The following is a 72,089-nucleotide window of genomic DNA, read 5'->3' on the forward strand; positions in this document are numbered from 1 at the left end:
TGAATCCCAAATCTGCCCTTAGGAACCCTAGAAGTCCTAAGTCCGATTTGTGTCCATTTGAACCAGAAGATTAGGGTCTAATGGACCTTAATCGAAGTGTTCTCAGTTGAGAACACTTCGATTAAAGTCCGTTCAACCCCAAGAAAGGTCGATTCAAATCCGAGCTAGGGTTTTCTGATTTTTCAAGCCTTTAAGGTATTTTTGTTTTCTTTTTCTTTGTCAGTTCATTTTGTTTGTTATAGTTAAATGTATGTTCATATGTCCAAATGTTTAGTTGATTTATTTTTGAATTTTTTGTCGACTGTTCTGTCCACTTTGCCCGGACCTCTGTATTTGGTCAAGTCTTTACTCATTTACTGATAGCGTGTATGTGTATAAACTATACAATCGACTGAAATTGAATTTGGTCGATTAATTAGTTTCCAGGGCAACTTTTGTTTGGTCAGTACAATTTGAATCACATGATTAATACTGTTGGATTTTGGCCATTGGTTTCGATTGTATGTGTTGTGATTCGCGTAGTCGATTCGATATATGTCGTCAATTAGTCTCAGCCTTTGAATGGTGATAATTTGACTCATGCTATTTAATTTGATTTACTGAGACATGGTTAAAACAGCTGAGAATTGATTGTCATTATGTGTTAGTCTGTTTAGCTAAGTCAGAAAGCATTTAAGAATTGATCTATAGCTGCAGTCTAGGTTAGATTTCAAACTTTGGTTTAAATCGATAGCATGTTCACCTAGTTTAGGATTTGGGCAGCATGTGTTTTGTCAGCTGCTAAGGAATTAGAGTAAAATGGACAGCATGTGCTGTCAGAACACACCCCTGCTACCCATACCTGTTCAAACTAATAAAATGATAAACCATTTTAATAAGAGAAGAGGGTCTGTCAGGGGAATCTTATGGGCTATCTTTTCTTTTAAACTGGTGAGTGGAAAAACAGAAGAGGCCACATGGGAGGGGGTTCAGTTTGTCTAAGAGGCTGTTAAAGGGTCTGAAGGCTATAAAAGAGAGGAGTTTCCATTAGTTAGGGGGAGTTCTGATAAGAACAAGCTAAAAAGACTAAGAGGATAGAAAAAGAGTTCAGACAGAGAGAGTTCTAGAGGGGAAAAGAGAGAAAAGAAATCAGAAAAGAGGGTGGGGAATTGGAAAGGAAATTAGGACATTCATCCAACCAAGAGTCTAAAACCAAAAGGAAAAGAGAGAATTTGAAAAGACCTTCAGTTTTTCAAAGCTAGGTTTCACAAAAGGGAGCTTCAGTTAGTTTTTTGTGTGGGGGATTTCAAAATCAAGAATTGTTGTTTACTATTTCCTGCCTGCAGTCTCCTTGTACTGCTGGGGTCTTACCTAGCAGCCTGCTTGATTGTTGATTTTCAAAGCACTACTCTTCAAGCTATTGGTTACTTCTTTCGATTCCAATCTGCCTTTGAGATTTCTGCTTCTGTCACTGCTGGTTTTTACTGGTGCTGTGGTTTGTCGAACATTGCTGTTGTTGTGAACGCTATTACTGCTCTACTGACTTTCCTGCTTCTTCAATTGTAAGCACTTTCCAGGTACACACTTGAATCTTATACTGATGTAACACTAAAGGCATGAAATGAAAGATACAAAAGAGCCTGATCATTTGCTGTTTTACTTACAGCTTTATAAATGTTATTAGATTCGTGCAATTCTTTAGTTTGTAGCTCAATAGAGAACACATTAGTGAGCTCGTACTTAATTGAAACTTAGTTGGTTTAAAACTGCGATATATGGTTTGTTTAGTAGTATACGTGATGTAGCTATATAATTCATGGAATGTGCAATTACTTAGTATAATTGTCAATGTGAACTCCTTCTCCAGTTATATTTTGAATATGTAGGGCAGGTGGCTTTTAACTTTGCCAAATGTAATACAGTTTTAATCTTCGAGTTTCAACCTTATTGGGTCCCGCTTAGGCAGTTTTTAGGACAAGTTCTGAATACCATTAGTAGCATCCTCTAATAAGTAATTCCATTAATCTTGTTTAAATGGGTTAGTTTAAATTCAGCTTGAGAAGCGTTTGGAGTGAGTTTAGCGTTTCATCAATCTTGTATGCAATTCCCTTTACCAAATTAAAAGCATTGTTCACCCATGGAATAAGGCACGAAACAATTCCCGCCTCATAAACAATTAATCAGATAATTAACAAGAATCCGGAGTTGGCCAAGCATGCAATTTAATTAGAATGTATTTTTTTTTCTTCCATTTATGTTTAAAAAAAAAAAGGAAAAGTAGCCATGCTAAGATTATCCTTGTAAAAATAATGAGACGAGCCTCGCCAAATAAAAATGCAAATTGTGGGGCCCTCAATAATTGATCATAATAAATACTTAGAATTTGGGATGGACTGTTTAGTGAATTTCACTGCCTTCCTCAAAGATAATAACACGTTAGACTCTTTCGGCGCGACTTAATTAAATTACATTCTTAAATTCGGGTGCGCATTTATGTGACCCAAATTCAAATCTCAACGGAGTCGAAATGTGTTAACAACTACGGGTGCATTGATTGTGACGTGGTTCGAGATGCATTTTCATGACGTTGCAATTCTATAAAATAAATGATAATAATAAAAGCGGTTTAAATTTAATAAAAGCACATAAGTTATAACATGTATTTAAATCAGATATTTAGCCATTATAACAATTTAAGCGACCGTGCTAGAACCACGGGATTCGAGGGTGCCTAACACCTTCCCTCGGGTCAACAGAATTCCTTACTTAGAATTTCTGGTTCGCAGACTTCATTTGGAAAGTCGAAAATTTCCTCGATTTGGGATTCAAGATAAACCGGTGACTTGGGACACCAAAAGCCAAACCTTTCCCAAGTGGCGACTCTGAATTAAATAAATAATCCCATTTCGAATTTTGTCACTTAAATTGGAAAAACTCCATCGCGCATCTTAACCCTTCGGGTCGGGCGCGCAAAAAGGAGGTGTGACACTTCCAAAGCATAGATACATGAAACACTGGATGCATGGCTGATAAACTCGGCGGCAACGCAAGTCTGTAAGCCACATCTCCCACTCAATCAAGAATTTCAAATGGGCCAATGAATCTAGGGCTAAGTTTGCCCCTCTTCCCAAATCTCATCACGCCCTTCATAGGCAACACCCGAAGCAACACCCGCTCGCCGACCATGAATGCCACATTGCGAACCTTACGGTCGGCATAACTTTTTTTCCTGGACTGAACTATACGAAGCCTATCCTGAATGATCCTGACCTTGTCCAAGGCATCCTGTACTAGATCCGTACCCAACAACCAAGCCTCTCCCGGCTCAAACCATCCAACCGGTGATCCACACCGCCTACCATATAAAAGCCTCATACGGAGCCATCTAGATGCTCGACTAGTAGCTATTGTCGTAGGCAAACTCTGCTAAAGGCAAAAACTGATCCCACGAGCCTCCAGAGTCAATGACACAAGATCGGAGCATATCCTCCAAAATCTGAATAGTACGCTCGAACTGCCCGTCCGTCTGAGGATGAAATATTGTGCTCAACTCAACCCGTGTGCCCAACTCACGTTGAACTGCCCTCCAGAAATGCGAGGTAAACTGTGTACCTCGATCAGAAATGATAGAAACGGGCACACCATGAAGACGAACAATCTCCCGGATATAGATCTCAGCTAACCTCTCGAAAGAATAGAAGACTGCCACATGAATGAAATGTGCTGACTTGGTCAGCCTATCAACAATAACCCACACTGCATCGAACTTCCTATGAGTCCATGGGAGTCCAACAACGAAGTCCATAGTGATACGCTCCCACTTCCACTCAGGAATATCAATATTCTGAAACAAACCACCAAGTCTCTGATGCTCGTACTTTACTTGCTGACAATTCAAACACCGAGCCACATATGCAACAATATTCTTCTTTATCCTTTTCCACCAATAATGCTGTTGCAAATCCTGATACATCTTAGCAGTGCCCGGATGAATAGAGTACCAGGAACTATGGGCCTCATCTAAAATCAACTCTCGAAGTCCATCCACATTAGGCACACAAACTCGACCTTGTAGCCTCAAAACTCCATCATCTCTTAATGTAACCTGCTTGGCACCACCGTGCTGCACCATGTCCCTAAGGACACACAATGAGGATTATCATACTGCCGAGCTCGGATACGCTCCAATAAAGAAGAACGAGCGACCGTGCAAGCTAACACACGGCTGGGCTAAGAAACATCCAAACTCACGAACTGATTGTCCAAAGCCTGAACATCCAAAGCAAGCAGTCTCTCACCAACCGGAATATACGCAAGACTACCCATACTGACTGACTTTCTACTCAAAGCATTGGCCAATAAATTGGCCTTCCCCGGATGATATAAGATGGTGATATGATAGTCTTTCAATAGCTCCAACCACCTTCTCTGCCTCAAATTTAGCTCCTTCTGCTTGAACAAATATTTCAAACTCTTGTGATCCGTGAACACCTCACATGACACCCCATACAAATAGTGCTTCCAAATCTTCAACGCATGAACAATAGCTGCTAACTCCAAATCATGAACCAGATAGTTCTTCTCATGAATCTTCAACTACCGCGAAACATAAGCAATGACCTTGCCATCCTGCATCAACACCACACCAAGTTCAATACGAGATGCGTCAGAATAAACTGTATATGGCAATGAACCTGTGGGCAAAACCAACACCGGCGTCGTAGTCAAAGCTGTCTTGAGCTTCTGAAAGCTCGCCTCACACTTGTCCGACCACCTGAACTGGGCACCCTTCTAGGTCAACCTGGTCATCGGGGTTGTAATAGATGAAAACCCCTCCATAATTCGACGGTAATAGCCTGCCAAACCCAAGAAACTCTAGATCTATGTAGTTGATGCGAGTCTAGGCCAGTCCTTGACTGCCTCTATCTTCTTCAAATCTACCTGAATACCCTTTGCTGATATGACGTGACCCAAGAATGCTACTGAACTCAACCATAACTCACACTTCAAAAACTTAGCATACAACTGACTATCTCTCAAATTCTGAAGAACAACTCTCAGATGTTGCTCATGCTCCTCCCGGATGTTGGAATAAATCAAAATATCATCAATAAAGACTATCACGAACAAATCCAAGTAAGGCTCGAACACTCGGTTTATCAAATCCATAAAAGTTGCTGGGGAATTTGTCAACCCAAATGACATCACCAAGAACTCATAATGCCCATACCAAGTGTGGAAGGCTGTCTTAGGGACATTGGATGCCCTAATCCTCAAATGATAGTAGCCATATCTCAAGTCAATCTTCAAAAATACCTTGGCACCCTGAAGCTGATCAAACAAATCATCAATCCTCGGCAATGGATACTTATTCTTTATTGTAACCTTGTTCAACTGCCGGTAATCTATACACATCCTCATCGATCTGTACTTCTTCTTAACGAACAACACCAACGCACCCCAAGGCGAGACACTAGGTCTAATAAAGCCCTTGTCGAGCAAGTCCTGCAACTGCTCCTTCAATTCTTTCAACTCAGGCGGGGCCATATGATACGGCGGAATAAAAATGGGATGAGTGCCCAGAGCCAAGTCAATGTAGAAGTCAATATCCCTATCGGGTGGCATGTCCGGTAGGTCTGAAGGAAACACCTCAGGAAACTCATGAACGATAGGCACAGAATCCATAAAAGGAACCTCAGCACTAGAATCACGAACATATGCCAAATAGGCCAAACACCCCTTCTCGACAATTCGCCGAGCCTTCATATATGAGATAATACTACGGGTAGAATGACCAGGAGTCCCTCTTCACTCTAAACGAGGCAACCCCGGCAAGGCTAAGGTCACAGTCTTGGCATGATAGTCCAAGATAGCGTGGGAAGGTGATAACCAGTCCATCCCCAATATGACATCAAAATCAACCATGTCCAAAAGTAATAAGTTTACTCGGGTCTCAAGACCCTCAATCACCACTATACAAGAATGATAGATACGATCTACCACAATAGAATCACCCATCGGTATAGACACATATACAGGAGCACTCAAAGAATCACTAGGCATGATCAAATACGGTACAAAATAAGATGACACATAGGAGTATGCAGACCCTGGATCAAATAGTACTGAAGCATCCTTACTACAAACTAGAACAGTACCTGTGATAACTGTATTGCAAGCATCAGCCTTAGGCCTGGCTGGAAGAGCATAACATCGGGGCTGGGCCCCACCACTCTAAACTACATCTCTGGGACGGCCTCCTGCTGGTTGGCCTCCACCTCTAGCAGCCTGACCTCCATCTCTAACACCTTTACCTCCACCTTTAGCACCTCTACCTCCACCCCTAGCTGGATGAGTGGGCGGTGGAACACTCGGTGCCTGAACCATGGCACGGGAACCCTAGTGCTGAGAACTGCTCGATGCTCGAGGGCAAAATCTAGCAATATGCCTCGTGTCGTCGCACGTAAAACAAGCCCTCGGCTGCTAGAACTGACGACCCTGAAAACTTTGGAGCGAAGGTGCACTGATAGGAACTGACGATGCACTATAGGACTGATGATAAGAATATTGCATGTGAGAACCACGACCACCTGGAGCACCGTGAGAAGCCTGAAGTGCTGAATGAAACGGCCTGGGAGGATGGCCCCTACCAAAAGAATCCCTGCCTATAGATGAGACACCACTGAACCTGCCAGAATGACGAGGTCTCTTGTCAGACCCCTGACCACTCCCCTGCGATAGAACCATCTCAACTCTCCTGGCCACATTGGCCGCCTCCTGAAAAGAAATCTTGCTCCCCGTCTCCTTAGCCATCTACAATCGAATAGTTTGAATAAGTCCCTCAATGAACCTCCTTACTCTCTCCCTCTTAGTGGGAAGTGTACGAAGAGCATGACGGGCCAAGTCAATAAATCTGGTCTAGTACTGAGTAACGGTCATAGAACCCTGCTAGAGACGCTCAAACTGCCTCTGATAGTTCTCCCTCTTAGTGATAGGAAGAAACTTCTCTAGAAATAGCTGAGAAACTGATCCCAAGTCAAAGATGGTGACCCAGCTAGTCTAGCCAAACAATAATCTCTCCACCAAGTCTTAGCGAATCCAGACAAACAAAAAGCAGCAAAGTCGACCCTATTGGTCTCCACTATCCCCATGTTCCGAAGAACCTCATGAGAGCTGTCCAAATAATCCTGGTGATCCTCAGAAGAAGTACCACCAAAAGTAGTAGTGAAGAGCTTGGTGAACCTGTCCAATCTCCACAAGGCATCAACAGACATAGTTGGCCCCTCTCCGATCTGTGCCATAACACCAGGCTGAACTACCCCAACTGGCTGAGCTGCTAGAGTCTGAAACTGGGGAGTCATCTGCTCCGGAGTGCGAGTATCAGGAGTCTGGGCTCCTCCTCCAACCTGAGAGACGGCTGGTGCTACAGGAAGCAAACCTGCCTGAACGACACTCTCCATAAGGCCCACTAGACGGACCAAAGCATCCTGAAGTACCGGGGTGGCGATGAACCCCTTTGGGACCTGAGCTGGCCCCACTGGAACTGCCTGGGCTGGAACCTTGTCATCAAACTCAAACTGAGGCTCCACCGCTGGTGCTGCTGCTCAAGCTCTTGGCTGAGCTCTCCCTGCCTCGGCCTCTAGCACGGCCTCGCCCTATGCCCCTCGTGGGAGCTGCTGTTGGGGGGCTTGGGCTACTAATCAGTGGATGAGGAAGCGCGTGTTCTCGCCATCTGCGAAAGAATAGAGTGGAAGTTCAATTAGCATTGAGAAATCAAGTCGCACGACAGGAAAGAATAGATGTGAAGTTTTTGTCCATAAATTGTGAGACCTAAGCAACCTAGAGCTCTAATACCAACTTGTCACGACCCGAATTTCCCACCCTCGGGAGTCATGATGGCGCCTACTCGTGAAAGCTAGGCAAGATGAGTGTTATAGATTCATTACCCTTTTTACTTAGCCTTTTTAACGGTTCAACATAATAGGTGATCAACATCGGAATCATTAAAAATAACCAGAAATGCGGAAGATGAAAACTTAATAGTTTAACCAAACACTGATACAAAAATCCAAAATACAACTCTACCCAAAATTTGGTATCACAATCTCACAGACTGTCTAGAAATACTACAAATTGGGGTCTGAAAGATAAATACAAAATTGTCTCTAAAATACATAAAATAAACAAAATGAAAAGATAGAAGGAGACGCTGACCTGCGGACGCCTGCAGGACTACCTCGGGTCGCCTAATGGACTGAAGGCAACAACCTCACTAAGGTCCGAAAGCTCCAGCACCGGGATTTGCACACAGTACAAAACATAGTATCAACACAACCGACCACATGTGTTGGTAAGTGCCTAGCCTAACCTCGGCGAAGTAGTGACGAGTCTAGGACTAGACTACCAAATAAACATGTGCAGTTAAACCATAGACAGCGGAAAAATAAAAGCAGATATTTACAGTTAAAGATGGGATGGGGAAAGCATGCTGCGGGGAGTATTAGATAACAACAGAATACTAATAGAGGAATGTAAAGAAAAAAGAAAAAAAACCATAATTCAATTGCCAACAAGAAAAAGGAAAACAAACACAATATTCACTTTCATTTCCTTCTTGTTGCGGCATGCAACCCGATCTCTTTTTATATATTACCGTTGCGGCGTGCAACCCGATACCATTTCATATATTACCATTGCGGCGTACAACCCGATCCCATTTCACATATTACCATTGCGGCGTACAACCCGATCCCATTTCATATATTACCATTGCGGCGTGCAACCCGATCCCTTTTCATATATTACCGTTGCGGCATGCAACCCGATCCCATTTACAATTCAACATCAATCATAAAAGAATTCCGGCAAGGGAAGAAGAGTATAACAACAACATCTCAGCAAGGGAGACAATATCATAAATAATAACATCCCGGCAAGAGAGAAAATATCATAAATAATAACATCCCGACAAGGGAATCAACAATGATAATCATCATATTAAGCATGAATAACTCACAACGAAGTCACAACAATTGAAGTACGAGACTCACAGGCATGCTTGACACCGACGTATAGATACTCGTCACCATGCCTATACGTCGTACTCCATAATTAACACATAGCAAATAAGACACAACTCCTAATCCCTCAAGCTAAGGTTAGACCAAACACTTACCTCAATGCCACGAACACAATTCAAGCCTCCACTATCGCTTTACCTCTTGTTTCCACTACCAATTCGCTTGTATCTAGCCACAATTTACTTAACGATATTAATAAATGCTAAATGAATCAATTCTAATGTATGAAAATAGGTTTTCCAATAATTTTCCCAAAAAGTCAAAAATCGACCTCAGGCCCGCTTGGTCCAAACCCGAAATTCGGACCAAAACCCGATTACCCATTCACCCCTGAGCCCGGATATATAATTGGTTTTGGAATCCGACCTCAATTTGAGGTCTAAATCCCCAAATTTAAATATTCTTAGGTGTTACCCAAAATTCCCAATTCCACCATGAAATCCCTAGATTCTAGGATGAAATCTTGTAAAAAGAAGTTAAGGAGTGAAAGAAATAAGTTAAAAATCGCTTACTAGTGTTTTAGGGGAAGAAAGAGTGTTTGAAAAATCACTTTTTATGTTTTAGGGTTTTGAAACTTGAAAAAATAGCTGAAGAGTCCTGTTTATATACTCCTCTCAGACCCTCAACGCGGACCGCATAAATAGGACCGCAGACTTGGAGCTCCATCGCGGACCGCGAAATATCGAGCGCGACAGCGAAGACTCAGCCTTGCTCACCGCTGACCGCATAAATCCCACCATGGTCGCGAAGCTGGTATCGCGGTCGTGAAGACCCCATCGCGGACCGCGCAACTTGGTTTCACAGACCTGCAGATTTTCTCTGAACCTGCAACTGTCATGCTCTAAGTCTAAATGCACTCCGAGGCCTATCCAAAACTCACCCGAGCCCTCGGGGCTCCAAATCAAACAGGCACCCTAACCTAAAAATATCATACAGGCTTGCTCGCACAATCAAATCATCAAAATAACCTCAACAATCACAAGTTTAGCATCAAAATCAAAGAAAATCTCAAGAACTTTCAAAGTTTCAAATTTTACAACTAAGGTTCCGAATCACGTCATATGACCTCCGTTTCTTACCAAATTTTATATGCTCAATTAGATGCCATATAAGACTTGTACCGGGCTCCGGAACCAAAATACGGGCCCGATATCATCAAATTCAAACACATTCAAATTTCTAAAACTCTTATAATTTCAGTTAAACAATTTTCTTCAAAAATTCATTTCTCGGGCTTGGGACCTCGGAATTCAAATTCCGGGCATACGCTCAAGTTTCATATTTTCCTACGGACCCTCTGGGACCGTCGATTCTTGGGTCCAGGTCCGTTTACCCAAAAGGTTGACCGAAGTCAACTTAAATTTATTTTAAAAGCAAAATTTATTATCTTTCACTTAGTTTTCATATAAAAGCTTTGCGGAAATGAGTCCGTTTTCAAAAAGAAATTTTTTTAAGATCTCGGAACACAGAATCGACTTATAAAAACAAGTGACATCACACAGGAGATGTGAAAACATTGGGCCGGAGAAAGAAAGAAGAAGAGAAAATTAAGTTAGGTAATATTGATTGAGGGTAATGTTGAAATTACGAACAAATGTAAGCATTGATCAACCAAAAATAGCGGAAAAGCTTAAAAGTCATAAGTTGGATTGTTTAGCTTATGTCTTTAGTTTGTTTTAAGTATTTCTTAAATTTGTTTTAAGCATTTCTTTTTTATATTGCCAAAAACTAAAAAAAAAAAAGTTTAAAAGAGCTTAAAAGCTAGTTTGACTAGCTTAAAAATCAATCCAAACACCATCTTGTTTAGTCTTTCTTAATATTATTATTCCAAAGGCTTGAATTTTTTAAATATTTCATCTTTAACTTCCATATAATTTTAGGTCGAATATGATATAAGTTAACTCAAACTAAGCTTTACAAAACAGAATAAAGCATAGTATATATGAGCAGCTCATTTTCATTGACTCAAGTTATAAAGTTGTAAGCGGTTTAAATAATAAAGGATTATAACATGTAAATGTCTCAATTTAGCCGATGTGACAAAAGTGAGCCCTTAAATTCCTTGAGTCCTTCCACAACTCCTATAGGTATGGTAAATGAGGGGTCGAATAGAAAATTCAGGAATTGGATTAACCCAACGAATCCCTTCCCTTGCACAGTACCTCTATAGAAGAATATCGAACTTGAGTCCTTCCACAACCTCCATATATCACTAAGGCGAAATACAACACGCACTCAACAATTCCTTGCTCGAATTATTCTCTTCATATATTTTGCATTCATGGTATCACCTGTATTGTACTTAATGTTAAAATGTACCTTCCATTTTGGGGGAAAAAAATATTAAAGAAAAATATCAGACATGTATATCAATATCAATTTATAATTAGAAATTGAATTGTGCAATCTTTAGAAAACAATAAGACCATATTGCCCCATAAGCAATTTATCTACGAAGAAAACCAGTAGAAAATGTGTACTAACTAGTGATAAATTTTAAAAAATTCATGAGTTTCGTAGTCCACTTTAACTTCTTTGTGCAGCGGAGACTGAGTAGTTGGGATTACTGCGATTTAATCGGCCATTATTAATAATATAATATAGCTCTTATTTGATTCAAAGGATTCCTTCCACTTTTTGACGTAAATACTGAAAAGTATTACTTGGATCTTTGTCCCCCTATTAAATATTTAACCAATAGTCGTGTCATTAAGAACAGCAATATAAAAGAATATAGTCTTCACACTTTAGAATTTCTTTAATATGATAAAGCTTTGATTAGTAATAGGATTCTAATTATCTGTCTCAGAAATTCGGCATCCTAGAGGTATTGAACATGCTGACCTATATTATTCCTCATAATATGCTAATTCTAAAATGCATAAATTAAAGAAAGGAACACATGATACAATGCCTATGGGAATTTCGGAAGAGGCTGACACTTTTTTTTTAACTTTATAGTTCCATCATTATGACGGAGGAGTTAGGCGTGATTCCAACCTGTATATATATATGAAAAATAATAATTACACGGAGGAGGACATAGGCCTTGGCCTCCAAGACAGTATGTGTCCACCCCTTTTTACCCCTCAAAAGATAGATATATGTTGTGTATTGTGGGTTAAAGAATTTTTCCAATTAATGTGATAAATTTGAAATAGGGATTATTTTATTTATAGAGTCGCCACTTGGAATTGATTTTTGTCGGTGTTCCAAGTCACCTTTTATTTGAATCTCTATTCAAAGGAAGGTTTGACTCTATTATTATTGGTCTGCGAAACAAGTCTGGTAAGGAATTCTGTTGACCGGGGAGAAGGTGTAAGGCATTCCCCGAGTCTCGTGGTTCTAGCACGGTCGCTTTATTGACTTTGGCTTAAAATAATTTTGGATAAACTGTACTTTATTTGATTTTTATGCCCTTTCTATATCCGCTTTTACTAATTAAAAAAATTAATAAAAATATTTGAATAATATTAAATTGCCAAAAACGCGCCTACTAGTTGCCTAGCGTTAAAAAAAAATTATGAAGAAGTGCTTAAACTTTTTTTTTTTACTAATACTTATTCGACAAAAAAATTCTATTAAATATATATATATATATTAATGCTGGACATTAAATCTAGGTAAGTTATTGCTAAACTTTCATGTTGGGTCGCTTATTTTATTTAACAAAAGATAAATTATTAATTTTAAAGAAAAACCATCTTACTTTCTATTATCATCGGGCCTGAAAATTTTAGCTTATTTGACCCATGTTGCTTTAAAACCTCAATGACCAAACCAACACAAAATGACAAAATATAGAGTATTCTTCTAAGCCTAAATTTCTTCTTCATGTTAATGTCCAAACTAAAATTGTTTTTCCCAAGCGAGACTTACATGCTAATTATTATATTTGCTCTTTATCTCCCTAATCAATTATTTCTTAAGGACTAATATAATATTTCTAACTAATTATACAGGAACCTTAAAAGTAATTCACATAAAAGATCACAAACTAAACAAGCATGGTTAAAAATGAAGTATTTATCTTTTCCTTAAACTAAGTAAACTTAACAGAATACAATTTCAATCACATACATAAAGGAGAAAGGTTAATTTAACTAATTTTTAAAAGATTTACATGATAATAAGACTAATATAACATTTATCCTGAAGCAATAAATAATCGGATCTAACATGTACCGTCAATTTAGACCGGGATCAAATCCTTCTTATTATCACAAAGAATCTGCAATATAAGAATTTGAAAGTTATCTGATTTGTAGAATAATAAATTACAGCAGTGCATCAACAAAAATGTAGCAGCAAAATGCAGCAGCAACAACAACAACTCAAATGTTAAGAACAACCCAAAAAACTCAATAGAGATGCTTGAAACTAGTAGCTATCAACTTCACAAAATGCCTAAGGGATCTTTTTTTTTTTTTTCCAAAAGTTCTTGCACTCAAATAATAATCACAAAGCTCTTAAATTTCAGTTGCTAAAGGATCCTATAGCTACTGATTTTTCTCTCTTTTTGTGTGTATATCTCTCTGTAATGTCAGATAGAGTGTCCTCCTTCTTGAAGGTGGTTTGGGTTATTGATATAGAGAATAAAAATAGGAGAGTCCGAAAAATCCGCGAAGCTACGGTCCAAGAATTTTTTTTTTAGTTGCTCCATTCTCTCCTTCTCCTATTGCCTTTTTTCACCTTTTCAAACTTCTTTCCCCTTATTTCAACGTTTTTTTCCTTCTTTTTCAAAAGAACCCCCTTATCCTCATGTTGTCCCCCATCTTTTCCCCTCCCTTTTTGACTTTTCTTTATTTTCCTTCTTTTTCAAAACCAAATCTCTCATTTCCGTGTTGTTTTCCTCCTCCTTTTTTTGACTCTTTTTTTATGAGTTCATTTAGTAAGAGAGAGTAGGAATGTGGTTATTTAGGAATAATTGTGTTGGTGATAATGTATATGCTAAATAACACGAGAGAGTTGGCAAAAATTCAAGCATGGTCAAAAATTAGGTGCTCACAGCATGTCTCTCTTTGCTTGGAAAGTTGAAGAGTTTTCACGTAAAGACAAGGTGAGCCATGTGACTTATTTCTTATCAAACCATTATTCAAAAGGAAAAGAAATAAATGATAGGCTGCAACCAAGTCAAGATTTTGGACGGCCTACATATCCTAGGTTATAGGGGAGTCAGGTCGTGTGTAGCTCAAAGGAAAGGCTAGAATGTTTAGTTGAGGAGTCGAGTGGGGTTCCGTCGAGGCTCCGGTACGCGGCTTTGTTTAAAAAAATAAAAAAAAAAGTTACATTAAAGAAAATGAAAATACAAGATCTTATCTATAAGTCTTCTGAAACTTGATCTTGTGTCTTGTTTAGTTCTTCTTCGCAAAATCTGATCGGAACCTTGATGCTTGCTAATTGCAGGTGCTATTTTATTCTTCTACAGCTTCTTCTGATCAAAATGGGAACATGAAATGCATCGTGACTTCGGTCATGTCTTGAGCAGCCTGCATCTTTTCATCACTTTTGTATTTTGGACTCGCTTCTTTTTCTTTTCTTTTCTTTGTTCTGGATTGAGAATTCTTCTTTTGATTATCTCGAACCCTGTGCCTTGAGGTCAAACCTGCTCATATACCAAAACAAACAAACAAACGAAATTTTTCTGCCCCAATTTTCACTAGAAAAATTTCGTGAGTTGTTGTAACAAAAGTCTAAATTACTTCTTTTAAAGCACTAAAGTATTGAAATTGGTGTACCCTAGAAAAATACAATTCTTTGGGAATGGTGTACCCTGATTATCTAAATGGTGTCTCAACTAAGGATTGACGTACCTTATGTTGGAAAACAAAGCTAGGGATTGACGTACCCTATACTGGTAAGGAAATATAACCAGGGGTTGGTGTCATGTATTATTGAAAAAGAAAATGTAACCAGGGGTTGGCACCCTATATTACTGACAAAAATGTTGAATCCCCCTGGGTAATAAAGTTCTACCTGGGTTAAGCTACGAAAACTAAGCATAGGCACAGAGTACTTCTACCTGAAAATAGGAGCTTGATCCCTCTAGGCGAAAAAGTTCTAACCGAGTTAAGCTACGTAAAAACAACTTGAGCAAAGAGTACTTCTACCCAGAACTATGAGCTGGATCCCCCTAGGTGAAAAGGTTCTACATGGGTTAAGCTACGAAAACTAAACCTGGGTGAAGAGTACTTCTACCTGAAAATATGAGCTTGATTCCCCTAGGTGAAAAGGTTCTAATCGAGTTAAGCTATGAAAACTAATCTTGGGCGAAAAGTACTTCTACTCAGAAATATGAGCTGGATTCCTCTAGGCAAAAAAGTTCTACCTAAGGTTAAGATAGCAAAACTAAGCCTGGGCGAAGAGTACTTCTACCCGGAAATGGGAACTGGATCCCCCTAGGCGAAAAGGTTCTACCTGGGTTAAGCTACGTAAAACACCCTGAGCGAAGAGTACTTCTACCCGGAAATAGGAATTGGATCCCCCTAGGCGGAAGGATTCTACCTGAGTTAAGCTGCGTAAAATACCCTAAGCGAAGAGTACTTCTACTCAGAAATATGAGCTGGATCTCCCTAGGCGAAAAGGTTCTACCTGGGTTAAGCTACAAAACTAAGGCTAGGCGAAGAGTACTTCTACCCGGAAATATAAGCTGGATCCCCCTAGGCGAAAAGGTTCTACCTGGGTTAGCTACAAAAACAACCTGAGCGAAGAGTGCTTCTACCCGGAATATGAGCTGAATCCCCCTAGGTGAAAAGGTTCTACCTGGGTTAAGCTATGTAAAATAACCTGAGCGAAGAGTGCTTCTACCCGGAACTATGAGCTGGATCCCCTAGGGGAAAACGGTTCTACCTGAGTTAATCTCCGTAAAACAACCTGAGCGAAGAGTACTTCTACTCGGAACTATGAACTGGATCCCCCTAGGCGAAAAGGTTCTACCCTGGTTAAGCTGTGTAAAACAACCTGAGCGAAGAGTGCTTCTACCCGAAAATATGTGCTGGATCCCCCTAGGTGAAAAAGTTCTACCTGGATTAAGCTATGTAAAACAATCTGAGCGAAGAGTACTTCTACCCGGAACTATGAGCTGGATCCCCCTATGCATAAAAGGTTATACCTGGGTTAAGCTACGAAAACTAAGCCTAGGCGAAGAGTACTTCTACCCGGAAATATGAGTTGGATCCCCCTAGGAGAAAAGGTTCTAACCGGTGTTAAGCTATGTAAAACACCCCGAACGAAGAGTACTTCTACCCGGAATATGAGTTGGATCCCCCTAGGTGAAAGGATTCTACCTGAGTTAAGCTGCGTAAAACACCATGAGCGAAGAGTACTTCTACACGGAATATGAGCTGGATCCCCCTAGGCGAAAGGATTCTACTTGAGTTAAGCTACGAAAATGGGAGGTATGAACAATAGTGATGCATGCTGAAAATAAAAGAAAATGGAGATTTTAAAGAGCTTACGTTTGGTGACATTCGTTCTTTTAGAATCACCATTCCTCACTGCTTTGTTCCTGCTTCAAACAAAGAAAAATTTGTGAGTTTTCAACGTGGTGATTGGTTTGTGGCCTTGATGCCCTGAGTAGTTTGATTCACGGCCATTGCTATCGAAGAACCGATTTGTCAGCGTGGTATCGAGATGCTCAGCTGCTCCGTATTATTTTTTGGAGACCTTGGCTTTACAATGTTTCCCCCAATTGTTTCATACCCAGATGTCCATGGTACCGCCACCCTTGTCTCCAAGGAAATTTTTCTTTAAAATCAAACTCAGCTCTTTTGCACCCAGTATCAGTTCTTGTCCATAGTGCTTATCAACTTTTCTCATGAAACAGGTCTTGCTTAGGTGACCTTTTCAATTTCTTTGAGACACTTTGTTCGCCTTAGATCACAGATGTATTCGTGCCTTCGTCAATGCCATATATGCCCCAAATTGTACTCGATATCACGGGGAAATCGTAGCTAGTTTTGCAGCCATTTCTTTGCTTCGCTTTTGATGCAGGATTAGACCGAAAGAGACTCAAAGAAAAATTATGGGTAAAAACATAATAATAATTGAAAGTGAAAAAAGAACTGTGCTTAAACAAAAGGTGTCCCTTTCGGGGAAAGGAACAGGGAGACTTATCTGGAGGTATGTACCGACTTCAATGAATCATGACATGAATTTTGGACTAGACGCCTGATCCGTCTGAGATGTCTAATTCTCAAAATCCGTCACAAATATTCATCTTGATATTGTCTTGGTTGTGCTCATGCCAGAGAATCGAAGACCCTCATTCAGCTAGTAGCGCCCTTTGCAGGTTTTCGCTAACTAACCTCTCTCATTTCTCTACTAACCATTGCCTTATGGTGTCCATTTGGGTTTTCACCAATAAGACTCTCTCATTTCTCTACTCATTGTCGCCTTATAGTGCCCGTACGGGTTTTCACTGATAAGACTCTCTCATTTCTTTTTTTCTTTTTTTTTTGACTAAGATACTGCATGAGGGAGGTTTCCCAATGCCCTTGGCATGGGGACTTCAAACATTCCAAAAAGCATCGATCAGAAGTTCTTGAAAGGTAAAAAAAGGTGTAATGAACCTTGAACTGAATTACAACTTTTCGAAACCGTTTTTACAGAAAATCCGTGAAATAAAACAAACTTCTGCCTCAGTTTTGGAGTATTGGGAATATGGATTTTTTGTTCTGATGGGACTGAACCCAGGGTAAGGCTGCCTACGTATCCTTTCGGAATCAGGTCTGACGTAGTTCAATGACTCAGAGATTTGTTGTTTGGCTTTTTTTTACAAGTACACAAGTTCCAACAGGTGAGAAACAAAGAAGACAAATACGGCTCAAAAGGATTAATAGAAGGGTGACACCTATTTGGAATAGCGAGCAAATGATAGCCTTCGTCACATCAATCTGCGAAAATCAATGCCTGAAAATTCTACAGTGGGTATATATCATACATAATATCTTTTGACTGCATCTGCATTAATAGTCATGTCTGGTACCCGTCCTTCTTCATCTACCAAGTGCAAGGCCCCTTTTGGTAACACTTTCTTGATGATGTCGGGTCCTTGTCGGTTCAGGGAGAACTTTCCTTTAGCTTCTACCTAGTGCGGAAGGATGCGTTTCAAAACCAGCTGGCCTACCTTAAACTGCCTTGGGCGCACTTTTTTATTGTAAGCGCGTGCCATTCTTTGCTGGTATAACTGGACGAAACACACTACTGCTAGCCATTTTTCATCGATCAACTTCAGTTGTTCTAATCGGGTCTTGACCCACTCAGTGTCTTCAATCTCTGATTCCACAATAATTCAGAGAGAGGGAATTTCGATTTCATCGGGTATTACAGCTTCAGTTCCATATACAAGCAAATACAAAGTTGCACTAATAGATGTGCGAACAGTCGTGTGGTATCCCAAAAGAGCAAAAGGCAATTTTTCATGCCATTGCCTGGAACCTTGGATCATCTTCCTAAGAATATTCTTGATGTTCTTGTTCGCCGCTTCAATGGCTCCATTGGCTTTGTGCCGGTAAGGGGTAGAATGGTGATGCATGATTTTAAATTGTTCGCATACCTCCTTCATCAAATGACTATTTAGATTGGCTACATTGTCAGTGATAATGGTCTTTGGGATACCAAAGCGACAGATGATGTTGGAATGAACAAAGTCTACCACCGCTTTCTTGGTGACTGCTTTGAAAGTGACAACCTCCACCCACTTGGTGGAGTAATCAATTGCAACCAAAATGAATCTATGCCCATTTGAAGCCTTTGGCTCGATTGGCCCAATAACATCCATTCCCCAAGCAATGAAAGGCTAAGGAGAGGACATGGGATGCAACTCTGAAGGAGGCGAGTGAATTAGGTCACCATGAATCTACCATTGGTGACACTTGCGAACAAAACTAAAGCAATCTCGCTCTATAGTAAGCCAATAATACCCTGCCCGCAAAATCTTCTTCGCCAAAATATATCCATTCATGTGTGGTCCGCATACCCCCGAATGCACTTCACTCATGATCCGCTCTGCTTCCGTGGCATCTATGCATATCAACAAGTTTAAATCTGGGGTCCTCTTGTACAAAATTTCCCCATTCAGGAAGAAACCACCGACGAGCCGCCTTATAGTTCTTTTTTAATCTCCTTTGGCATGCTCTGGATATTCTCTTGTTTTTAGGAATCGTTTTATGTCATGATACCATGGTTCACCATCTGGTTCTGTCTCAATTGTATTGCAGTAACCGTGTTGATTCCGAACTTGGATTTCTAGTGGATCAATATGAGTGTTGCCTGGATAAGGGAGCATTGAGGCTAAAGTAGCCAAGGCATTGGCTAGCTCATTGTGAAACCTGGGAATGTACCTAAACTCGATGGATTTGAATCTTTTGCTCAAGTCTTGCATACATTGTCTGTACGGAATAAGCGTGATGTCTCGAGTCTCCCATTCGCCTTGGGCTTGCCGGATAAGCAAGTCGGAAGCTCCCATAACCAATAGTTCATACACATCCAAATCGATGGCCATTTTCAGTCCTATGATACAAGATTCGTACTCTGCCATATTATTGGTACAAAATAACCGAAGTCGGGCCGTTGCAGGGTAATGATATCCAATAGGTAAGATGAGGATTGCCCCGATCCCAACTCCTTTGATATTGACAGCCCCATCAAAATACATTTTCCATACAAGTTTATCGTTTGGAACTACTTCCTCTATTGAGTTGACCTCTTCGTCTGGGAAGTATGTGCCAAGTGGCATATACTCATCAATTAACTGGATTCTCTACCAAATGAACAGTCAAAGCCTGTGCTTTTATCGTGGTGCGAGTGACATAGACGATGTCGAACTTTGTGAGCGAGATTTGCCATTTTGCGAGCCTGCCAGTGGGCATTGGCTTTTAGAAGATGTACTTCAAAGGATCCATTCTGGATATGAGGTAAGTAGTGTAGGCCAAAAGATAATGTCTCAGCTTCTGAGCGACCCAAGTCAAGGCACAACATGTCCTTTTTAAAAGGGTGTACTTAACCCCATAATTGGTGAACTTCTTGCTCAAATAATAGATTGTATGTTCCTTTTTGCCTGTTGCATCATGTTGCCCCAGAACGCATCCAAAGGAATTAGCCATCACCGATAGATATAAAAATAAAAGCCTACTAGGTTCAGGTGGGACCAGTACAGGGGGGTTTTGACAGATAATCTTTGATCCTGTCAAAAGCTTTTTGGCAATCGTCCATCCACTTGATAGCAGCATCCTTTTTCAGTAACTTAAAGATGGGCTTGCACGTGGTTGTGAGCTGAGCAATGAACCTACTAATGTAGTTCAACCTCCCGAGGAAACTCATGACTTCCTTTTTGTTCTTCGGGGGTGGAAAATCTCGAATGGACTTTATCTTAGATGGATCCAGTTCAATGCCTCTCCGGCTGACTATAAAATCGAGAAGTTTCCCAGATGGAACCCCAAATTCACACTTGGCGGGATTAAGCTTAAGGTCATACCTTCGAAGCCATTTGAAGAACTTTTTCAAATCGTGCACGTGATCAGCTTGTGTCTTTGATTTTATGATGACATCATCGACATATACTTCAATCTCTTTGTGCATCATGTCGTAAAAAATGGTGGTCATGGCCCTCATGTAAGTTGCCCCTGCATTCTTTAAACCAAATGGCATGACCCTGTAACAATAAGTACCCCATGGAGTGGTGAAAGCAGTCTTTTCTGCGTCATCCTCATCCATTAGAATTTAGTGGTATCCAGCATAGCAATCCACGAACGATCGTATCTCATGCTTTGCGCAATTATCTACAAGAATATGGATATTTGGTAAAGGAAAATTATCCTTTGGACTTGCTTTGTTCAGGTCCATGTAGTCAACACAGACTCTAGTCTTTCCATCCTTCTTTGGCACAGGCACAACATTCGCCCCAAGTGGTGTATCGGACATCTCTGGCCACATTGGCGCTCAGTTGCTTCATTATTTCCTCTTTGATTTTGTCACTCACGTCTGTTTGAATTTTTGTTGCTTTTGTTGGACTGGTGGAAAATCAGGATACGTAGGAAGCTTATGGACTACTAGATCAGCACTTAAACCAGACATATTATCGTAAGACCAAGCAAACACATCTCTGTATTCAAATAAAAGTTCAATCAAGGCATATCTAGTTTTTTGTTCAGTGTGAATGCTTATCTTTGTTTCTCTGACTTCTTCATGACTTCCAATATTAATTGGCTCAGTTTCATTAAGGTTGGGCTTAGGCTTGTTTTCAAAGTGTTCCAACTCTCCTTTTATTTCCTCAACAACCTCATCTTCATCATATTCAACCGCTTGATGCATTATTTCGATATTAGATAGCTTTTTAAGATCTGGGCGTGAATTCTCCATGCATGTCATGTTATTAAAGTTGACATTAACAAAACTGAAATGGAAATAAAATGACAGGAATTAGAAAGAAGGAAAAGATACATAACTTAATACGAAACTGAATTGCATTTTATTGAATTTGAAAGGATAGAAGGGTTAACATAAAAAACAATCATATTAAGATGTCTGGATTACAACCCTGAAAGTAATCCAAAATACAAAAAAGAAGCTGCAAAAGCGAACTACCAAGACTCCTTCCTTGTGGGGAAAGGAGTTGCTTCCCAGTTGTTGAGCATGGTGTCTGGGCCAATTAGTTGCACATCGACACGACTAGTGCCTTCACCAGCATAGATCATATTCACTTCAGAAAACATCTGGCTGAGGCCATGACAAATTTCATCAATGTTTGATTACACCAAGGAATTTTGACCCTTTTGGAGTCGTGGCTTAACGAAAGTGTAGAAAATGTGAGGGATAGGTTGTTGCAAGTCCTAACCATACTTTTTGCGGTGCTTAGCTTTGTTTTTGTCTGCTTTTGTTGTCCTGAAACCTAAACTAAAAGCACCCTCGTTACTGAACGGAGAAATAGGTTTCGAAATTCCTTGTAGTGATGCCCCCAAACCTTTTCCCGGCTTATAACCTTGTCTCAACATTAGTGTTGCCACCATTAGAGATGTGGCGTAAAGACAAGGATGCAGAATGGGCTTTCCTTCCTCAACATGGTCCATAGAAACCACTTTGAAAGCTTGATAGATGATGGACTCACACCCTTCCTTGGCCTCAATGCACGGATTAACTGGTCTTTATAAATGGATGACTCACCTTCTTCGTGAACAATAATCTCTTGTTTGTTATGTTCGAACTTGACCATCTGATGCAATGTGGATGGCACAGCTCGAGCCATATGGATCCATGGCCTTCCAAGAAGAAAGTTATAAGAAGTGTACATGTCTACTACTTGGAAGACAATTTCAAAGTCAACCGGGCCAATTGTCATGGTAAGGTTGATCTCCCTAATGGTATCTCTCGCTGAGCCATCAAAAGCCCGAATGTGAACATTGCTAGGTCGGATTCTATCTGTGTTGATTTTCATGCCTTGCAAAGTAGAGAGGGCATACATCTACACTCGATCCTCTATCAACCATGACTCGCTTTACATAATGCCCCTCACATTTGACGACCAGGTGCAAAGCCCTATTATGCCCGGCTCCTTCCTCGGGAAGTTCATCATCAGTAAAGGAGATTCTGTTCACTTCGAAAAATCTGTTGGCCATCTTCTCTAACTCATTCACTGTGGTCTTCTTTGAGACATGTGCCTCATTCAAGGTCTTGATTAGTACACATGCATCTCTTTTGAATGTAAGAGCAGAGATAGTAGAGAGATTTGGGCAGGAGTCTTTCTTAGCTGGTCAATGATTAAGTAATCGTGAACTTTCATCTTTTTCAAGAACTCTTCTGCCTTTTCTTCAGTGACATATTTCTTTATTGGCAATTGTCCTTCTCTGATTTGCTTGGCCTTCCTCAACTCCTCTGGAGAGTAACACCTCCCTGATCGAGTCAAACCTCCAGTTTCCCCCACTTCTTCTATGATTTCCTTGCCTTCATCATAGTTTTGTTGTAGTTCCAAGGAATGGTTTTTGTATTTGTCACAGGGGTTTGCACGGCAGGTCTGATTATGATCGACTTTGTTATACCCTTTGTACTGCCCTGATTCTGCCTTGTGATGGGGTGGCCTCCAAGGACATATAACCTTGGGCTTGGAACATCAGAGCGAACTTCCAACCTCATGACCTTGGGAATAAATAAAGTTACATTTTCTGAGCTCAGGGCGTCTTTTACAATCAATGGCACATCTTGGCTCAGACTCAATAACATCATTGTAATCAAGGCGATTGTTCCTGCGGCTGGCCCCCAACATTGCGGTATATGCTCTCCAAGTTTGCAGATATATGACGAGCAAAGTTCAGTGATACTTCTACAAACCGTGCAGACGTCATTCCCTAGCAACTCCTGCATGCTCTTGAGGTATATGTGGCTACTTCGAGAATCTTTCCCTTAATGTATTCATGAGCCAAATGCAACTCTTGGTTTTGCTGACCACAAGTCTCAGCTAGATCTAGGGCATCACGCTCGCGGTCCAAGGCCATATCTCTCTGGCGTCGATTTTCTAGTAACTCACCATCCAACCAATTGATCATACTTTGGTAGTGATGTCTTTCTATTTCAAACTCTGCAATCTGGCTCTCCTTGCTTTACTCAACTCCCCCTATCTGATCCCTCAGACCTTGGATTAATGGAGCAAAACCTCTACGCTCATGATCACGGACCACCTTGAACTGGGCTTCTCTTTCTTCTTATTGTTGAGCGGTAGTGATCACTTTTTTCTGTCTAATTTGAGCTTTGAGTGCTCGCCTCTCTTGTGCCCGCTGAGCCTTTTCCCACTTGAAATCAGCCTGTTGTATGTCAATAGTTGTCTCCAGAATGCCATTATCTTCTTGTAAAATGTCAATACTTGGCCTTGGACCAACCTGATACCACAGGAGTTACAGAAGAAGGACCAGACTAGATTGACAATATGACTATCACTGAGCAGATGGTTAGTAGATTCCTTATAATGGTCATTGGGGCAGCAGTTACATATAGAGGCAATATTCACCCCAAATCTTTTAATAGCAACATCAGTTGCTGCTTTATCCATTAGCATTCTCATCATAAAAAAGGAAATTTTAAAATGAAGCTTTTTATGCCAAATAGTCATACATGTTAGAGTAGTTCCTTTCTTTGATTTCTAAGTATGCCATGCAGACTTGCAAGAGAAATCCCCTGAAGGATTCGGGGTCCATATGGGTCTGTCTTCTTTATCAATATTGAAGGTGGTGTCTTTGATATAATTGACCACATGCAAGGGGAGGATTCTCATCAATTTACTCTAATTCCAAGTATTTTGATGATAGAAATCCCTTACCATAGTTCTTTTAGGAGTCTTGTTGTTAAGCGCCAGGTGATCCAGAGGCCCAAGTCCTGTCCAAGAATCCCACCAGAAAGAGATCTCCCCTCTGCCAATTGTTGGGATATATACTATTAACCATGAGTTTGGTTTAGATATAGTATTTATTATGAAACAATTGTTTATTTAGTTTTAATAAAGTTTTAAATAGATCATATATTAATATGTGTCCTTTGCTTATATAGTAGATGATTTAGTGTATAGAGTTTAGCTTATACACAGAAGATTAAATCATCGGTTCTTATAAGTATAAAGTTTGAGGTCACAATCTAATGATAGAATTGGACAAACCATCAGGAATGATTGTAGCACAGGATTAAATATAATTATCTTGATTATGGGAATGGTTTAATTCCAACTTCTTGTGCTAGTACATTTTGTATGTATTGAACGGACCAAGTAGAGATAAGTATTTTATACTAACTTAATAAAATAAACTCTCTAGCCATTAAATGTACTTATACTCTTAATCTTGATATAATTATTATTAGATGTGTACATTATTATTATCTTGGTTTATTAAAAGGCGAGATTCTTTCGTGGGTCAATATGGCTGGTAAATTGGATAATAATAATAATAATGTACATTGGCGAAGTAATAGTTAGTTGATGGAATTCATGTATCGGTTTAGAGATTGATGATACACCTTTATGAAAGCTTATAAGTTGTTATGTGTAATCCCGGCCGGTGAATTTTATATCCGACACATGAAATAAATTAAGCAAAAGTCTAAAGGAAATAATCAATAAATTAAATCGTCAGTAATTTAATTTAGTTGATTAGTATATGAATCTTAACATGGAGAGTTAAATAAGATTTAATGGATGAATTTCGAAATTGAATAAGGAGTGCAATTAGGGTTTTTTAGTGGAATAATTTGTAATTAATTATGGTAGATATTAATTTCGAAAATTAGAAATTAATTCCATAATTGGAGCCTTGTTAATTAAATTTTGTGTTCCCTACTGTGCCTAAATAATATGAAATAAAGGAATTCTTTTTCTAGTGGAAAAGAAAACCCAATAGGTTTTCGAAAAGGGTTTTAACCCTTAAAACTTGTGTTATAAATACATAAGGTTTTCCACCTAGAGGGAATAGACAATGGTGGCCGAAATTTTCAGCCTATTTTTCTAGAAAATTTCGCCCACACGAAATTACTATTTTCGGATATTATTTGGGTTACACAGTAGAAAATCGTGGAACGTTCGAGGATCATGATTGTGCGGGTGATGGAGATTCCATTGAAAAGTTATGGAACTGAAGGCTCACGTGATAGAAGAGCTATGTTCACGCTTCAAGAGGTAACCCGTGAAAACCGTATACACTAGTTGTCTAGATTACATGTGATTTTGATACTAGGATTGCTTCCGCTGCATATTATAATCCTACACCAAGACTCCATGAGATATAAGGTTCCACCTTTTCTTTGATGTCCATCATTCTTCTCCAAGTATGAGATTGGCATTGAGCTTTCCTTCTTTCAACAAGATGAAACCTTTTACAATACTTAGCTTCGAGAAAATCTTTGATAAAGGATTTCTGAGTTCTGAATTTCCACTATATCTTAGCAGAGAAGGCATCACATGTGTCTTTAAGAGATCTGAAGCCAGCTCCCCCTTCCTCGACTGGAAAGCACATATCTTTCATTAGTTTTGATTAAATTAGACCAATTAGAGTTGTTTGTTGAACCGTAAACCATAGCCATTGGCAATCAAATCAAAAATTGGCAGCAACGGAGAGGATGCATGGGAATTAATAGAAATAATATTGCAAGTTGATATTTTTTTGCCCCGCCATAACAAGGAATCTTTTCGCTCATGATTGATGTCGAAACTGATCCCAAGAATAGTCACCACCTTTCTACTCCTAAAGCAACCCCCCCCCTCCCAAAAAAAAATATTTGCACAAAAAAATATAAATTAAGTTGATGAAATTACAACTTACAAGGTATAGCAAACGAATTAGTCTTCGGGTGTTCACTCATATAACAGTAATTCAAGAGGCGGTGGTTTTCGGAAGAGAGTACCTAAATTGAAACAATGCAAAATGATATTGAGAAGAAATCGCTAATGGCAGCTGGTCTCTCTCATGAAGAAGAAGAAGAAGAAGGAAGGAAACTTCTAGGTTTTCAGACAAAAGAGAACATTTCGGATAATTCTAGGTCAATAACACATTTGGACTTCTCTCATTTGATCTCTCCACGTGCCCTTATCTCAACGGATGTGCAAGAATATGATAGATTAAATAATAACCATTCAGATGAAGAACACCACAGCTTATTCTACAACTACACACCACTAGATCCCAAACTTCAAAATCTGTCATATGGGATATGTACATAGCAAAAGAATATTTTCAGTTAGATTTTGTTATTAGCTAGCAAATAGGATTTAGACACATATATAGGTGGTTATTCTGATTCTTTTATTCTTTCATAGAATAATCCTATATATAGATTGTCTCTGTACAGAATGAATATACAGAAAATTTCCACAAAATTGTCTTCATTTCTTTTACTCGAGTATAACTCGCTTATAACTTTAAACCGCCTATAACTTTATAACTCGAGTAGGTGAGAATGAGATATGTTTACCCGTATAACGGTATAATTGAATTTATAGCGTGATTTATAGACAAACGAATCAATTTAATTTCAAAATGATAAATAAATTAAATGAAATGCAAGACTTAGCGTTGAAATCGAAATAAAATAGTAGATAACTTGGTTCCGGGAGCAAGGCTTCCGAAAGCAGCAATTATTTTGCTTATCCTAAAAATTGGATAACAATTAAACTTATAATGTGGTTTTAAGGATATGTGATTTTACCTAATACCAATTGATAAACGTAAAGATAAATGATGCAAGTTGACAATAATATAAAGCAAACTAGCGTTTAGACAAAGCCCTCGAGCTCGGACACCCTCGAGCTAGTTATGCAAAATAAGTTAAAGGCACAATAAGCTGATGAACAAGAAAGTAAGCTGAGAAATATTATATTGCTTTGATATTCGTGAATGTGAGGTCTACAAATGAAGGAGACTCCTCTTTATATAATAGAGGAATTTTAATTATGGTACAACTCTAATTATAGAAGTAAATCTCATGATTAGCCTAAACAACCGCCCTTGATCTGTTATGTTCCAGAATTTTCGTCGTGATCCACGACCGATTACGGATATCTCGCCTTTTCGTTATTACACTTTGCTCGAAGTCTGTCATGTACGGTCTCGATCATTGTTGGCTTCGATCTCGATGAGCACCTCTATTCTCGAGCTTGATATTTTATCTTCATGTTCTACCCTAATCGATTATGAGACTGACCCTCGACGTGATTCCCTAGTCTTCAATTAAATAACAGAATCGGACAAGTCCTATTTTATCTGTATACAAGAATAACGTTAGACAAAAAATAAAATATTATTTAGCTTGGAATATTGTGTAACATAGGTTTATCAAAGATTTTCTGTCTGTACAATGGTTGTTGGAGCTACTATTTATAGTATACCTAGGATCAAACTTTTTTTAAATGACAATAATGGGGGTCATTGATGAATATGTAACGGTGGGTCATGAATGTCAAAATTCTCTGCAACGGCTGCGTATTTAATACTGAGAAATATTCTTCATTGAATGTCATCTAGTGACAAGTATTCGTTTGTTCCCATTGATAATATTCCCTTCGGGATTTACCCAATGCCAATCGAAGCTGTTGTCCTCGGTCTTGGTTTAATTTCTACTCGCTTCATCTTCCATTTGTCCCCCCTCCCCTTCCGGTTCCAAGTGTCACTCTGTCTTTCGAACATTTAATATGAACCGATTTTACACTATACAAGATGCTCGTAAATATATGCTTTATTCTATTTTATAAAGCTTAATTTGAGTCAACTTATATCACGTTTGACCTAAAATTATAGGTAAGTTAAAGATGAACTACTTCAAAAATTCAAGCCTTTGGAATAATATTAAGAAAGACTAAATAAGAGGGTGTTTGGATTGGTTGTTAAGCTCTTTTTAGTGTTCGGCAATATCAAGAAAATGCTTAAAATACCATCATTTATATTAAAAGAGGAATTTTCATAAATCACTATAGTTTAGAGTCTAATAACTTTATTTTGTCTAATTACCATTCATAGCTACTATTCAATTATTACTAATTTGTATACAAGGGTGTATACAACAGATACAACATGTATCAACTGTATTTGTTTGGGCAACCAATACAACTAAGGTGAAATACAGGAAAATAAAATATTCTTGTTGAAAGTCGAACTCAAGACCTACACTAACTAAGCATGCGTTCTAACCAACTGGGCTACAAGAGCTTGTTGCTCTCTTATTTCAGTTCAAAAAAATTAATCTCATATAATGGATTTGCTATAAAATTTAAATATAGTTACGAAGGGTAAATTTACTGAAAATATAGCCACGAATAATAAATACAGTATAAATGTTTGACGTATCGCGTAATTAACCTATTACATGAACCCCATAAGTTAAACTTGAATTACTAAAATACTCCTTTTATTATTTACCTAAATAGAATATTTAATATTTTAAAATTGACGGTTACCTGATTTGAAGAAACCTAATAGTCACAACCATTAGATGTGCGTGAAAAGGCACCTTTTTGTGGCCGTTTAAATATACGACTACTCATTTGAAAGACTGTAAAAGAAATGAAGACAATTTTGTGGAAATTTTCTGTATATTCATTCTGTACAGATACAATCTATATATAGGATTATTTTATGAAAGAATAAAAGAATCAAAATAACCACCTATACATATGTCTAAATCCTATTTGCTAGCTAATAACAAAATCTAACTGAAAATATTCTTTTGCTATGTACATATCCCATGTGACAGATTTTGAAGTTTGGGATCTAGTGTTGTGTAGTTGTAGAATAAGCTGTGGTGTTCTTCATCTGAATGGTTATTATTTAATCTATCATATTCTTGCACATCCGTTGAGATGAGGGCACGTGGAGAGATCAAATGAGAGAAGTCCAAATATGTTGTTGACCTAGAAGTATCCGAAATGTTCTCTTTTGTCTGAAAACCTAGAAGTTTCCTTCCTTCTTCTTCTTCATGAGAGAGACCAGCTGCCATTAGCGATTTATTCTCAACATCCCCCCTCAAGGTGGAGGGTAAAAAAATTACCCCCAGCTTGCCAATAGCAGATCTATGTGAAGGACCTGAGAGAGATTTGGTGAATAGATCGGCGAGTTAAGACGAGGAGGGAACAAAGGAAAGGGAAATCAATCCAGAAAGGAACTGTTGCCGAACAAAGTGGAAATCGAGTTCCACATGCTTCGTTCTTTCGTGGAAGACAGGGTTTCGAGCAATGTTGATAGCTGCTTTGCTATCAGAGAAGATCGGCACCGGCAAAGATGGTGATACAGAGATATCGGAGAGAAGACGCGTGAGCCAAGTGAGCTCAGCAACAACTCTACGCATAGAGCGATACTCCACTTCAGCTGATGATAAAGAGATAGAGGCTTGTTTCTTCGATTTCCAAGAAATTGGAGATCCCCCGAGAGTGATGTAGAAGTTGCTTACAAATCTTCGACTGTCCGGACAAGAAGTCCAGTCAGCGTTACAAAATGCTAACAAAGAAAGTGAGGGACCGGTTTTAGAAGAATCCCTTGTCCTGGGTCGGATTTCAAGTATCTCAATACTCGAAGAGCAACTGTGAAGTGAGAAGACCTAGGTTTGCTGCATATACTGACTTAATTTCAACACTGTGAAGGATAAATCGGGCCTTGTGTGGGTTAGGTAGTTCAACTTCCCCACAAGGTGTCGATAAATGGTGGGATCACTGAGCAAAAGCCCTTCTTCGGCATTCAATTTGACAGAAGGTTCCAGAGGTGAAGAAACACAAGGGAGAGCAGAGACACGAAATTCCTTCAATAAATTCAAGGTGAATTTTCTTTGACACATAATAATGCCCTGTTTTTCTTGAAGTATTTCCATGCCTATAAAGTAATGTAGGTTTCCCAAGTCCTTGACTTTAAATTCAGTATTGAGAAAAGAATTAAGATCAGTAATCTCTTCTGTGTTATCTCCACTAATGAGTATGTCGTCAACATAAACGGTTACAACTGAGATTAGGCTATTCCTTCTTTTAAAAAATAAGGAGTAATCATTTAGAGATGAGGAGTAGCCTTTATAACTTAAGGCACCTGCAAGACGAGCATACCACTGTCGTGATGCCTGTTTTAACCCATACAATGATTTCTTCAGTAGACACACATGGTTGACAGTAGGTGGAGATAATCCTGTTGGAAACTTCATAAAAACCTCTTCTTGCAAAGTACCATGTAGGAATGCATTATTGACGTCCATTTGATGAATAGGCCAGTGTTTCTTGACTGCAATGGCTAATAAGCATCGTATAGTAGTCATCTTTACCACAGGGGATAATGTCTCAGTGTAGTCTATGCCTTTTCATTGGATGTCCCCCCTGGCTACTAGTCGTGCTTTAAGCCTTTCAACTGACCCATCTGAATTATGTTTTACCTTGTAAACCCACTTGCAAGGTAAAACTTTCTTTCCCTTTGGTAAGATAACTACATCCCAAGTGTGATTAGCTTCCAAAGCATCAATCTCTGATTGCATTGCTTGCTACCACCCAAGATGCTTAGAGGCTTCAGAAAAGCTGCTAAGTTCTGAGATGGCTGATATAGACTGCATTACCTGCTGATTATGACTAGAGAGTGCTCCAAAAGAAAAAATATTAGGTTGGGAAGGGTGGACAAAACATGAGGTGGTCAGGTCTGTGAGGTAGATGTTGTTACAAATGAAATCCTTTAGATGACCAGGCCATGTAATGACTCTGGTGGATTTCCTTACTGCTGGTGTAGGTGCAGGTGTAGGATGCTCCTCATAGCTAATAGAACCAGAGGGATATGAAGACTGAGGAGATTGAAAAGTAGTGTTGATTGGTGAGTGAGTTCTAGAAGGACTCGGTGCTTGAGGAATGTTAAGTTCAGATAAAGGAGAGTTTGGGGAAGGTTGAGGTAAGGTTGTTTCTACTGGTGTGGGATTAGGGAATATAAGATCTGGAGATAAGGTGTTTGAGGCAAAAGGGAATTTGGTCTCATGAAAGTGAACATCCATAGATACAACAACTCTCTTTGTGTCTAATTCTAGCACTTTATATCACTTTTGACCCATGGGATATCCCAAGAAAATACATGCCTTAGCCCTAGGCTCAAATTTGTTCCTTCCACCAGATAGGGTAGATGCAAAACAAAGACATCCAAAACTCCTAAGCATTTCATAAGAAGGTGATTGGTTAAACAATATAGAAAAAGGTGCATGCCATGAAGTACCTTAGAGGGCAGCCTGTTGATCAAATAGGTGGTTGTCAACAAGCATTCTCCCCAGTATGATATATGCACCTTGGATTGAAACAGCAAAGCCCTTGCCATTTCTAGAAGGTGCATGTGCTTCCTTTCAACAATCCCATTCTGTTGAGGTATGGCTACACAAGATGTTTGATGCAAAATCCCTTGGGAACCAAGGAAGGCAGCCTGTTGAGAGCCTTTACCTAGTTCAAATGCATTGTCTGTCCTTAGTTTCTGGACCTTCACCCCAAATTGCCTTTCAACCATAGTGAGAAAATCCTTCAAAACTGAAAAGGAATTAGACTTTGTGCTTAATAAAAAGGTCCAACTTCCTCTGCTAAAGTCATCCACAATAGTTAAGAAGTACTTAAAACCATTATAAGTGGATTCCTTATAGGGTCCTCATGTATCAACATGAATTTTCAAATGCTCTTTTGGAAGTAATTTGACTCAAAGGAAAAGGAATCCTAGTTTGCCTAGCTTGAGGACAAATATCATAGAAATATTCAAAATTAGGAAAACTTGAAATAAAACTAAGATGCTTCAGTGATGAAAAAGGCAAATGCCCCAATTTAATGTGCCAAAGGTTTACATCAGAAGCTGCATTGGCAGAAAAAGGAAAACCAACTGAAACTTGACTAAGAACACTTTGATTTGAAGATAAAAAAAAATTCTCCTTTGAGCTAAACCTATCAATATTAAGCTGCAACAGATATAATCCTTCCTTTTCTTCACCAAAAACTTGAGCCCTCTTCATTAAAGGGGCATGCAAGAGACATAGATTGTGAGTAAATAAGACTATGTAGTGAAATTGAACACAAAACCTATTGACTGATAATAAGTTATATTTGAAACTGGGAACATGAAGAATATTTTCTAAAATGAATTCAGCAGAGATAGGAATTTTCCCAATATGTGTGACCGTCACCTTAAAAGAATTGGGCAGATTTATATGTAAGGGAACTGGAAGAGGTTTTAAAGAAATGAAAGCATTTGAATCAAAGCGCATATGTTCTGATGCTCCTGAATCAATTATCTAAGTGTTAGTGTTGAAAACTGAAAAATAACTTCCAGTGTATTTCATAATAGTACCAGCTACTGCATTTGTGTTGATTTCTGAATTGAAACTCCCTGCATCTGGAACTTTCACTTGCTTTATTATCTGGATCAATTGTGAAAATTGATCCTTGGAAAGGTGCTGACTTCAGAATAGTTGCTTGCATCCTCTCCCTGTTCCCCTGTTATAGCTCCATTGCTTCTGAATTAAACTTGGGAACCTCTAGGATTGGTGAATTCAAAATCTTTAGGAAAACCAATGATTCTATAGCAATCGCCCACGATTTGACCCAAAAAGAGGTCTTAAGCTATATTTGGGATTTGAAATTTTGGTTTTTAAAATTTCCCAAAAGCTAAATTTATCCTATAAACAAACACATATTTGAATTTTTTTTCTTGAAAAAAATTTCCAAAAGTTATGGCCAAACGCCTACTTAATTTTATAGCCCCATTTTGTGTACATGTCGGAGATTGAGAAGAATTGAGGTTCTCGATTTACACATTCAAGTATTTACTTTTCTCATTTTTTGTTTTTTCAAAAAGAAATGGTATGAGTACTTTTTTTTGCTCAATGCAACATTTTTCCAATATTAGAAAAAAAATTGCTTAATTTACTTGGAACCGGGACTTAATTTATATTTGTTGTGAAAAAAGGTCATTTTTTTGGTCTAAAGAGTGAAATGAGGCAATATTCTCAAAATACTTCAGTCACATTTCTTTCAATTCTAGTGATCTTGAGAAAATTCAAGAAAGCAGGTGAGCTAGTATAATGGAGCTTTCCACCCAGAAAAACTTAAAAAAAAAAAAAGTATAAAATGAAATGTAGTCCTAATGGGACCCGCCTACCCAATTCGGACATAACCGCCCCATTGGCTCTGAAATCCACATAGACCCGAACTGAAAACTTTCCTTAGGCGCCACGTGAAACCGCAGCGACAACATCACTCACTGAGTCAATGTAAATGAACCAGTTGGACTCCATTACTGTTCGGTTGGATCGTCCAGATTTATAAACTCTTTTGCCGGATTTGAGATTTGAGAAGAAAATGCAGAGCCGGGGATCCAATGCCCGGTTCTCAGGAATGGGGACGCGATCCCCGATTTCATCTCTCATGCTTGCCATGTTCGCTACCATGGCTTCCTTCTATGTCGCCGGCCGGTGAGTTTTCTGACTTCACCGGAAATTTTCTCGCTAAAATGTTTTTTGAGTGCACTGATTTAGCATTGTTGTTAATGCTACAGCTTATGGCAAGATGCACAAAACAGGGTTTACTTAACAAAAGAGCTCGATAGAATAACCGGTCAGGTATATTTAATCTTTACTTCATTTTTTATATTTCTTATTTTTTTTTTAATTGGACATGGAGTGCTTTTATTTTTTGGATTTCGTGTTATGTTGGACTGATGTGAGTTGTGTCGATTGTACTTTGTCAATGTAATGGCTCTTTAATTTGGATCCACTTGGCGGATCCAGGATCTTAATTACTAAACACGCCTATTACTTTGTAGCATTGAGTGCATACTTAGTTTGATATCTATTTTTGAAGGGAAAAAAATTTCATATGGTTCAAATTGAGTATAAGTAGTTGTGATTGCACCAACTGCCCAATTGTCTCATCCGGCCTCGAGCTTGTGACATAAGAAGAATTTGTCTGGAATAAGTGTCATTTGGTAGATCACTTGGAAGCTTGTAGTGAAAAATCATTATTGTCCAATGTGATGGTGTTCAACATGTAAAGTTCAAAGAAAACACCTCCTTGCTTTCATTAAGTTTGGAATTTTAGGCAGTAATATATATAGCAACTGATGTGCAGACTTAAGGTCTGGACGATGAAGACAGTAAATGTTTTACTAGTAGCAGCTTACATCCATTCTTGAACAGACCCTCGATTTTGATGTAAACTTTGAGCTGTAATCTCAATTTGGTCGCACAAGAATAGTTTGTGTGGCACATATGTCATTTAGCAGATTGCTGGGAGGCTTGTGAAGAAAAAATCATTGTTGTCCTACTGCCTACATGATTAGTGTTCAACATATGTAAAATTCCAAGAAAGAGCATTTGTGGTGTGATTAGGTTGGGCATTTTAGGCAGTAATATCTAGCGATAGATATGCAGTGCTATTCTCTGGGCTGGAATGAATTCAGTAAATACTCTTCTACTAGCATTGGTTGATGTCCATTCTTGAGCAAATGCTCAATTTTGATTTTTGTGCTTTATGTGGAAATTAATATTTCTGCTTAATTTCCAGGGACACTCTGCAATATCTGTGGATGACACATTAAAGATCATAGAATGCAGGTTCCAAATTCTTCTCCTCTGAGTTGGTGTTAATAGATGTTGCATTTGACAAATTGTGTACTAGTTTAATTAAGAATGTTTGGTTATTAGGGAGCAAAGGAAGAAACTATCTGCCCTAGAGATGGAACTGGCAGCTGCTAGACAGGAAGGATTTATCTCCAAACAATCATCAGATATGAAGAGAACTAATGAAAAGGGTCCAGTAATAGTAATAGGAATTTTCACAAGATTTGGGCGCAAGAACGAGAGAGATGCTATAAGGAAGGCATGGATGTCAACTGGTAGAGTATCAGTTTTTATTACGTATCTTGCTAATTTATTGCTCAATCTTCACATAAATCACGATGTTCTGGATTCTCATACTGTTTTTTTTCTGCCCCTCCACCAGAAATGAAATGCCACAATTTGTCTAGGCATGATTAGTTAGTAAGATAAATGAAAATGAACATTTGTTTATCTTTACAGAGGAGAGAAGTGGGTGGAGAGAGCTTGTTGGAGTCTCTAGTAGCTTTCCAAAATTCAAGAATATAATTGAACAACATTGTATTTAGAAGTGGATAACTACGCCCCTGTAAATATAATTTTGATTCTATCATATAACAAGGTAAAACTTCTTTTTTAGTAACATGGAAACCGTTCAAATAAGCTAATATGAAGTACGGTGAAACTTGCAAGAATCTATTGGTAAGAATGGTCTAAGAGAAACTTCTCTTGAATATCTCTCAATCTTAATTCAAAAGGTAGATCACAAAGCTCTTTCAATTACTTTAAAGAAGTACCAAAATAAATTAAGGCATGCGTTGCAACAATATTCAATATTATGCTCCTCCTCCGATTAAACACGATAATGAATAAAATCACAACTAGAATTAAAGCTCTTCCAATAAATTCAAGCAGTCAAACAATAATCAAATCCATAGATAACAATCAAGTCACAAAATCATGTCAAACCCTATGGGAAACTACTCCATAATTATGGAGGGAGTCATCACAAATATAATTAAAGAATAAGAAAACATCAATCTAACGTTACAATCCAAACTCCCGTATTGAATTGATGGAAAGATGATGAAATCTTGTGTCTTTAAGCCTCCAATCCTCTCCAAAAGCTCCCAAGATCAAAAGTCCCTTCAAAAACGTGTTTCTAATGTATTTATACCAAGTCAGAATGCGCCTGGACCAAACTACCCTCTTTGAGCTGAAGTGGGAAACCTGGAAACTTTTTACACTTCCGGCATCGCACAGTGTTACGCAGGATGCGTCGCGTTAGTGTATTTTGCTCGATTATAAACTCTCTAAACTTAGCTTGTCTGACAAACTTTTGTACTAATGCGTTGCTCCCTGCCACGCGCTCTGCATCGCATTAGTGTATTTTTCTGTCAGACCCAAAAACTCCAAGTCTCTGAACTTCTCATCTGACGAACTTTTGTGCTAATGCGATGCTCAATGCCACGCCTTATGCGACGCACTAGTACATTTTGCTCTAGTCCTTGCGCTTTCTTCCAACTTTCGTATGCAACGCCAGTCCACGAGCCCCGGATGCGATCCCGGTTTAATTCCTTGGGCTTTTACTCAGACTTCAAAACTCCAAATTATTCGATTTAGCTTCACTTTACCTTTTTAACTCGGAATCATTTCCTGCAAGGCATAAAACACGTAATAAGTGCAAATCACCATCATTTAAGCTCAAACACAAGTAAAGTACAATAATTAGAGTGCTAAATACGGCTAAAATACGGAATTCTAGCCTACCATCAACGACTTAGAAAGAAAAGGTGAGATACTGAATTCATGACGGAGAAACAATTTGTTCCGGATTAGAAAACTTATAATTCCAACAATTTTAGTTTGACTTGAAAGTTATTTATTGGAAATTTCATGTGAGATTCTTGATGTCATGGTCCTAGAGGTTTAGAATCTGCATATCTGCTCGAAGTATTTCTTATCACATTATTTTAATGCATCCCGGTGCAACTATGGAAAAAATGAAGGAAGAGAAGGGCATTGTTTCACGTTTTGTCATTGCAATTTTTGGGGAAAAAAAAATAGTATTTGGAGTTGAGTTGAAAAATGATATTTGAAATTTGAAATTATGTTTGGACGTGCATTTCACGTGAAAAAATATTGCAGTTTTATGAGTGGGATTTTTTTTTATTTTAAAAACTCATTTTCGAAAATTTTCCAAAAACTTGCAAAATTTCATAGACAAGTATATTTTTGAAAAAATATTTGGAAAAAAAGAAATTTTTTTATGGACAAACAGGTCCTTGATGTCATGGTCCTAGAGGTTTAGAATTTGCATATCTGCTCGAAGTATTTCTTATCACATTATGTTATACATTCAGGTGCAGCTTTGAAAAAAATGGAGGAAGAAAAGGGCATTGTTGCACGTTTTGTCATTGGCAGAAGGTATTTCCTTTATGGTTATTACCTCTTTTGTTGTGAGTATGTACAAATTTGTTCACCCGTTTGCACTCAATTTGCAGTGCTAATCGTGGAGACAGCTTGGACAGGAGCATTGACAGTGAAAACAGTCAAACTAATGATTTTTTTATTCTTGTGAGTTGTAAAAGTGGTATATTCTATTTTTATTCAGTAAGTTCATTTTCCTCGTGCTTGGTAATGGAGGCAGTTGTTGGTTCCCAGCCAGCGAGTGAAATATGTGTTTTCTCATTGTATACTTGGCAGTTGGCAGTATCAAAGATGTTTTCTTGAGATGAATTCATCTTTCGTTGATTTAATTGTTCGTATCAGTTACAAACAGTTCAATGACCAGCATGGATAACCTGAGCAGCAACTTTATTTCCTATAAATCCCAAATACTTTTTCGACGAGTCTGAACCGAAAGATATTGCGGTTAAGCCCCAAATAGTCTTCCCAGCTTGAGAAATTCAGCCAGGCATAGTGGTGTTTAGCTGACAATAGCATTTTTTGGACAGGAAAATCATGTTGAAGCTCCCGAGGAACTCCCAATGAAAACAAAGCTGTTTTTTGCACATGCATCAGACAGTTGGAATGCTGACTTCTATGCCAAAGTCAATGACAATGTCTTTGTAAACCTTGGTATGAACAATGATCAGCAAGCACTATAAGCTAACTACTAAGACCACCTCAAGAACTTGCTAGAATTTCTTTTTCATTAAAAAAAAGGCTATTCTTATGCAACTACTTGTTCTTGACGTCTGTCAACAAGTTAACATAAGCTTCAATAAAGTGTGAATATGGTGCAGATTCCTTGGGAAATACACTTGCGTCATATTTGAGTGTCCCTCGTGTATATATTGGGTGCATGAAATCAGGCGAAGTTTTCTCTGAGAAGTAAGTGTCGTTGAATAACTCGGCTTATTGATAATATTCTTCTGAACTGAAACTGTTGCATAAAAGTGCTTGAGATCATCTTTTATGAATATGATCAGTCTTACTTGATTTTGACAGGGGCCAGAAATGGTATGAACCAGATTGGTGGAAATTTGGAGATGGGAAAACGTAAGTTTCTCCTGCCCTTAAGGAAGTGCATTCACTCGTCTCTGTGTTACGCTAGTTCTAATTTGTTTGCTGTACTCCTCATATGAGAGGACTATCAGTAAGAGGGTTGGTATCCTTTTTGTTTATTAGTAGAACTGCTCCTGCTCTGCTGCATGTTTCCCTTGAAGCTAGACTGCAGAGATTGACTTTTCCAGTTACCTGATTTGCTTGCGAGGCCAAAATTTTCAAATCAACATAATTCAGATTTTTGTCATTTCACAGTTTGCACAGTCCCTGCACCCGGGGGCGGATCTATTCAGTAGGTATGGGGTGGTACGCCACCCGCAAATTTTGGTCAAAACTTTGTATATATTATGTGTATATGTATAAGAAAATGGATAAATTCAGTTTTTGGCACCCGGGTGACCAAAAGGCCGTAAGGTGCCAGCGGTGATTTATCTGATGTTTCACCTAAGAGACGGGGGTTCGAGTCCATTCTGGTACATCTTTTATAAAAGTTTTTTAAGTTGCTGCATTTTATTATGCCTCCTAGAGAGAGAGTGTGCTCAGTTTGAACTTTGAAGTTCCAAATATTGTTAAAAGATTGAGTTGTGCAATTGTCAGTTTACTTCCTTGGAAAGGGCACGAGGTTAAATTTATTATCCGTTTACCAGCTTTTAGAAAAATCGAAATCCCGTTAGATTCATTGTTTTGAACTCTAAGCCCCCTAACTAATGACCTAAGCAATGTATAATCTTTGATTAATAATTATTTTGTTATTTATTTCTAGCACGTTAGGGTAGTTATTTCAATATGTATATTACCTTTTTAATATCACTATTTAGTCTCTCTTTTTTTGGGATGCAGCTTGTTCTTTAATGGGTTGGATAGAGCTTTCGTTTTTATTAAGTGTTCCTAATTCTTGTGAAATGAGATGGAAAAAATTTTGACACCAAAAATTCGTATTGAATGTCATTCTTTTCCATCTTAAGACGGTGTCAATACGGAATAACTCGAACTAAAATACCAAAATACATCAAACCGGCAGAATGATATCCTATTAGGCTTGTGTTAATTACAATATTTCTACGTTTAAATCAGTGTGGCACCCGGTATCACCAAATCCTGGATCCGCCTCTGGCTGCACCTACTCTTAACAGATTAATTAGTGGTTGTGCATTTTCTCGGAGAGATATGAAGCCTCCATGCACACTTCCCTCCCAAACCCCAAAAGAAACCGTGTGTGTGTGTATATATATGTCTGTAGTTAAACATACACATGCATAAAATCTAGCTTCAGGAGCTTAATCATGGTATTTCCTGGAGCTGAAGCCAACTTTCAAGTACCATAATTGCTTTTGCGCAAATCTGAAGTTCTTTTTTCCCCCCTCTTTACCAGTGTACTTTTATCTGTTTCAAATTTTCCTAGTATTTGTAAGTTGGGAAATTATTTATCTATTATGAGAAGATAACCAAAATCGCAAATTTCTTTTCTGTTTCTTCCTTTTAGGTACTTCCGTCATGCTTCCACAGAGCTGTTCGTAATATCTCAAGCGCTGGCTAGATACATTTCAATAAATAGGTGAGTTCTCATTCCATGGCATTCAGCACCATGGAGTGTGGATGACCGATTATCGAATTGTAATCCATGGTTTGAATTACAGATCCCTACTCCGTATTTATGCACATGATGATGTCAGTGTTGGGTCCTGGTTTATTGGTGCCGATGTCAAACATGTAGATGAGAGGAAGTTTTGCTGCTCGTCTTGGTCATCAGGTCTCTTTATATCTCTCTGTTTATACCAGTATATTCTTGGACAGATTGAATCATGTTCTCCTATGAAATATACTGTTTAGCTAGCTGCATAATGATGTTTGAGTTCGGAGGAGCAAGGGAAGTGGAATGAAGTTTCTTTTCATGGACCAATTTTTTGGACTCCTTGATGTAGCCTGTGATGTGTTTTGCAGGAGCCATTTGTTCGGGAGTGTGATTTAACTTAACTGAAAAGTTCGGAAGGCGTTTAAAGTGGCATACTTGTTGAGTCCCTTGCTTCGCAATTGCTAGCATAGCTTCATGACACTTGGGTTTTGTGGACTCATCTCTGTCAGGCATTCTTCAGGAGTTCATTCCTTTATCAGAAAATATATGTAGATTGCAGAGGTGCTGAAATTGTGAGGATTCTTTTCTGACATAAGTAAACCCAAAGTACATATGATGTATGTATAGGCTTCTATCCTTTAGGAAGTCAAGTATATTGTTTTACCCAACCCCTGGCTTGTGAGGGACAGACACTAATCTTACCATATTAAGCTATTGTTTATTTGCTTATTCTTTGAGAAGCGAAGGGGATATGTATACTTGAATTCATCTGTGAATTTTGGGAAAATATACTTTCTTGTCATGAGGAGTTCATGTAGATGGAATTGCGGAAAAGAAAATGACCATTTATTATTTTTTTTCCACTCTCATAGTTGCTTGTTTTTGAATCATTAGCCAGTCTACAATTATCAAGTGTGTCTACAGCTTATATTGAGTCTGGTGAATTAGGGGTGGGCATCGCTCCGCTCGGTTTGGTTCGGTTGTGAATATTATCGGTTTAGCATATCGGTTATCGATTTATAAATATGATAAATCGATAATCGAACCGATAAGATATCGTTTAATCGGTTATCGATCATTATCGGTTCGGTTATCGGTTTACCCGATAAGATATAACTCAATCTAGATATAAGCAAAAAAGAGACAATTCATTAGAGTTAAAGCAAAAAAGAGAAGAATTCATATATAATATACTACCCATTTCTACGTTCTGGCCACAACTAATGTTTGAAGCATGCTTCATTTTGACAAATTAATAACAATTTTTTTGTTTTCTACCAAAAAATTGAATTTTGAAGAAGAACTGAATTAGAGTCTGAAGAGTGAACTGTGAAACTTCAATCTTGAATGCGGTTGGAAAAATTAATCTTGAATGCAGCTGGAAAAATTGGGAGAAAAAGAGAGAATGAAGCCCTAGATGTATTTATATACTTAAGGGTAAAATCATAATTTTATTAAATCTTATTGGATTATCGGTTAACCCATTAAGAAACTAGGCAAACGAGGCCCCAACCGATAACCCAATAGTGAAAAAATACTAAACTGTTATCGAACCGTTAACCCAATAACCCGATATCAATACCCCTATAAGCTTTTTTCGGTTCGGACTATCGGTTATACCCTATATATGCCCAGCCCCGCGGAGAATCGATATCTTGTCCATGCAAGGCGAGCTAGCACTATTTGCTGTAGCTTTATGGAATTATTTTGAAGGCTATCTGTTGTCTGGTCCAACTGGTTAACTATCAAGGAGGCACTGAGACTGCATTATTAAACTATGACTTTGTTGTTGTTTTCAAATTCATTTCATGTTGGCCCTAATAAATCAAAGTCCTTCCCATTCACTTCATATTACAGTTAATTTTGCTAAGATTGACGGCACCATTAACACCAAACGTTTTTTTCTTTTTGATCATTCTCATGTGTGAATCGAAATAGAAACGCTTTTATCCCATGAAGGGGCATAGACCATTTTACTCGATGATTTTTCAAGTTCTAATATTTTTCTTTCTGGAAACTGTAAGTCATCTAAAAATCCGCATTTCAATATGCATCTGGCGTAACTATTCCTGGGAGGTCACTTTTTTTTGGCTCAATTACAATTTAATAACAAGTTAGTAATCTTACATTCTAGTAAAATCTTCAATAATTGTATTTCATAACATGTAATAATGTCACCAGACAATATTTGTCCGCATTTGATACATGCAGCAAATCAACAAAAACACATTAACATATGTCATTTATAAAAGATTTATTACTCCACTTAACAATAAGTAAATAGGTGCGTTGAATATTTTCGCGAAAATAGCACGGGTTAGCCAGTTTTCGGACTGGTAATTGAAAAATAGCCACCGTTTATAAAGTCAGCATATTATGTTGGAATATTTTTTAGATTTTGAATAGTATTTTCGTTCAGATTTATCTTTACATGACAAATGGCTAAAATTCAATTACTTTTGAAACTATGGCTATTTTTTAATTACCACTTATAAATCTGGCTATTTTTGAATTTCTCCAAATATTTTTCTCTTTGAGGAAAAAAGAATTGTCTTTGGATCACCCATCCAAATCCAATACATATTTCTGAACTCCTAATTTAAAATTCAAGACATAAGATTCGAACTTTAGAACATAATTTTGGAACTTTAGGACACGATCTCCTGAAGTTGAATCTTGAGGTTTAAATTTTAGGACGCCGTGTCCTAAAGTTTGAGTGAAATTGGCTAATCCTTTTTTTTTTTTGGTTTCCCACCCAGTGTCCGGTATCCACGTTGGAGCCCGACCATATCCGAATTCGTGGCGGATAAGGCCCATTTGGGAGTAGCGCTCCCTGCCAAGGACTTCTCCACAAGCAGGGCTCGAACTTTAAATATATTGATTGTAATCAACATGCAAAAGTGGCTAATTGTGTCATTTACACCCAAAAATCAGATTCAGCAACACAAACGTGTTAGTTACGGAAATCAAACTCCCGGGTTCTAAGAAATTCCCCTGCCATCTTTTTCAATCTTCCTCCTCTTCCAAACTCTGTTGTTGTGATTGAAATCAGTGAACGCGCAGCCATGGAATACGATTACAGGAACAGAACAGGATCTCCTTACGATACACAATTGCCGCCGATGTACGGCAGACCAGCAACCGGCGCTCCACATCCACAACCACATCCCATGTACGGTCAACAAGCACCCGGACTGTATCCTAGGGTTGGTCAACCCTCCGGCGGCGTCCGTAACCCTCCTATTCATCACACCTCTTCTCCGTCTTCCAACAGTATGTATTCCTTGATCTCTCATTTATGTAAGCTTTGTAGGTTAATCTGTTCAGAGTCAATTTCAATAAGGGAAATTTTGATCTCTCACCTGTTTTTTGCAGCTGGAATTGGCATCAGAGTTGCTATTAAACCTGAATATCGGATTACACCTCCGGTATGAATCCTATATGCTTAATATATACTATTGTAGTCTTGTACATGTACTCCCAAGTTCTGAGGTGCTTATATGCTGGACATGCTTGATGCTTCCAACTGTGATATACAACCGTGCTTCATAGAACATTTTGCACATATAGAACTTAAGTTATATACACCGACTGTTTTAAAGCTTCTTACATTATCAGTGAATTTTAACCTGAGGTTAGTTTCCATTTTTACCGATAACCTAATATTTATTGAGAGATTTACCTGTAATTACCTAATAAATGATCTTCTACCTTCAAGGTAGGAGTAAGGTCTGCGTACACACAGACCCCACTTGTGGGATTATACTGTGATTGTTGTTGTTGTACCTAATAAATGATCTGATTGCCAAAATACTTTTTACATTGTCGGTGCATAGGACTAACTCAATATAATTCTGCTCATCAGTTTGTTTCCATATCTAGATTTTGTATACTATTTTAATTTAGTATTGTATCAGATGCATAGCTTAAGTCGTTTATGCGAACAATATATTATTTTCGGTTTCTTGCAGCCTCCGCTGTCAACACAAGTGGGAGACATTCCTCGAAGCACATTCAACTTTGATTTTGACTTTGAGAAAAAGATTCTGGCCGAAGCAGAAAAGGAAAGCCAGAATTGGAGCAGGCTAGGGCTGGAAAATCTTCCATCTAGATTGCCAGAACAAACTAACACGGTACTTTGTATTTCTTGTAATCTTGTTAACTGCAGCAGTAAACTCTGGTTACATAAGTTTCTCAAAGCGGGTCCAGTCCGGTATCTGAATGAAAATGTCTAAGTATAATTAATCCCCTGAATACTGAATTTGTTGGGACATACCCACCTAGGACAACACTAGGTTGGCCATTGAATAGAGTGAAGTGCTTAAGAGGATTCATATAGCCCACCCAACTAGTTCAGAATGGAGGTGTAGTTGATTGTTAGCTGAAATGCCCCTCCATTTCAATTTATATGACAGTGCTTGACTGATCATGGATATTCATTTTGACCTATGTATATTATTAGTGGTAGTGGAAGAAATAAATAAAGAAACAATTGAAAAGGTTAGTTTGATAGAGAAAGCATCACATCAAAGCTTAAAATTTGTATAGTTTACTGGATTTGCATTCTTGAAGTTGTGAAAGTTGGCTAGACATGGATTGATGACAAACATTTTGGAGCACCCCAAAATGAAAAGAGTGTCATATAAATTGAAAACAGAGAGAGTACTTCTTTGGTGTACACCCATATGCATTTCTATATTTAACTGCTAGGGCGGCAGCTGGGTATGAAGACTAAAATCTTAATAGGGAGATTTCTATTGCTATCTATTTTTTTAGTTTGGTCTTAACCTATAGAGATTAAAAAGCTCATCAACAAGCGATAGAAATATCAAAGAGTTAGACACCTGTACTCTGGCATATGGTGGAGGTAGTCAAGTATATAAAATAGTTTGAGCCTTGAGATGGTTTAGTCTCTTTTTTTCATCACTTGATCTTACAAAATGTGATTTTGGCATTCCAGGAAAGTCCAAATTTGAAAAAGGAGCTGAATTTTTAAGGTGTAACTCTTTTATTTTCTAAAGAGTAGGAAATTACTTCCAATAACATGTCTTTACATATTCCTAGTCTACATTGAAACTGAAGATTATGAGATGCGGCTGCCAGTCATTCAGTTCATAGTTGGTGACAAAACTGGCGTGATTTTAATATCTGTTCAGGCTCTTTCTCTGGGTTGAACTCCTGGATAATTGAGGAGATGCTAATAAGCAATCCTACTGCTCTGCCCTGTTTACCACAATTAAGCTCGGGGATAATGGTGCAAGTGTTAGTTCTTGTACTTCCTTTTCCTTGGCTCAGGTAGACTACTTTTAAGTTTTCAAGGTGGTTAAATACTTCTGTGAGAAGTGAAGGCAAGGGAAAGTATTATTAAGATGCATAACTTTAATTATCTTACATTGAGCCCTATTTATGTACATACTTTACACAATACATAATACCTACTAACCAATGTGGAACACTGAAGGTACATACACTAACTACCTAACACCTTCCTACGTTGAGGATTTTTCTTTAAACATATTCTATTATGCATAGCTTACTCGAACCTAAGGAAGAATAAGTTTGTCCTTTTCCTTTCTAAGAATTAGCGTAACAAGTAATTCCTCAAGTTGGATCCCTCATTTTGAATTTTGTGGATCCAAATATGGTTTATATACTGCAAAGGAGGAAAAAATCATGTCTCAAAACATGTCATTTATTTTTTGACATTTTTAGGATGTCAAATATTAAGTCTGTGAACAAAGGTAGTTAGCATCGTTTCATATATACACACACAGAGATAACAAATCAAGTATTGATTGCCAAGAGCGCATCATGTGCTTTGTTTGGGAATGTGTAATACATTTAAATATTTTGCAGTTTACTCAATGTGATTTCTGATTTGGTTCTCATCAACAGACACTTAATTTTTGTTGATATTTGAATGAGTCTTTTCTTACTTGAATATAGGGATCCACTGGAGATTCTGTTATAAACAAATACACAGCATTTGGTTTCAACAGAGAGGCTGTGGCCATAGCGGTTGCAAATTATGGAGATAACCCGATCAAGGTCACATATCTTTTACATGCTTCTCTTACATTTCTCTGTCTGCATGTGGCACTAGGAGCAAGGTCAAATTAGCTTATCTACAGATCTTACTTTAAATTAAGTTTGTGAAGACATTTCTCTACAAAGACTTCCATTTCTTATTTTACCCTGTCCTAAGTCCAATTTCAAATTGAATTCATCGACGGTCAAGTTAACTAATTTTTGTAGTGAAATTGGAAAATGACTAGATTATTTTTTGTAAAGAGAGTTAGATATTTAGAAACTGCATGAAGGTACAACATGATGCATCTTTTTCCATCATAAAACCACTTAGACAGTAATGTTAACAAAAATTGAATTTTAGTTTTTGAAAGGCAAAACATGACATTTAATTTGTGACCGAGATTTTAGAATGTTGAAGTGAACAAGGAAGTGTTGTACAAAAATTTGCCCAATAGCATTGAGGAGCACTTGGCTATAGTAATGTGACCTTTCATTAGGTTGTTCTAACATTTTCTTCATCAACTAATCAGGTCAAGGAATTTGCAGAGAGATATACTCGCTTGAAAGAAGAGATGGGATTCTCATCAAACAGTGTTGCAGATGCCTTACTATTGAATGACAACGATACAGACAAGGCGATATCTCATTTGATTGGCAATTCATCATGATAGTTTTTATGAGCGATGCTTCTCTAAAAATAAAATAAAATTTGTAGAATGTAATGAAGGTGTCAGTACATTATAATGTCATTGTAAATGTATTTTGTGCGTGTGCAGATATATATTTTGTGATAAGGCCTATTAACTTTAGACAAGTGAGTTTGGCATTGATCTGATAGCTGCAAGGTTGCGATAAGCAAAGTCAGCTGTTGTTATTCTTTTCCCATGTCAATTTTGTGTCCTGGCATTCTAGTTAGCTATTCAATTATTGCCGCGCTTTGCCCAAAAACTATATCGTTTCAACTTCGGAGCCATTAAACTGTCATAGAACAGTTGTGCTTGCCTTCCTTTTTGCATGGATAGAGGAAAATTTGCTAACAGAATTTCTTGCAAATGTGCGGGGCGTCCACGAGGAAACTTTGTTGCAACTTATTCCAAAGGGGTGTCAAAAGTATAATATGACCTTTGTTGCAACTTATTCCAAAGGGGTGTCAAAAGTATAATTTGATTTCCCTGACTACCCAAATATTTCGATAAAGGAGGATAAACAGAACACCTTTATCACATGCTGCACAATGTATACACTAATGTATGCAACATGCATTGCCAGTTTACCAACTACCATCCCCCTCTCTTTCTGGGTAGGAATGACGTTTAGATGGCCTATCAAAACAGCTACTTGCACTACTCCTAACTACGTTTTTACATGAAGAAAGGAGAGCTAAAAGTACCACACAATTCCATGACACTACATTATGACGACTAAATCCCTGTACGTTGAGGGTGGACGACAACCTGGTCATAAACCAAATATGTGGTCACTAGCACCAAATATTGCAGCAGTAAACTGTCGCGTGTTCAAGTCATTTCCATCAAGAGAACCAAATCTATCAAGCCACTGAGTTGGACTAGGATTTTCCACCTCTTCTACCCACTCAGATGTCATATCTATGTCATCAAGTTGGAGGGGATCTTCCTCCGTGGGTTTAGAAACCAAATACCGTGCTAACTTCAGATTATAGTTTATATAAACAAGGTCCAGAAGGGTTTCCTTGTCAATCTTATTGCGCCTCTCGGAGTGGATTTGTTGAAATGTGCTCCAATGTCGTTCAAAAGTGAATGTACTGCATACCTGGCTAAGTATTCTAATGGCGACTCTCTGCAACGTAGGAGCAGCATCACCGTACTGTTCCCACCAAATACCTACAATGCATTTCCTTCGCATTAGTCCATTGAGAGTTAGTTAGGCAATGAAGAAAGCTTGTATAAAAAGCATGAAGTGTCGGCAGCAGTCATTTTTCTGACAGCATGAATCTATGAGATTGAGATGCAAGCAAGATGATAGAAAATTATAACAGCACAGTTCAAGTCAATTAAGACATTCTGGAGAAAGTCCATAGAATTGACGCATTCAGAGGAGACTCGACTCAAGGTTAGCGATCAACTAGACGTGATTTCAGCTTAGTCAGTATTTTAAGCCAGTCTACATTGAAGCCCTATGGAAGTCTTACTACGAGTTAATATCTACCGAATCATTAATGTTGTTTTACAACTTTTAGGGGCCATCACATTTCCATATACTTCAAAAGTTCTACTGACTTCATTGCTTCCGGAATGTTTAGTCTAGCAGGAAGTGCTATGTATGTATACTGAGGCAGAATTGACATTCAAGTACATCTCTTTTTTATTTCTTTTGATAAGTGAGAAATGAAAACCCAAGTACATCTCCTTTTGTTAGCTCATGGTTTTACTTAACATAGGAGGTAGCAACCACAACAAGCACAGCAATAGCTTAGTAGTTTCTAACAGTTTTAAAGCTTACATTGGATTTTGCTTAAATTAAACATGAAACGTTAAATGACCTTCACGACTGATTCTTAAAGCTGGTGTCTCTCTTTCTTATTTTCTTGTAAGGTAGTAGATCTAACTAGATTACAAAGTATTCGGACAAAAAACTAAACTCAAACTAGTTTACAGATAACTCAAAAGATCAGCTTGCAACACTGGTGCTTTATTCAGATGAAACTTAAGGCTCAAACTAGAGTCTGGAACTAATTTTAGTACTCTTAACTCTAAAGCCTAGAACTTTCAGGAAAAGAAAACTCAAAATGTAGTCTCGAACCTTCACAACATGAAAATTTCTGGAGGCACTAATTAGAAATTGAATCCCAGAGCACTTGCAAGTTCTAATGACCAGATATTACTGGGGTTCCGCCTTTTGACCTGGTGTTGCAACCATCATTTTCTCCATGCTAAAGGGAAGAAAAAGAGAGTTCATTTTATATGAGTGAAGCATTTAGAACACTATATTCTATAAACTTTCCAGGTCTATATCCAAAATGGATTCTATGAGATGTCCAGAGCTGTAACAACTATAGGGGCATCAAATTACTAAGTCATACCATGAAAGTTTGGGAGAGAGTGGTAGAAATGAGAGTGCGAAGGACGGTGTCTATTTCAGACAACCAGTTCGGGTTCATGCCGGGAAGATCTACCACAGAAGCTATCCACCTTATTAGGAGGATGGTGGAACAGTACAGAGATAAGAAGAAGGATCTCCACATGGTGTTTATTGATCTGGAGAAAGCGTACGATAAGGTTCCTAGGAAGGTCTTATGGAGCTGCTTAGAGGATAAAGGGGTCCCGAGTAACTATATTAGGATGATTAAAGACATGTATGATGGAGCTAAGACTCGGGTTAGGACAGTAGGAGGCGACTCTGAACACTTTCCAGTTATTACGGGATTGCACCAAGGGTCTGTGCTCAGCCCATTCCTATTTGCCCTAGTGATGGATGCACTGACTCATCATATTCAAGGGGAGGTTCCATGGTGCATGCTATTTGCTGATGACATTATTCTAATTGACGAGACAAGAGGCGGCGTCAACGAGAGGCTAGAGATTTGGAGACATGCTCTTGAGTCTAAAGGTTTCAAGTTGAGTAGGACGAAGACGGAATACCTCGAGTGCAAATTTGGAGTTGAGCCGACGGAAGCGGGAGTTGAAGTGAGGCTTGACTCTCAAGTCATTCCCAAGAAAGATAGTTTCAAGTACCTTGGATCGGTTATTCAGGGGATCGGGGAGATTGACGAGGATGTCACACACCGTATAGGGGTGGGGTGGATGAAGTGGAGGTTAGCGTCGGGAGTTTTGTGTGACAAGAAAGTTCCACCGTTACTAAAAGGTAAGTTTTATAGAGCAGTAGTTAGGCCTGCCATGTTGTATGGAACTGAATGTTGGCCGGTAAAGAACTCACACACCCAGAAGATGAAAGTAGCAGAGATGAGGATGTTAAGGTGGATGTGCGGGCATACAAGGATGGATAAGATTAGGAATGCAGATATTCGAGAGAAGGTGGGTGTGGCCCCCATGGAGGACAAGATGCGGGAAGTAAGACTCAGATGGTTTGGGCACATTCAGAGGAGGAGCACTGATGCACCGGTGAGGAGGTGTGAGCGACTGGCTGTAGTGGGCACGCGGAGAGGTAGAGGGAGACCTAAGAAGTATTGGGGAGAGGTGATCAGACATGACATGACGCGACTTAGGATTACGGAGGACATGGCCCTTGATAGGGAATTATGGAGGTCGAGCATTAAGGTTGTAGGTTAGGGGAGAGGGTGAATATTTCTACAGCACAACTGAGAGAGACTATCTAGTTAGGAGTTAGACTAGGAATGTCAGTGGTCGTCTATTGATGCAGGGCTTTACCTTCTAGTTGTACTATACCAGCCATCTAATTCGTATTTCGTATTTCGTATCCTGTATTTCATATTTCGTATCTCCTATATATTGTTGTTATTTTATTACGCATTTTTATGGTACTAATATATTATCTCCTATTGCTTTTTTTTGAGCCTTTTGAGCCGAGGGTCTCCTGGAAACAGCCTCTCTACCCTTCGGGGTAGGGGTAAGGTCTGCGTACATATTACCCTCCCCAGACCCCACTTGTGGGATTATACTGGGTCGTTGTTGTTGTTGTTGTTGTTGTTGTTGCAGTTGCAAGAAGCTTACAAGAAAAGCTTTCCTTGGAAATATCATTTTTTTTCTTGAAAATATCATATAGGCAACCAATGAAACTTCCAGGTGTAATTAAAATGAAGGAAATACAAGTGAAACTTATGAAAAAGAAAACCTATTCTGCAGCCAAGAGAAATAGGAGTTATGATCTCCTTCTGAGTTCTGACAAGGTTCTCTCTACTTGTGAGTGCCTGAGTCGATACCACATGAAAGATGCGAAAGAATTATCGCACATTTTTCATTTCTCTTCATGTACTTTTTCTACAGTTGGTCAGAATAATGGAACAAAAATTTGAGTTTTTCACCTTTCCAAGAGGAATTTAAAAGGCATTTATACCTCTTGGAAATAAAGATCTCTATGCCAGTAAAAAGTAACAGAAGCAAATAGGCTATACCCATTCCACCTAAGTCCACACCTATAAAGGGAGAGAGATCTCCAGGGAACACAAAAGGAACCCATTGGTCTAATAGGAATTAGTTTTCTGTCAATGCATGATATCACTACGTGACCAATGACGTCGTCAATTTAGAAGAAGGTGCTAGTCAGCTTTCCTACTATCTCACGGAGAAGAAAGAAGAATGAGCGGACAAGACTTTTCTTAGGATCGCTTCAATTTAAGTTATGTACTGGGGATGCACAAAAAGTTTGAAAGTAAAGATGCAGTCATACCTGGAGGAACAGTATCAATTGCCTCCTTTGCCAGATTACAACCAAACATTCCTGATGCCCTTGTAAATGAAAGGATTTGAGTCGTGATATCTCGCCTCAATTCGGGAGTTGGTAATAGCTTCTCCAGCACTCTGAAAAAATCTTCCTTTATTGACCCAAGAAACTTGACTTCTGTGTTGTATTGGATGCTAGGATTCAAAAAGGCAGCTGCTGAATGCAGAGGAGAGTGGAGGTTATTCTGCCATTTCTTATCTACTATATCCAAAAATGTCGTGCACTTTATTTCATCCATAATATAGTATGTCCGTATTGACTCCTTAGCTCTGGTCAGTAGTTCATATATAGAGCCCACAGCTGGCTTTCCTCCAGATACTTCCCTCATCACTTTGAGGAAGGGCTCAGAAACAGCAACACACTCTTCAGCTGTCCTCCAAAAATCATTGTCATCTAGAATTCCAATACAACTAATGCTTTGTGGTTTATTTGTATGAGCAGAATTGGCAGCAAACTCTGGACCGTTAAACATAAGTTTCAATCTTGACCTATGCTTCAGTAGACATTGTAAGGAGAGAAAGTGTGAAACGGACTTTGTGATACCAGTCTTGATGATCTCTTGTCCTCCAGTGAACTTTTTCATAAGATCAAGCAATGAGGAATTATTGTATATAAACTTCGAGATTGATTGCGCCTGTAAAATGCATCTATTTACCCAATCTAATTTCGAAAACTCGTCTAAGATTGCGTTTATACACTGTGAAGCACAAGGGGACACAAAAACACTCCCGCAGTTCTGCAAAATATGGTTCACTATACCAGTGCAGTAAAGTGTATTATCCACAATTACTTGCACAATATTCTCTGGGCCAAATTCTTGAATGATTGAATCAAACAACTCAGAGAGGCATTTTAGATTCTTAAAATATGAAGATGCATCTACAGATTTGTAGAAAATAGTCCTGGAGGGTGATGAAACCAAGAAGTTGATCAAAGCTTTCATTTTGTTATCTGTCCATGTTTCTGCAATTAAAGTGTAACCTGTCATTGCCCACTCTTTCTCAACATCTTTTGACTGTAAGCTTACTTCAGCCTTGATCCTCTCCAACCATGTTGCTTTCAGAGTTTCAGGAGAAGGACCTAAAAACCCACTGCCACACTTCCCTACTGCCTCAATCATTTGATGGTAAGAGGAAGATCTAGCAACACCGAAGTCAATTTTGTTCTCAAAAAAGAACAACGCAATACTTCTCTCCGCATTTTCTTGGTTATTTCCAGGTGAAGAGATAGCCTGCCCAATTGGTGGAAAAGTTCTTGCAATTGGAGTTATTGGTTCCACAGACAAAAGGGGGTTTTCTGGAGAAATATTTACAAGAGATTTAGCCTCAATGAGCTTATGCTTTTTAGTACTAGGAGTTTCCTTTGCCTCATCCTTTGATGCTACTATTGCCCTTACCCTGTCAGTAACATCATCCCTCACCTTAGTACATGGATTCACACCTTTACTTGGAAGTCTGGATAAGTGGTGCTTTAACCTACTAATGCCACCGTTGAGAATTCTAAGACAAAATTTACATCTCACTTTATTCCCGTCTAACTTCTCAGCATATTCCCAACAGACATCTTTTTCTCGAACCACTGCCAGAAAAAAATATCTGTTAGATAATTTTATGACTCATCCTAGATGGTTTTTCTTATTCTTTTTGTTTTCTTTCCCCTCTTAAGATAAAGAAAGACTGAATACAACAACAACAATAATAACAACAACAACAACAACAACAACAACAATAATAATAACAACAACATACCCAGTGTGATTCCACAAGTGGGGATAAAGAAAGACTGTATATGGTGCACAATAATGAAACAAAATTATCATTTAGGAAATCTCTTTAACAATTTGAAATGAATGCAATGATAGAATCAAGTGTTAATCTGCTATTAAGGTAGATATATATCTTGTTAGGTAATAATGATAAGCTCAAACAAATGCTACCTACTATATGTCAATCATCTTCAACTCATGCAACAAGGATGTATCTTAATTCACTAGCAAAGCGTGATGCGTTTGCATAGGCTTCAATCGTATACCAATATACTTTTTAAAAACCTCAACTTTATAAAAAAAAAACACTCAACTATTTACAATTGCCATTCTGTTAAAAAGTGCCAGTATTTAAGTTGGAAAAGCAGCACAAGAGAATCACACGGTAGTTTTACCATTGATCAATTATGTGAAAGCGCTATTATCGAATTTCAATCCTTGTAAAAAAGACAAAAAGAAGGAAACTAAAGTGGTTCCACTCAAAATCCCCAAAATTAAAGCTAGGTTTCTATTTTGTTAAACTGATCAACTAAATTCCTTATAATAATATGGTGTAGCAGTGCAATTAAACATTTGCAATTTTTTTATAAGTGACATTTGCGTTCTTCTTTTTTTTAGCTTCTAAAGATTATCATTCTAAACAAGGGGAAGCATCAAATGGAGCTTTGATTTTGACCATATATTTAGCATTTGGTAAGTCGAGGATTGAATTGAATGGGGTCTTAGAACCACATATTATGATTTCTAGCACATTTAATATGCTAAATATGGATGGACTAACCAACCGTTCACATCAGGAATAGAGGCCGTTAAGGATGTACTTGCTTTTCCTTTTATTCGTCGAGATTGGGTTGTGTTCAATGTACCGCTTGTATAGCCTATGCTTTGCAAGCCCGTAAATAGACGACTATGGGTAGTTCAGGTGCGCTTAAAGTCAACAAACTAGATTTAATTTTGTTTCACGTACATTTGTTCAAGAAATATAGTCTCATACCACATGAGTGCATTCTTTTAAAATCATTTAGAAGTCTTTTGGGTTAATTCTCAAGGAATTATCCGGGATGTTTAAGGTAGAAATACATCATGATGATCGTTTCACTATCCTTCCTTTTGCCTTGCAATGGAGATTGCTTTATTTTTGAATTTAAGAAGTGATGCTTCGACTTAATTGACCTTGGTAAGAAAGGCCATGTTATTCCCTTCGACCGTTCGACTTTGAAATACCGGCAGTTCGTGACAGAAAAGGACGATTACAGATATTCAAGTGCTAATTTATGATCTTTGCTAAAGGATGAATTACTTTATTATTTGATAATTAAATTAAAGAATTTAATTAGTCAAATAAATTTAGTTATTAGTCCAAATAAAATATTGTTATATTCTTTGCTAGCACAGAGAATATAATTAATAATGTGAACAAATTAAAGTTTTCTATTTGGAATAGAAAATTAAATTTTATCTCTTGGTTGAAATATATATGTGTGTGATATATATATTTGGATATTATAATTAATATTTATTTATATATGGAATATATATTAAATATTAATAAGGAGACTAATTCAAAGTCCACAAATCACTACCTACGACACTAGTAATCCCATAAGAAATGGGTTCCACATTTTTTTAATGGAGACTAATTGGTGAAATCCAATTAAGAATTGGATTCAAGCATGAAGTCCACAAAAGAGACTTAGTCGGCAAACGTGTTTTCCGTTATGGAATGGGATTCCATCTTTAATAGAATTATTTTACTAAAGTTCAATTTTGAATTGGAAAGGAAAAAGAAAGCCCAACGCTTCTAATTTTTTCTTAACCTAGTGGAAAGTATTGTTGGATTAAGTGAATTCCAATTTGAAATTGGATTCACGTCAAAGTCCATAAAGGACGCAGCCACCCACCGTACCAATATGCTTGTTAATTAAATCTAATTTTGAATTGGATTAGTAACATGAAATTCCGTAAAAACGTGAAATCCAATTGGAATTGGATTGGAAAGTCCAAAAGGACGTGTCGGCTGCCACATACCCATTTGGAATGGGATTCAACTTTTTAATGGAAAAATTCTGTAAAGTCCTAATGGACTTGGAAAGGAATTAAACCACCGATTTTAATTCTTCCTAGTCCCCATTGGAAAAGTATTGCAGGCTCACGTATATATAGATATATTCGTGAACTTGAAGAACATACGAATACCTACAAGGTGTATGTGGGCCCCACAAAGTCAAGAGAAAATATTATTACGAGAAAATTGTTTCTTGTTCTTCTACCTTTGAGTTAAGATTTTTGAGAAAAACTTCAATACAATAATTTTTCGTTCAATTTGTTCGTGGGTTTCATTGATCAAAGAGTTGATAGCAAAGATCAGTCTCGGTGTGGATACGCATAGATTCTTCGTACTATCGAAGAATTTTTAAAACAAGACTTTCTTCACCAGGTACGTTTTAGATTCGATCTTTGACATGTAAATAAATTTTAAATACGAAAAGATCTGCCTAGGATTGTTATTGTTTTCCGCTGCATGTTATGAACATCTATATACGATCACACAGTGGTATCAAAGCACAATAAATAACTTGTCAATTACTATGATGATCTCAGGTCAAAAGAAACTCTTACATCACGTTCTTTAAGAGAATATCCCATTGACAGTTTATGGTAATCTAACCATTAGGAATTATCCAATGAGTCGGTTCAATGATCATATCTCTATTTGCATCATCTATCTATGTGATTTAGTTAATAAGATCAACTCAAGAACAAAATTTAGATTAAATTATAAGAAACTTTACTCTCATTATCATAATCTCCATCACGATGACAAGTCTCAAAATTTAATCAAGGACCTTATCAAATTAATCAAGCAATTAATAATAATGATAAAAGAATATCAAATGCCATATATATTTTATCTGAAATAACATTCACAAAAATATGTTTAAATCATCAAATATAAGATTGGATCTACGGCATATCTGATATATCCCTAACAACATTCCCTTTCCAAGTCAGGCAAAAAAGATCGTAAGACCTATATAACGCTTTAGTTTTTTTTTTTGTTTCCAGAGCTCCCAACCCTTTTAATTCTACTTAATATTTTTTTTTGATTTGCACCGGTGTCCGAGTCTCTAAGAGCCCCGACTAATCCCGGGGGTGCACAGGCCCTCGACAAGGAGTTTCCCGCAAGTGCACCACGGTTAATTCAGGTTTTACCCAGTCCGATGGTCCTCAGAAATTGTTTGCACCCAGTGGGTTTCGAACTTGATACCTTGAAAGGGAGCAAACCCCAAGGCTCAAGTCAATTGGCACCAGGCCAACCCCTGAGGGTTTAATTCTACTTAATATCAGGTACAACATTGTAACAAAAAGGATAATTTCCGATGGTTAAAGTGTGTGTACTACTGCATTACTTTCAAAGAAAGCCGCTTGAATTCTGTAATTAATGAACGAATCGTGGTAATTGTGCCTAAACCAACGAATTAATATTTTCTTAACTTTATTTAGGGAAGACGAGTTATCTGGAGTAGTTAACTCCAAGCTCTCTCTAAAATAACCCGATGGTAAGATCTGAATAAACTAAATTAACATTTCATAGATTTAACATAAATTGAAATAACAAAGGCATGAAAACCATAGCTCCAGTGACTTACTAGTTATGGAGGCGCTTCACAGTGGAGCGGGGCTACACAAACCTAAACAAGCAATAGCAATTCAGTTAAATTAAGAAGAACGAACACAGCATAAATCAGTAAAGTAATTGCTAAATAATCACCATTAGAGCTTCATCCGATAGTTCAATTTCCAAGTGAAAGATGAAATTATTAGTTGCAGTCACCATAGAAAATGAATTGACAAAATTGAACTCTATAATTTTAGTGTCCAGCTGAAATTTCCATGGAAATGAAATTCTTCGACAGTCTACGGTGTTGATTTGCACCATTTTTGAATAACGAAACAGAAATCGAAAAGGAGGGAATAGATATGAAGAGAAAGTAGACGAGAAATAAGAAAGAAAAAAACTCACATGGAGAAGTGAAGAGACGAATTATCAACGGAGGAGATAACGGTTTTGACGACAGTTGCAGAGAAGAGGGATCTGCTTGATTTATCGCGATATTTTGTGGTCTAATTGTCTGTAATAGTCTAGGGTTTAGTTCGTATCGATTTCTTGGACTAACAGAGTTTTCATTTTCTTTTAATTTATCTTCACCTTCTCGTTCTATTATCTCACCTATTTGTATTTTCATAAGTATTTTTTTTTTCTGGGAAAAAAAATTATGTAGTATCTCCTTTTCTTTTCTCGTATTTTCGGATCCCGTACACGCCCGTACAGTGCAATTTTCGGCCAGAGCGAACTGACGTCGTATATAACAGAGGAATTCACGGAAAAAAAATTGCAATGCTGGAAGTCAACTCATATCAGAGCCAGGTTTCGATCCTGGGACCTGTGGGTTATGGGCCCACCACGCTTCCGCTGCGCCACTCTGATTTGTTGATAATAAGTTACAATTGTTTTATATTATTCTATGAAGCTCAAAGATGGAGTACTAACTAAAACAATCTCAGTTCAGCCTACTCTTTTTCCTTTTTGTTTTCTCCTGTAAAGTAACAAAAAGTTTTCTTCTCTTTATTTTCAGACAATGAGAGGATTAGCTGCAGAAGTAGATTATGGAAAATGGCTGCAGATCTACGACTAAATCGATGAAAAATTATACTTGGGGTGTACAGTAAAATTGCACCAAACCGAAAAGTCAAACTAAATCGATTAAAAACCCTACTAGATTTGGTTTGATATTAGTAAACAAACTGAACCAAACCAACATATAAATATATAATTTTAATATATACTTCTAAGATTTTATATAGAATTTTTTTAAAAAAAATATCCAGAACTATTTGGGATTCTCTTACGGGATATAATATTTAATAAATATGAAGGGCTCCATATTTATTAATATTAAATATTGGGTTGTATGAAACTTTCTTATTAAGTGTTACTGAGATGCATCAATCTTTTTATTCTTCCATATTCATATATCAAGATCTATTAAATTCTTATATCTTTTTTCGAATTTGAAGTGGTGGTTTTATTATTTAGGTATCATATTGATTTTTATGTTTAATTATTAAATTAAGTTAACATTGAAAGTGTACATCAACAAAAAATTATTGTCAGAAGACAAATAACTTTCATGTGTTACTAAGTAAATTCTCTATAAGAATATTTAATATTTTTTAAATTTTTACAAAAATATTGTTTCAATCTTACTTTGTTAAATTTTTTATAAGCAAATATATGTTACGTAACAAAAAAACCCGAAAAAATCGAAAAATCTGCCAAAATCGAACCAATCCAAACCGATATAGTTGGTTTGGTTTGGTTGTTGTATGAGTCAAAATTCACTTAAGTCATGATATCATTAGCGAGACATTCACAGGCCGCCGTGTGTCGAAGTGGTTCAAGAAACAATGAAGGCTACGGTCGAAGAGTCAGCAAGGATTAAGGTCGAGGAGTCATCAAAGATCGAGGTCGAGGTCGAACACCCTTGAGAGAAGTTATAACGGTTAGTTTCAAGATAGGACACTAAAGAGAATATCTAATGGATATTCTCTACACTTGTATTATTAGGGTTTCTTGGAGCATGTTCCCTATAAATAGAAAGAGACACAATGATAGGTCACATGAGATATTCATTTGTAAAGAACATATTGACTTTGTAAGAGAGAATCTGGTCTTATCGCATATATACAAAAATAACTTTTTTTTCTAAGATTCTTGCAAAGCATTCCCGTTCGACCCATGTCACGACCAAAAATCAGCCGTCGTAATGGCGCATATCGTAGAACTAGACAAGCCAATACTCAACCATTTCAACATAGTAAAAGCTTTAAAAATATATACAGAAGCAATTAATATTTAAGAAAATCTTTTTAAAACAGAAATAAATCTACAACGCAATACAAATCTCTCCCAAAATTGGGGTGTCACCGAGTACATGAGCATCTTTACCGGGATACAGTCTACTACAATGTCTAAGGAATAAGAACTGAAAATACATATAGAGATAATGAAGGATAGTCAAGGCCTGCGAACGTCATGCAGCTACCTCGATAATCTCCCGAGATTCTATCTCCTCACTCAGCAGTCGCCGTGACCGAAAACACCTGGATCTGCACACGAGGTGCAGAGTGTAGCATGAGTACAACTAACTCAATAAGTAATAAATCCAACCTTTGGGCTGAAAGTAGTGATGAACTCAACTAGCACAGTTCAATATAGAGATACAATGCAGAAACGTGGGCATGCTTTCAAGTTCAATAGATATCTCAAAACAGTAAAATGGATCAAATCTGAATGTTATGAAGAATATAACTCATCTTCTTCCACATGCCAATGCACATGCTGTATGTGATGCACCATATTGACAGCCTCATGTGCTCACATTATTAAATGCTCAATCACTCAGTACTATATATGGCCCAAGGAAGATCCATCCCGGAATATATTCATCATTGACCATCAGTCACCCAGTATTGAGTAGGTCTAATCAGCCCGTGGAGATGATCCATCTCCAAGTATATAATGCATCGGACAAGATCCATGCCAGGGAAGACCCATCCCTCAATATAATCAACCGCGCTCACTGGGGGTGTGTGCAGACTCCGGAGGGGCTCCTTCAGCCCAAACACTATCATAAATCAGTATAACTGTTGCGGCGTGCAACCCGATCCCATAATTGTCACTCATAATCAGACTCTCGGTCTCACTCAGTCATCAATCTCTCCAATCTATCTCATGGGCTCACAATGTCATGAAACTAACCCGAACATGATGATATGATGTATCAATAAATAACAACAGAGACTGAGATATAATATGAAATAAATGAATATGATTTAGTACGAAATATCAATCAAATCAGTAAGCCAACAGCAAGAAACGACCACTATGGGTTCCAACAGTACCGGCATATAGCCTAAACATGATCTCTAGCATGATTGACAGCTCAATTACTTTATCACATAATGAAAATACGGATATCAACAAGATAGAACCACTATACAGTGTCATGGAATCGACCGGGTCACAATTCTCACGGTGCACACTCGCATGCCCGTCACTTGGCATGTGTGTCACCTCAATACCAATAACATAACACATAATTTGGGGTTTCGAACCCTCAGAACCATGTTTAGAAGTGTTACTTACCTCAATTCGAGCAAAACTCTACTCAAACACGCCTTTGCCTCTCAAATCGGCTTCCAAACGTCCCGAATCTATCGACAAGCAGTACAATACAATCAATATTGGCTAAAGGAATCAATTTTACCATGAATTATGAAGTTATAACTCAAAAATCCGAAATCGGCTCAAAGTCGTCCCCGGACCCACGTCTCGAAATCCGACAAAAGTCACAAAATCCAAAAGTCCATTCAACCACAAGTCTAACCATACCAAATTTTTCAAAATACAACATCAAATCGCCACTCAAATTCCCAAAATCAACTCTCCAAATCCCTAGCTTCAAACCCCCAAATTTCACTTTAAAAACACACCCACTAGGTGGGAAAATCAATGGGGAAACAAGATTATTGAATAAAAATGAACACAAGGAGCTTACCTCAAGAATCCCCTCGAAAATCCTCTCAAAAATCTCCAAAAATTCAAGCTCAAAATGTTAAAAATTGTGAAAATCTTGGAACCATCGCTTATATAGTTTCTGCCCAGGCTTTCCGCACCTGCAGCAACTTACCCGCACCTACGGCTTGGCGGGTGAAACCAAGACACTCGCTTCTGCGAAGGGTTCTGCTCATGTGGACCAAAATCCCGCTCATGCGGACTTGCTTTTATAAGGAAATATCCGCTTCTGCGGAGCCCAACCCACAGTCCAATTCCACTTCTGCAGTCCTACTGCCGCATCTAGGGGCTCGCACCTGCGATGACCACTCCACAGGTGCGATTATAGTAGCAGAAGCCAAGCTTCAACAACTTCTCAACTTCAATTCCAAGTCTGTTAACCACTCGAAATCAATCCGAGGCCCCCGGGACCTCAGCAAAACATACCAACAAGTCCTAAAACACGATACAAACTTAGTCGAGCCTTCGAATCACCTCAAACAACATCAAAAACAATAATCGCACCCCAATTCAAGCCTAATGAACTTTGAAATTTCCAAATTCTACATACGACGCCGAAACCTATCAAATCACGTCCGATTGACCTCAAATTTTGTACACAAGTCACAAATGACACCACGAACCTACTCCAACTTCCGAAAATCCAATCCGACCCCGATATTAAAAAGTCCACTCCGGATCAAACTTTTCAAAATTCCAACTTTCACCATTTCAAGTCTAATTCTACTACGGACCTCTAAATCACAATCTGGACACACTCCTAAGTCTGAAATCACCCAACGGAGCTAACAGAACCATCAAAACTTTTGAATGCCATACTTCACCTTTTTAGATAATTGAATATCATTATTTTTGCTTATACTTATAGCCATACAGATAAACACTTTGATTATTTGGTCTTGGCACACGTAGCATTATCTTTTGGATATTATTTTTTTATTAAGATTAACTCTTCTTTAGACAAATCTAATTGGTTGAGCCAAAATCAATAATTTTTTGTCAAATAGTTTGGCATCGTCTATGGAGATTTCTTAGTTAATTTTTTAGTTTTCTTTAGATCTGCAGCTAACGTGAGTCACTAACCTCACAAACTCCAAGATTTCCTCCTTTTTTTTGCACGTACAAATACTTAAATATTAGGTAAAAAGGAGAAAGGACTAAAGTAAGAGGTGAATTCCCTAGCAACCTCATGATTGCTATCAACAGAACTGTGAAACGCTAGTCGAAGACATGACGCCCACTGCATCCACTGGGAGCGAGAAGTCACCTCCTCCCCATTGTAGTGTAACAAAACCCAATGGAAAATGGGCCTCCACATCCATAGAAGAAGGGATACCACCAGCCATTAAAGATCTCCTCGCAGCATGGCTGAGCGATGCACTAGTAAGCGTGCTCAACAAGCCAACTCCATGTACAACTATAGAGACTGCGAGGGCTCGTGCAGTACAACGAGCAGATGAACAGAGTAACCGGCAAGACCCTATGACACTAGGTATAACTCACAATATTACTAACAGTGCAGGTAATAGTGCCCTCGCCACTGTTCTAAAGAGGATGGAGAAAATGGAGAATGAAAATAAAGTACTCAGGGACCAAATGAAAGAACACCAAGAACGAGTCGATAAGATACCAAGTGCTCCAAAACTATTGCCAAAAAGGGACGCCGACATATTCGTAGAGCAGCCGTACAGTGAAGAGACAACACGGCATGCCATACCAAAAACCTTCAAAATGTCGCCTTAACTCAGGATATACGATGGAACGACCAATCCGGAAGACCATGTGACTCATTACGTCACTGCCGTGAAAAGCAATGACCTCACCAAAGAACAAGTGTCGTCTATTTTGCTGAAGAATTTTGGCGAAACCCTCACATGAGGGCATTAACATGGTACTCACAGTTACAAGCCCTCCCCATAGAAACTTTCGAAGAAATGGGTGATAAGTTCATAATGGCACATGCCCGAGCCAAGAAGGCTGAAACGAGGGTAAACGATATATTCGCCATGAAGCGGTCCTTGGGAGAAGGACTGAGGGACTTTTTCTCCTGGTTCAATAGGGTAAGGATGACTCTTTCGAAAGTGTTCGAGGGGCTGGTAGTTGCAGGCTTTCAAAATGAGATGAGTAGAGATGGTTTGAGAGCAACTAGAAAACTGTTGAGTCGATTGATGAAATATCCTCCAACCACTTGGGACGACATCTATAATGCTTATTATGTTGAAGTCCGAGCAAACGAGGATGACCTCAATAGACCAACCCACCAGCTCATCTCGGTACAAGCCGAGTCCAAAAAAGAATGAAAAGAAAACATCAATAGGGATCACCTGGCCTCACAACCCAATAGGAAACAACACCATCTATATGTCAGGAACCACGCCCACCTTCCCTCCGATACAAAGAAGGACCATCCAGGCCGAGAATAGGGACTCACCGGGACGAGAGAGGTATGCCCCCTTGTTATCGACTCAAATTTTTTGTGTATCACCTATAGAAATAGTCTATGCTCTGGAGAAACTCGAAACGAAAGTAAAGTGGCCGCCAAAGATGAGGTTCGATCCGAGCACCAGAAAATCCGATGCCATCTGTGAGTTCCACCAGGAACGTGGGCACAAAACAGAAGATTGCATCGCCCACAAACAAGAAGTTGTAAACATGTTGCGGTATGGATACCTCAAAGAGGCTACTTATCGACAAGGGTAGAAATAACTTTGCGAGAGCGTGTGAACACCATAGTTCGCCAAAGCCACTATCACCAGCTCGTACTATCAACATGAACATCGGTGGCAATGATGATGCCTCTATTAATGACATTAAATTCACCACCACTCACAAGCTCAAGCGATCTATCACCCGCGAACGGTATGACGAACTCGAAGAAAGTATCATATTCGACGAGTCAGATGCTGACAATTTGACTTTCCCTCATAATGATGCCCTTGTCATTGTTTTATGCATTTTAGATATCACTGTCAAATGTATTATGGTGGATGATGGAATTGGAGCGTGCATTATCCATCTCTGAGTCCTCACCCAAATGAGACTCAAGGACAAAATAGTGTCGCGCTGCATCACACTAACCGATTTTAATAATGCAGTTGAGTGGACATCGGGAGAAATTACATTTCCCGTCTTGGACGGCAGCGTGACGATGGAGACAACATTCCACATCATCGACCAGGCCACTACATACAACTCAATAGTAGGACGACCATAGATACATCCTCTGAGAGCCATCCCCTCCAACCTATACCATGTAATCAAATTCGAAACACCTTGGGGAATATTCAGCATATGCGGAGAACAACATACATCTCGGGAGTGCTACCACGCCGCTTTAGATAGCACGACAACCCAACAGAAAAAAGACAAGGAAAAAAAGGCATAGCAATCAACAAGGACGAGGTTGACACAAGAAGAGACCAGGGACATCATCATGGATTCCGAAATGGTTAAAGCTGCGAACTCGACCATAGACGACCTCAGCCCTATTGAATTAGACCCCAACAATAGTAATAAAAAGGCCTACATCGGGTGCAAACTTCGAGAACCGGGTAAATTTAGTCAATTCTTAATAACTAACGATGATTTATTTGCCTTTAGCCATGCAGATATGCCAGGCATCCCAAGGGATATCACCATACATAAACTCAACGTCGACCCATTCTACCCCTTAGTAAGGCAGGTTAGGCGTAAATTCAACCCTATCATCAATGATGTCGTCCACGAGGAGGTGGAGAAACTATTATAAAATGGCTCCATCAGGGAGTCGAAGTACCCCAAATGGATCGTCAATGTAGTGATGGTCAAAAAGAAAAATAGGAAATAGCAGATGTGCATGGATTGAACGGACTTGAACAAAGCATGCCGAAAGGATTCGTTCCTATTAACACACATCGACCAACTCATCGATGCAACGGCCGGGCACGAGTTATTGAGTTTATTAGACGCGTACTCAGGCTATAACCAGATACTTATGGACTAAGAGGACTAGGAGAAAACCACATTCATCACCTACGAAGGAACGTATTATTATAAGGTCATGCCATTTGGGTTGAAGAACGCGAGGGATACATATCAAAGGTTGGTCTCGAGGATGTTCAAAGATCAACTCGGCAAGACCATGGAAGTATATATCAACGATATGCTGGTCAAGTCCGTAAAGGTGGAGGACCATATCGACCATTTGAAGGAAGCTTTTTACATAGTGAGGCAGTACTGAATGAAACTAAACTCGGAGAAATACGCATTTGATGTTGCCTATAGGAATTTCTTGGGCTTCTTAGTGTCACAACGGGGAATCGAGATCAACCCAGACCAAATCAAAGCTATCGAAGGGATACCAGAGCTCTTGACTACCAAGAAGCAAGTCCAAAGGTTAAGTGGTCAAATCACCGCCTTATCAAGGTTCATATCGTGGTCGTCCGATAGATGTCAGAAATTTTTCAGTGTTCTCAAAAAGGACAATGGCATCGAGTGGACATCCGAGTGCGTACAAGCTTAATAAAAACTGAAGGCATATCTATCATCACCACTACTACTTTCAAATCTCGAACGGGAATATCTCCTCATCAACTTTGCCATCTCCGAGGCAGCAATAAGCGCAATCCCGATCCAAGAAAAGAAAGGTACGCAATCTCCCATCTATTACATTAGCAAAACACTAGTTGACACTGAGACGAGGTACCCGTACCTCGAGAAACTAGCATTGGCACTAGTCATAGCTTCACAAAAACTTATGCCTTATTTCCAGTGATACCCTATCTCGGTCATTTCCACCTTCCCCCTAAGAAGCATTTTGCAAAAACCCGAGCTATTAGGGAGGCTAGCCAAATTGGCCATCGAGCTAAGCAAGCATGATATCACATATTAGCTGTGAACGTCAATAAAGTTGCAAGTGCTCACGACTTCGTCGTAGACTTCGGAGCAAAGATAATGCCCGAAGTTGAGAAGGAAGCCGTCCAATTTTCTCTCCAAACACAAGATCGTTGGGTCCTATATACTGATGGCGTGTCCAACGCTTCCAGATCCATACTAGGACTCGTGCTAGAGGTCACCTAAAGACGAAGTAATTTGCCAATTCATAAGATGCCCAAACATGACTAACAATGAGGCCAAGTATGAGGCTGTAATAACAAGATTGAGGCTAGCGCTTAAGTACGGGGCAAAGAGGTTGAAACACCGTTATGATTCCCAACTCGTGGTCATCCAAGTTCCAAGTTTCTCTCCAAATACAGGATCGATGGGTCCTATATACTGATGGCACATACAATGCTTCCGGATCTATACTGGGACTCGTTCTTTAGGTCACCTATAGACGAAGTAATTTTCCAATCCATAAGATGCCCAGACATGACTAACAATAAGGTCGAGTATAAGGCTGTAATAGTAGGATTGAGGCTAGCGCTCAAGTACGGGGCAAAGCAGTTGAAACACCGTTATGATTCCAAACTCGTGGTCATCCAAGTTACAAGGACTTACCAAATAAAAAAAAAGATTGCAGAAATACTAGATCGAGATCTGTAAGCTATTGCCCAAGTTCGAGGAATGCCAGCTCGACTAGATCCCGCGTGCGCAAAATGCTGAAGCAGACGACCTCATTAAATTGGCCGTAACTACCAAAAATATCACGATCAGGGATAAAAGTGTAGTCCACCTCCTCAACTCATCACTAGACCAAATCGAGATAAGATATGTAAGCTTAACTTGGGATTGGCACAATCGTATTATTGCCTATTTGCAGGATGGCACACTCCCAAACGACAAAAAGAAGCCAAAAACTAAGAATACAAGAAGCCAGATACAATCTTCTCCATAGCAACCTGTACAAGAGGACTTACAACGACCCTCTGGAAAAATGCTTGGACCCAAACCAGACCCAGTCCATCCTCGAAGAATTCCATAAAGGCCACTATGGTGCTCTCTCCGGCAATCGAGCGCTCGCCAGATGCCTCATATGGGCAGGATACTACTGATCGGCGCCAACCCTACACCACTACAAAGTGGCGAGAGCTGTCGAAGCAGCTTTTACCGGAGATGGTCGGGATCGAATCCACAGGGAGCTAGAATTGGGAATTGGATTCCTAACTAAACTAGTAGTGTGTAATGCTCTTAATTACACTTCCAATCATCTTTAGTTGTTTGATACTTCTAATTTTTATGCTAATAGAATGCTAAATTAAACTAAGAGTGATTGCTTGTAAGGTTTTCTAAATAGTTAAAGAGGCACTAGGGAAGTGACTTTCTCCTAGGTGAATACTTGAGGGAATCTAAAGCCTAAGGCAAAGAAGTTATGTTGGGGATTGCGATATAGCCAATGCACAGAATTGCTCACTCTATACCTTTTGGTAGCTTGAGTGACTTTGCCTTAATTGACTTTCTCAATACCAATTAGGTGTCAAAATTAGGCAAGCAATATAGGCTCAAGTCGGGTATTACTGTCTCTAGGTTTAACCCTTTAATTGAGGCTATCAATCTCTTGATTACACCCAATTCCTTGCTAGACTGATTTTCCTAGACTCAAGCTCTCTTTCTCAAGAAGAACCCAAGTCAAATTGGCACAAATTAGTATTTGCAACCACTAATTCAACATGGAAAACATAAATCAGTCCAAATATCAACTACCCTTAAACATCTAAGCCTTAAATCAAAAGACCCATCAAATACCCACACTAGGGTTGAGCCACAACCCTAGCTAATGGGTCTAGCTACTCATAATAATAGAAGAAAATAGAGAAATAGATGAAGAATAACCCATAAGATTTAATTACAAACTAAGATAATGAAGATTCAATGTTAAAGTAGCTACAAATTACTCCAAATAGAACAAAACAATTGTTCACGTGCTCTGGAGTCTTACAAATTACAAAGTATGCCCTAAAAATGTGAAAAGAAAGTATTTATACTAGGCCGAATTTTCTAGACAAAAATACCCCTGACGAGGTATTGCGGTCTGTATAAAATGCACCGCGAACCGCGATGAGGCTTCTTGGCTTGATTAATCATTCTCTGAATCTGGCCACCGCGACCTTCAACTACGGTCCGCACAAAAAGGACCGCGGACCACATTGGCTTTTATCTTCAAACTCCCAACTCTCAGAACCTCCCTCTCCGTGGACCCCACAAAATGGATTGCGGCCGCGAAGAAGCTACTGCGATCGCACGAAATCCTCCACGGACCGCATTGCCTTAGGATCCAAAAGTGCACCTCTCTCAATCTCCTCACTGCGGATCGCACTAAATGGCTTGTGGTCGTGGTGGGTCTGTTGCAGCTGTGCTTTGACTTGTTCTTGGTACTTGTGCATGTTTCTCTCCTTTTTGAGCTAGTTTTTAGTAATTGTCACCTTTTTGACCAAACCTTGCAAACAGGTACGACATGTAAGCCTTTGGGACTGTTTTGTATACATTTTTAATCAGAACTCAAGTAAAAAGGAGTGTAAAATGAACTAGAATCCCTAGTTATCAACTCCCCCAAACTTAAGCTTTTGCTTGTCCTCAAGCAAACAAAATAAGGCCAACCTCCTTAAGAGTAAATCCAAGAAAATTCAGCTGACCTAAAGTGACCTCATCTAGCATCAATTGGGACTAACAATTGCCCTCAATTCAAATGAATCATTAACAACATTCGACCTTCTAAGCACCATGGATTTAGTGCGACACAAGAGCATCAAGAGTTGACTCAACCCATCAAGGAAACTCTTTCTACTACTTTGGTCATTGTGGAACCCAAACTCATACTCCTCAACTCTCCCTAATCAAACCTCACTTTTAGGTTGTAGCACTCAGAACAAGGATTGTGGGAAACACACTCATCTCTCTCAAAGAAAGGTCACAAGTCCGGCTCTAAGTACCGTAAGCTTGCCCCTTTTGTGAGTCACCACTAATGTAAGCTTCATTCAACTCAAGATCATATAGGGCTTTTGTGGAGATATAGTGAAGGCTTTTGGTTCATGGTAGGAAATATTTGGTCTAAGTAGGTTCCATCTTCCCTTAAGCACTTCATTTGCTTCATTTTGGCACACATTCTCTTGACTTTTTGAGTCATTAACTTCTTTCTTAGGGGTTAGAGAGACACACTATCACTCTTTCTTGTTCATTTCAAACCTTTTTCTCCTTTCTCAACTTTCCACACCTTTCATCTCTTTACTTTTATTAAATCCCTTCCCCATTTTTTTACATTGATCATTCTTTTTGACTTTTTGATTTTCTTTCTTTTCATTGCCCTTTCCTTTTATTCATTGTGTACCTTTTACCACTTTGTTGCCTTTCTCGTCTCTCCCCCCAAACTTATGCTTTTGCCTTGTGCTAAGGAAAGACCGGGTGCCAAGAGCGGGTATTTTTAGAATGGGTAAAGGCTTGTATTGTGGTTTTTGAAAGAAAAAGGTCTATGGCTCAAAAGGATTGACTAGGGATATTATCATTGGTAGGCTATGGAGGTTTTCAAGATATCATTCGGATCAAGAAGAACCTATAATCACATCTCAAGTCAAACTACACTTAGAATTTTGCCTAGACAAACATTCAGGGCAAGTTCTAGACTAATGGCTCGGGACTTGGACTTGCAATTCAAATTCTCACCACACGAGCTATAGGATTGCTAAAGAGACAGAGTCTGGGGCCCATAACAACCTTAGCTAAGATTTGAGAAGCACAATGGTCCCGAAAAACCACTTGATGATTATTGGCCAACACAAGAGTCTCAACATCACAACTTTCACCATCCTATACACAACAATTTATTTTTGACCATAGGATCAAAGGCGAATGCGTTAGAACCAAGTGAAGCTTTGCTTGAGGCACCATTACTCACGAGCTACTATTTACACAAAAAACAAAAGAAAATAGACTCAACCCTTAAGAAGGTTGTCATGCCATCCATCATCGGGAAGAGCCACCCGATTCACACAAATTCTACCTTTAGAAAGAATAGTGGCATTAAGAAAACCAAAAGCTTGTTGAACGCAAAACTCAAAATAAGAAGCTATCAAAATGAAATAATAAGCTATAAAAGAAAAAAATGCAGAAAGTAGAATGAATATGTACAAGAGGGGATTTAGACGAATATACATAAGGGGGGATGGATATATACATCAGAAAGTAACTTTATATACAGACCAAAGTTGCAAAGTACGAAAAGTGCAATAAACTAGTAAAATTATATACATACCAAAAGTAAAAAAAAAAGCATAATAAAAGAAAGTAGTGTCATATATACAACCCAATGTCATCAAAATAGGGCTACCCCATCAAATGAAAGCTAGCATTGTCCTCAATGCTAACTAACCAAAATAAGATCAATAAGAGATAGAGAGTGAAGAGAAACTCCCTATTGGCCCTCCGTCTGCATAGGATCATGAGTCTGGGTCCTTGGGTCCTCGGACTTCTCGGGAATCTGTGACTGGATCCCTGTAACCTGTGTCTGCACTGGGATATAGGCCTGTATTGGGTCTTGAGGCTGGCTAGAGGAACCTCCTTGTGGGTCCTCCAGCTCTATCACTACATCATCAACTCGGGGGATCACCATCTTCCTCTTTGCTGGCCTCTCTGTCTCCTGCTCCGGCTCAGGCTGGGCTACTAGAACCGGATCATGCAATAACATCTCCAAGGACAGGTGATCAGCAACCTTTAATTTCTCCACTTCTCCCCTCAACTCCTTCACAGACTCCTTTGATGCTCGAGTCTTTCTCAGCTTCTTTGTCTCCTTTGTAAGATCCTTCAGTGCCTTTCCATGAGAACCTACAACATCCAATATCAATTTCTGGTTCTCCAGGAGCTTCTTCTGGTTGTCCAGAAGCTCCTTGAGAGTCTCATCCACTGAGGCTGGGATCTGTGGCTGTGGGGGTACGGACTGGGCCTCCACCGAGCTCGAAAGCACAGACAGCTTAGAAGTAGTTGCTTGCATCCAGTTGTTAATACTGACAAGGGTTTGGCTCAACCGTTGGGCAGTCGAAGGGTAGGTTGTGGATAAGGGAATATCTAGAATTGTGGAAGTAGAGGGTCCTGGGGCAGTATCTGGTATGGTTGTGGGTGGCTGAGAAGGAGGGACTACCACTACTACTGGCTCTTCAGACTGGCCAGTAGAAGCAGCGACTTTGCCTTTAGGATCTTTGCCTTTGGGGTTGTCATCACCCTGTAGGCTGTACCAAGAGAAGGGTGCCTTTGGTTTCACCTTTACATCAAACTTTCTCTTCTCCACATCTTGATCCTCAAAATACATGGTCAGGAAATGTGGGAAGGGGTAGGATCTATCACCTTCATTCACCACTCGTGTAATTACTTTGGATATAACATTCCTGATGTTGATCAGGTACCCTGCCATGATAGACGCCACCAATATAGCCCGGGAGATAGGAAGAGAGTTCTCGTGAGTGTTGGGGTCTATCATGCTGCACACAAATGTCTCCCACCCTTTTGCCTCGAAGTTCAGGGTTCTCTTCAAAATTTTGACTCCCGCTGTCAACCATGCTGGGGTGGTACCTGGGATTGCCAAGTACTCTGCTAACCACGGACGGGCCTCCTCCCCCAATGCTACCTTTTCTAAATATAATGTTTTATCCTCCTCCGAAAAGCCCAGGTAGTCATTGATTGTTTTCCCATCAAACCTTATTTTCAAATTTTGCACCTTAGTCACTGTAGTGCCTTTTTTGATGTGGGCAACATTAGTGTAAAATTCCTTCACCAAGTGCCCATTTGCATCCTCAATGTTGCCTGTGAAATAGTCCCAGCCCGTCCTCTCTCCGAATTGCCTCTGCACATTTGGGTTGTGAGGTAGAAGATCCTTGTCAATGAATCTCCATTCAAGTATTAACTTCCTCTCGGGCCACCATTCTCTAAACTTGAGGTATGCCAATTTACTAACAAACCTATATTGCCAAGCTTCCAATTTTCTGGTTCTAGCCACCCCTCCTACTTGGGGCTCACCCCCTCCTTCTTCTTTTTCTATGGGATCCTCACTGGGTGTTGAAACTGTAGGTGAGTTAGAAGAAATATCATCACCGCTCTCAGTTGAGCCTTGTCGCGCCCCTTTTTTTCCTTCGCAGAATCGGGTTCATGATATTTTGGTATGGGACAACTCTTTCCTTT

The 72,089-nt window shown here is 38.7% G+C and overlaps 3 protein-coding genes across 5 annotated transcripts; 2 read left to right on the forward strand and 1 right to left on the reverse strand.

The window, feature by feature from the left end:
- Positions 1 to 33,512: 33,512 nt before the first annotated feature.
- LOC107819505 (hydroxyproline O-galactosyltransferase HPGT1) lies at positions 33,513 to 41,039 on the forward strand. Its single transcript, XM_016645619.2, has 12 exons — positions 33,513 to 33,971; positions 34,055 to 34,118; positions 35,062 to 35,111; positions 35,202 to 35,392; positions 37,457 to 37,520; positions 37,598 to 37,670; positions 38,051 to 38,174; positions 38,342 to 38,429; positions 38,547 to 38,597; positions 40,087 to 40,158; positions 40,241 to 40,353; positions 40,545 to 41,039. Exons 1-12 carry the CDS (start codon positions 33,859 to 33,861, stop codon positions 40,565 to 40,567), a joined length of 1,026 nt encoding a protein of 341 aa, XP_016501105.1. The 5' UTR covers positions 33,513 to 33,858; the 3' UTR covers positions 40,568 to 41,039.
- Positions 41,040 to 43,076: 2,037 nt separating this feature from the next.
- Positions 43,077 to 47,097, forward strand: LOC107819525 (uncharacterized). The gene is made up of 5 exons (XM_016645642.2): positions 43,077 to 43,449; positions 43,552 to 43,604; positions 44,148 to 44,309; positions 46,123 to 46,224; positions 46,737 to 47,097. Exons 1-5 carry the CDS (start codon positions 43,242 to 43,244, stop codon positions 46,872 to 46,874), a joined length of 663 nt encoding a protein of 220 aa, XP_016501128.1. The 5' UTR covers positions 43,077 to 43,241; the 3' UTR covers positions 46,875 to 47,097.
- A 276-nt stretch (positions 47,098 to 47,373) lies between these two features.
- Positions 47,374 to 57,587, reverse strand: LOC107819514 (uncharacterized). 3 transcript variants are annotated; one of them, XM_016645626.2, is made up of 4 exons: positions 57,396 to 57,587; positions 57,022 to 57,063; positions 51,553 to 53,184; positions 47,374 to 48,068 (listed from the first exon to the last, which is right to left on the reverse strand). In XM_016645626.2, coding segments are annotated over exons 2-4 (2,037 nt in total). In that variant the 5' UTR covers positions 57,023 to 57,063; positions 57,396 to 57,587; the 3' UTR covers positions 47,374 to 47,664. The 3 variants fall into 3 exon arrangements, with proteins under 3 accessions (XP_016501112.1, XP_016501120.1, XP_075111592.1); XM_016645634.2 differs by lacking the exon at positions 57,396 to 57,587 and adding an exon at positions 57,144 to 57,322; XM_075255491.1 differs by lacking the exon at positions 57,396 to 57,587 and having other exon boundaries at positions 57,022 to 57,124.
- Positions 57,588 to 72,089: the final 14,502 nt, after the last annotated feature.

Source organism: Nicotiana tabacum, chromosome 6, assembly GCF_000715075.1.
Source record: "Nicotiana tabacum cultivar K326 chromosome 6, ASM71507v2, whole genome shotgun sequence".
NCBI classification, from domain to species: domain Eukaryota; kingdom Viridiplantae; phylum Streptophyta; class Magnoliopsida; order Solanales; family Solanaceae; genus Nicotiana; species Nicotiana tabacum.

Coding starts and splice junctions, on each gene's coding strand:
- LOC107819505 (XM_016645619.2), top strand. CDS start 33,859: ATGCAGAGCCGGGGATCCAATGCCCGGTTCTCAGGAATGGGGACGCGA. Junction 35,112..35,201: donor TTAAAGATCATAGAATGCAG/GTTCCAAATTCT, acceptor TTTGGTTATTAG/GGAGCAAAGGAAGAAACTAT. Junction 38,430..38,546: donor GGCGAAGTTTTCTCTGAGAA/GTAAGTGTCGTT, acceptor TGATTTTGACAG/GGGCCAGAAATGGTATGAAC.
- LOC107819525 (XM_016645642.2), top strand. CDS start 43,242: ATGGAATACGATTACAGGAACAGAACAGGATCTCCTTACGATACACAA. Junction 43,450..43,551: donor CTCTTCTCCGTCTTCCAACA/GTATGTATTCCT, acceptor TGTTTTTTGCAG/CTGGAATTGGCATCAGAGTT. Junction 44,310..46,122: donor TGCCAGAACAAACTAACACG/GTACTTTGTATT, acceptor ACTTGAATATAG/GGATCCACTGGAGATTCTGT.
- LOC107819514 (XM_016645626.2), bottom strand. Junction 48,069..51,552: donor AATTGATACTGTTCCTCCAG/GTATGACTGCAT, acceptor AATGCATTGTAG/GTATTTGGTGGGAACAGTAC.